General features: G+C 40.1%; 2 protein-coding genes across 4 annotated transcripts in view; one reads left to right on the plus strand and one right to left on the minus strand.

Moving 5' to 3' along the window:
* Positions 1-6,372: 6,372 nt before the first annotated feature.
* On the plus strand, positions 6,373-33,375 carry LOC137627668 (mucin-17-like). Its single transcript, XM_068358852.1, has 10 exons — positions 6,373-6,480; positions 23,969-24,484; positions 25,234-25,385; positions 25,622-25,775; positions 25,910-26,206; positions 27,394-28,533; positions 29,473-29,566; positions 30,741-30,916; positions 31,811-31,937; positions 32,066-33,375. The coding sequence occupies exons 2-10, from the start codon at positions 24,005-24,007 to the stop codon at positions 32,212-32,214; spliced, it is 2,769 nt and encodes a 922-aa protein (XP_068214953.1). The 5' UTR covers positions 6,373-6,480; positions 23,969-24,004; the 3' UTR covers positions 32,215-33,375.
* A 13,226-nt stretch (positions 33,376-46,601) lies between these two features.
* The window catches only part of prd1 (pruning defect 1), a 145,249-nt gene continuing 119,761 nt past the window's right edge, over positions 46,602-72,089 (minus strand). For all 3 annotated transcript variants that reach the window (XM_068358854.1, XM_068358855.1, XM_068358853.1), the window contains 3 exons: positions 71,956-72,089; positions 55,107-55,226; positions 46,602-47,789 (listed from right to left, as the gene is read on the minus strand). The exon at positions 71,956-72,089 is cut by the window's right edge and continues 514 nt beyond it. In XM_068358854.1, coding sequence (XP_068214955.1) covers positions 47,691-47,789; positions 55,107-55,226; positions 71,956-72,089 — 353 coding nt within the window. In that variant the 3' untranslated portion in view covers positions 46,602-47,690. The remainder of the gene's footprint in view (positions 47,790-55,106; positions 55,227-71,955) is intronic.

The raw sequence follows: 72,089 nt of genomic DNA on the forward strand, positions 1-72,089 counted from the left end.
GAATGGTGGTTAAATACATCCAATTATTATTATTACCTGCTAATCTACAACCTTAGTTGGAAAAGCTGGATGCTATAAACCCAGGGGCCCCGACAGGGGAAATATTCCAGTGAGGAAATGAACAGTAACAACATTAGAATAGATATTTTCTATATAAACTATAAAAACTTAACAAAACAAGAGAGAGAAATAAGACAGAAGTGTTGTGCCCGAGTGTACCCTGAAGCAAGAGAACTAACCCAAGACAATGGAAGACCATGGTACAAAGGCTATGGCCCTACCCAAGAGTAGAGAACAATGGTGTGATTTTGGTGTGCCCTTCTTCTAGAAGAGCTGCTTACAGCTAGTCTCTTCTACGCTCACCAAGAGGAAAGTAGCCACTGAACAATACAGTGCAGTAGTTAACCCCTTGGGTTAAGAAGAATTTTTTGGTAATCTCAGTGTTGTCAGATGTATGAGGACATGAGAATTTGTAGAGAATAGGCCAGACTATTCGGTGTATGTGTAGGCAAAGGGAATGAATGAATTTGGAAAGACTAATATTCTCCTGTCTGCAATGGATATCATGAGATATTGGTCATTGTAGTTAGACCCTCAGTTCCAGAGGAAGAATCAAGACATAGACATGTACAGCAAGAAATGGAGTTAGGACATGTTATGCCAAAACTACTAAAATGGAAAATAGTATTTAGCTGCACTGATAGAAATTTGAGGTGAAAATAAAAATATTGAAACCCCTGGAACAAATTTTGATATGCATTTACCGCTTTAAAAATGGATACATTGACGTAAAGGAGTGGTATTATGGTCACCACCCCATAAGGGATAATAACGAAGTAGGGTAAAAATTAAGGTTGTTTCTATTTTACTGAAATACGGTTGAGAAACAGTATATTTTTTACGGAGAATTTCCCATTAATTACGGGGTTTTTAACTGTGAATGATTACAATTTTGTGTATTGTATTGTGAAAGAAAAAAAAAAACAAAAAATGAAGGGCATTACGATGTCATCATTTTAAAATGCATGACTCAGGTGCTTTACGAATGTGTGGTTTTGAATAAATTACGATAAAATCACAGAGCAAAGTTCGTGACTTGTAAAATAGATTCGGCAACGACTGCAAGAATAATTGCAAGGAACCATTGCATATTGTCATTGCTGAAGCATTGTTTTATCAGTATATGTTAGTGAATGACCTTACTAGTGTTGAGCGAAGCATGCTTTGAAGGACACCTGACTGCAGAATGGGAAATTTCCCCCCCCCCCCCCCCTCTCTCTCTCTCTCTCTCTCTCTCTCTCTCTCTCTCTCTCTCTCTCTCTCTCTCTCTCTCTCTCTCTCTCTTCTATATATATATATATATATATATATATATATATATATCATTCTCTATCTTTCGATATCAGGATGCCAGTGAACTTCAAATCATTCTCTCTCTCTCTCTCTCTCTCTCTCTCTCTCTCTCTCTCTCTCTCTCTCTCTCTCTCCTCTCTCTCTCTCTCTCTCCCCTCCTTTGTCCTTGCTTCCAGTATGCAAATGTTAATAATACATTGCTGTACCTCGAATCGTTGGGGAAGTTTAACATAAATTTATATGATTGCAACCATGCATCGTTAAACAAATATCGTAAACTGTGATTATCTTATCAATTGGGAGTACTTGAAAAGACAATAGCAAGAATCTACATCTACGATTAATACATCTGTATTTAATATGCTTAAAGTTACCAACATTCGCGTACATAAACTGTCATTTTCACCTGCCGAATTATTGATGATGCTAAAAACGAAATTTGTAGACATTTTTACCCACACACACACACACACACATATATATATATATATATATATATATATATATATATATATATATATAAAGGGATTGTGTATCGCCATGATTAGCAATGCTGTGCTTGTCATGGCCACGCATACTAGGTTGGTTTGCTGTGAGCAGTCAGACTAAAGTCTCCCACCATTACCAATCCACAGTGGCCAACGTGGTGATGAAATGGGCAAACCTCATACTTAAATAATGCCATGTCTGAGGCCTTTGTCCGACAGTGGACTAGAAACGGCTGCATTTGTTGTTTATGTATAAAAGTCGTACGTTCTTTTTAAATTCTTGACCTAGTAATCAGGCAGTGCCCACGGATTTTCGAAATTTCTATTTGACCCAAATTATGGCCTTTGCGCGGTCTCGTGTTGATTGAAACATGAAATGTAGGTTTTTTTTTTTTTTTTCAAGTCGGGAAATTTTATGGACGGGTAATGTGCTTAGTTTTTTTTTTTTTTTCAATATTTTTCGACATATCTCCGATCATGGCTCCACCTCGACAATTTATAGGATATAGAACACAATATGTTAGTTAGGCTTAGTTAGGCAAATATAGTTATGCAAATAATGAATTAAGACACTTGTATATTTTTATGGCTAAAATAATCCATTTCAAGAGAATATATTTGTTTAGGTTTTACAATAGGGGATTAGTAACCCCAACATTTTGGTAAAAATAATACAATTCAACAAAATATATGTATTTATATTATACAATATGGGATTAGTAACCCAAACATTGGCTGATATCCATTTAAAAGTATTAAGAAAAATTTAGATATCAAGTAACGTCGGTTTACAAAATTAGAATGACTCCCTCTCACGACTTTTGTATATCGCCGTGTTTTATTGTCACGGGGTTAGAGAGTAGGTCACGCTGAATGGCTGAGGTCAAAGGTAGCTAGTACGAAAGGAAAAAAAAAATCTTGGAAAGATGCAAGTTCAAAATGGCTGATATTCTCAAGTGAAACTCTTGGAGCAGAAAGAGAAATCGTTGTACGAACATGAAATCATTTATAATCTTTCTTTGTGTTTGATGTATTGTTATGCGTTTTAACAATTCATAAGTGCATAATGCCTCAGTACCGGATATAACAGTCTCTCGTAGACGGAGCAGTTTTATACATTTGCAGTCTTAAGCCTAAGCTAAAGTCATGGCCAAGCTTCCGAACAAGGCGGAACAGAGCCGAGTGCAGTGAACTGTCCAATGAAGACTCCCGAGAAAAACATCCCCTTCTGAGAAAACTATCCGACTCCGTAATTATCTGAACTGGAAACTAGATTGAGATTTGCCATTTGTTTTTCATAAGCATAACACGGCAATTTAAACTTCCATTTTATTTTAGTGTCAGAATTATTATAGTCAGGACTTCAACGTCTTTCAAGGCGTTATTTTTCTTAGTTTTCTTTCTCGGACGGATTTTCCCCCAGAAAGGAAGATAGGTTGCCATGTTCGTCTGGTGAGAGGCGCTGAAGTGTCACGAACGAGCTCACGTCTCCCGGATTCCCTCCAGTTTTCCAAGACGAATCCAGCCTCGCCATCGTTCTCTTTACCTTCCATTCAACTATTCACCATTAGAGTTTGAGAAAATGGAGGAGAAGAGAGATTTTGGTCATCCCAGACCAATTCTAATATCGAGTTTAAATACTTGCTAAGTTTCCCATTGCTTGCGGGAAAAGTCGATTATTCAAGAAATATTTCTACATTTTTATATATTGATATAAAAAGGTTCAACAGTAAAAATAGCATTAAACTTTTACAGATATATTTTCTTGTCAAATTTTCAATGCTTATTTTTAGGCTTATCTATTTACGAGGCCATTTCAACCGAAATTTTAAGGTTAATCAAGTAAATGCGATATATATTGAACCATACTTTTAACGTTCTAATTATAAACTTTCCAAGTGCAAGTGGACATCATAAAGTGAAGAGAACGTTAATTTATACTAATGCAAAAGCTCCGACCATTAAATGTCTTCAACGCTAGCTGAAGACACTTCTATAAGGACTCGCACTTGCATAGTTAGGAGAAATAAGAATTATACATTTTTAATTTTTCCGTTTTAATGCAAAAAAATGTGTAAATTGTATGAAAAAAAATGTGTAAAATATAAAGAACAGGGAAGAATGCTCACATACAATTTTACTTGTAAAGTAACGAATATATTAGAAGCAGGAAAACCTCACTGAGAGTGTGCTTGCGAAGATTAATTCAGTGGCGTGTAATTAATTCGTCCTTGTATAATGATGACCATGGTAGTGATGCAGCCCTGACGAATTGCCTTTTAAATCTCCCCTCCCCCCTCACCACCTCCCCCCTACCCCTTGCTCCTTCCTAATCATCATCATCATCATCATCGCTTCGTTGTAGGCTGATTAAGATCGCCGTAGTCGTCGTCGGTTTTCATTTCAAGTTGCGCCGAACGTTGCAACCAGTGACATTTCTCAGTGCACTGCAGTGTAACATTCTCTCTCTCTCTCTCTCTCTCTCTCTCTCTCTCTCTCTCTCTCTCTCTCTCTCTCTCTCTCTCTCTCTCTCTCTCAGGTGGCTTTGTGAAGCTTATCAGTTTTTTATATATGATGTATTTAAAATTAAGTAGTTTACATATTTTAAATTCTTCAGAAGCTGCTTAGACCGTTCTATTGTAGTTTTTTCGCACTTCCCGCGAGTAGACCATGTGTATAAGATTAGTAGTACATTTAATCCACCTATTATTGTTCAGACTAGGTATACTATCAGTAATGTCAATAGATATATCAGTGATAAAACAGTACTGCAGAAAGAGATTAATGCACATTTATTTGTTTAGATACTAGAATGTTATGGAAGGGGGTTGTGTACTGCCATGATCGTCGATGTTGTACTATTCAGGCCACCCATACTAGGTTGGTTTGCTTTGAGCGATCAGGCTAAAATTTCCCACCTTCACCAATCCACACTGGTCAGCGTGGCAATAAACAACTGACCAAACCCAGGCACGAAATAACAGGTCCGAGGCCTTTGTCCTGCAATGGACTACATACGGGTGGAAGGATTTCTGTATATATATATATATATATATATATATATATATATATATATGTATATGTGTGTGTGTGTGTGAATATATATCACAAGAACACGTGATTTCAATCTATGTAAATATCACCCACGAATGGCATTTAATACCGAATTCTATCTTGGTGTGTGTGTATGTATGCATGTAAGCCCGTTCCTATGTGTTTAGAACTCGCATGAATCAAGTCAAATCAAAATATATGGAAATGAGCGTTTCCTGTTCAGATCCAATCGAATTTCATGATATAAAGTAAATGAGTCCTGTCCTGTTCGTCATCTTATTTAAGACATCATCTTTAGAACTACATAGGTCAGAGTTCTTTAATATTTCTGGAGATTTTATTTAACACACACACACACATATATATATATATATATATTATATATATATGTATATATATATATATATATATATATATATATATATATATATATATATATGTATGTATATGTATATATATGTGTGTGTGTGTGTAAAATGTGTCCCCATATTTTAATATTTGTTGTATAGTAGTTGATTGCAAGATCTTGGATATTTTGCACCCAACATATAAGTTTCACATTGATATTTTGATACCTCAAATTCACCCAGCTTTTATATAGGTGATCTACATTATCCACGAAGTCTCACGCCCTCCTGAACGTCATTTTGGGCGGTGTCCCAATACCCCAAAAGACGATCCTCCGAGGTGGGCGTATGCCCCTTAAGGGCACGGAGCGTCGCTATTGATAATGCTCCGCACATTGAGGGCATCACGATTTGTGACAGTGGGCAAGAAGGGCATATAATGGGTAGATCTCTGGGTACGGAGTTTTTATAAACTTTTTTGTTTTAAACGAAGGCGGGTTTTTTGTCTTTATTCTTCATGAATGGACTGATTATAGAAGATTGAATACACACAAAACCAAATTAGACTTTTATTATGACGGTGTGGTGGGTCTCTCTCTCTCTCTCTCTCTCTCTCTCTCTCTCTCTCTCTCTCTCTCTCTCTCTCTCTCTCTCTCGAAAATCCCGCATATGTGCTAACACAAAGTATTTTTAATGTTATTTTATAGGTTGTCAATATCATGTAAAATATGTATGTATATATGTATACATGTATGTATGTATATATGTATACATATATATATATGCATGTACATATGTACACATATGTGTATGTATGTATGTATATATGTTTGTATATGTATACATATAGGTATATATAGTGTATATATGTATACATATATGTATACATTTTATATATATATATATATATATATATATATATATATATATATATATATATATATATACACCCTAGTCGAACTCATGTTTTGAGTACAATATATGAAGGTAAAGCATTGAATGACTTAAGCTCTACCATTCAGAGCGAGACGAACATGGCGAACAGTACAAATTTCACGTAGGCTTAAGCACAACCATTAGTATGTTTCATGAATGTTGTTCCATCGGAAAGTAATTAAGTTTCTTATTCTTGCAGACACCTTCAAGCCCTCCGGTCGTTCATCGGCAACTTGGTGGACCAGGCGGAGAGGGCCTGCGGATGTGATTGCCACAAACCACCTTCACTCCTGCTTGTCGGCGTAAGTAACTCATTTATAAGTTGCACCAGATGTTCTTTGTGCATTTTTTTGGCTGAGAGCTCATCGGTACAATACTAGTAGTAGTAGTAGTAATAGCAGTAGTAGTAGTTTTGCTGAGAATTAGTAGGTAGCCGTAGTGATGATAGTATCTTTTGCGGAGAGGCGGTAATAGTAGTAGTAGTAGTAGTATTTTTTTTTTTTTTTTTGCAATAAGTTTGGTTCCTGATAATATATTTCCCATAACACCAGATGTTTTTTACGCACCTCGGACTAAGGAGAAATCTCTCTCTCTCTCTCTCTCTCTCTCTCTCTCTCTCTCTCTCTCTCTCTCTCTCTCTCTCTCTCTCTCTGAATGAAAGTGCTCATTACGAGGAAGAAAGGAGCTGCTGCATATCCTTGAGTGAATGGAGGCATGTTAAATGTTACGAGAACTTTGCTCTTCAATTTTTTATTTTTCCCTATATTCACTTTGTGAAAAGAACTCCCAACCTTTGTGCGAGAATAAAGATACCGAGAAGCGTGAAGTCATTACAAATTATATTGTAATATCTTGATGCACTCGTAGTGTGGATCAACAAATGGTGGTAATGCAAATAGATGTAATGATGATGAATACAATGAAATCTTGCATCTCAAACATAAAATATCAATTCAATAAAATGATAAGCTTCCACCACCAAAGACAGGACTCCATAAAAAACTCTACTTCAATGCATTTAAACCACCGCCTCCAATATATATATATATATATATATATATATATATATATATATATATATATATATATATATATATATATATATAATTAAAATTCCTTAAAGGCAATTTCCCTCTCTGCCTTGGAGACTATAGCCTAAGCAGTTTGTAATGACTGTGTGTTGTAACGATCATTCGACAGTCGCTGTTGTCATTAGATCCATCGTCTCGAGTTTGAGTGTGTTTTAATGAGGCAGATTCTTTGAAGACTCATTAATCATTCATAAGGAAATACGACCCTCGCTTGAATGTTCATTGGCTTTCTTTGGCGAAGCCCCACAGTTTCTCTTCATGCAAAATTTCCTCTGGTTATACTTTCCAAAAAGGGACCGGGTTTAAAAGTTAATGGATAGATAAGGCTGGTTGTATAGATTTAGTTATATTTTTGTAATGCAAGTTGATTGTGAAGTCTAATTCCTATTAATATTAGTTATTAATAAGATTGGCTGTCTTGGCTGATAACCTTTTATTATTACTCTATGGTTAAAGTTGGCTTGATTTCCATTCATGTGAATTTCCATTTAATTTCGTACACCACAATTGACCGGATCCATATTCATCGAACTAGTAAATTGCGTCATTTTTTCTTTTTGCGGGGGGAAGTAAAAAGAAAATGCGAATCATTAGAGTATTTTTAAAGCACGCTTTGCCATTCCTTAATTTTCGTATATATCTTCACTTTTATTGTATGTATATTTGCAGTTCTTTCTTTTATTGTAAGATCTTTGTTTCTTCAGGATATGTTATGGGGTGCTTTTAACCAGGTTATTATTTAATGTCACCTTGGAACTTTATTATTGAACACTAGTGTACGCGACATGTAAAATTTATTGATAAATATTTAGATATACGCACGCACGCATGCACAGATTCAATCCTTTCCCCTCATACTTTGCAGACTACAACTCGCTGGTTCTGCAATTTGTAAGATATTGTGGTTTCCGAGTGTGCCTCTCGGGGTACACTCCTCTCCCCCCTCCCCCTTGCCACCCAGCATGACAGAAAATAAATAAATTTTTATAGTTATATAGCCAGACAATTGCTCTTTATTATATAGGGGAGGATTATAAGTTGTGCTGCTTTTGTAAATCTTCAAAGTATGGAGTGATTACCATAAATTTCTAATTAAAAGAATACTTGACCATGCAAGTTTTTTAACACGTTACCTTTGCACACACACACACACACATATATATATATATATATATATATATATGTGTGTGTGTGTGTGTATGTATATGTATATATATGTATATGGATATATATGTGTATATGTATGTATATGTATATATATATATATATATATATATATGTGTGTGTGTGTGTGTGTGTACATATATATATGTATATATATATATATATATATATATATATAAATATATATATATTATATATATATATATATATATATATATATATATATATATATTATAGTGTAAGTCTAAACGAAAAATTACATTGAAGAAACAATAGAGTTTTGCTTTGGATAAGGCGGAACATGAAGTTGAAAGATCTCTGAACCGGCAGATGGTTCTTTTATATCCTTCGGAGTGTCATTTTCTTAATTTTTGACTTCCCGAAGCGTCTGATGTCTCAACCACAGGAATTCTTCAATGCCTGGGGGGAATATTCTTATGAAAAGTCTCATTGCTGTCGTAATTCAGTCGGTGAAATTTGTCAATTTATATATATATATATTATATATATATATATGCATGTGTATATATATATAAATATATGTATATATATATATATATATATATATATATATTATATACATATATTTTATATATATACATGTATATATATATATATATACATATTTATATATATATACATATTTATATATATATATATATACATATATATATATGTATAATGTATATATATACAGTATATTATATATATTGTATGTATGTGTATATATATGTATATATAGTTTGTTAGAAGTAAGATAATCTCAGATACTAGTGTACGTGACTCGGCAAAAAGGGCATAAATATTTCAATAAATATGCATACATTCAGAGATTCAACCCTTCTCCCCCCTTTCTTAACAATCACATGGCAGTTTAACAATTTGTGGGAGATTGTTCTTTCCGAGTTGTATATATAGCCAGCCACTTACTCTTTATTATATTTGGAAGATTGCTTATTAATCTGTGGGGAATTTTAAAAATGATAATGATACAGAAATGGAAGCAGGAATGGTTGTAGGAACAATAGCAACGTAAACAATCTTAATACAGTCATAATGAAATGTACTTATTATAAAGACAATCGACTAAAAGGATGTAGTAATGTTGATGCCATTAATGAACTAAATCCATAATAAAACTAAAGATGCTGTATTATGAAATATAAACAATCCTTTAAACTGACGAAAATGATCGTGTTAACATAGAACCTCCTCCTTGAGATCACCAATACATTCTTTGCACACGAACGTAATTAGACCCGCGGGTCAGACACCCTGCCTTCAAATGACCAGGAAGTGTTTACATACATCAATAACCACGAGTCAGTGCCACGAAAGAAGCACAGACAGAGTCGTATGCAAACACAGGAGAATGAAACAGACCAGGGAGCTGTTCTGTTCTGGCATGTGTGAGTGTGGGTGTCTTGACACGTTTAGATGTTTGCATTGACATGCTCGGTAAACACGCATGCAGTGACTGCTTCGGTTTTCCATGCTGTTGGCGCTTGCACGCTTCTCTCTCTCTCTCTCTCTCTCTCTCTCTCTCTCTCTCTCTCTCTCTCTCTCTCTCTCTCTCTCTCTCTCAATAGACTTCCAGCGGATGTAGTAAACAGTAACACGGTGAACGAGTTCAAGAGTAAGATGGACAAGATCATAACAACTCTCGAAATGCTTGAAGTAAATCGCTCTACCAAAGAGCAAAATTAATGGAGTCTCCGCAGAAAATCTTTGAGACCTCCAAAAATCCCCCCCCCCCTCTCTCTCTCTCTCTCTCTCTCTCTCTCCTCTCTCTCTCTCTCTCTCTCTCTCTCTCTCTCTCTCCTCCCTTGCAAGGTGAAAATCTCAGATCTGAATTTATTAAACTTTAAGAGCAACAATTGAAGTGTTTTTTTTCTTTTTTTTGCAAAAAATTTATTAATCTTTGACAACTTTCTAAAAGGCAATTTTTTCATATTTGAATAAGAATATATTATTACTCTTCATGTCTGAGATATGAATGTATGATTACTTTTCTTGTCGCAAGATAGTTCCCATTATAAATCAACAGAATAGAATTCTTTTGAATATCTATCGTATTGGTCATCGCAGATTTCAAATAACCTGAGGGTACATCCTTTCCAAACACCCGTATCGCTCAGATACAATTGATAGAAATTGATCGAATTATGTTAATTTTCTCCATATGTCATCACATGATTCGTCGTCATGTGGGATTTAAAAGGGGGAATAGTTTGTTATTGTGGCTTTTGCGTCGTTCGTGTGTACCATAATCCTTGCAGAAAGAGAAAGAGAGGTTGGTTTAGTGGTTTATCTAACTTACGATGTGGTGCTGTCTGCGGAAACTTTCTATTTGTAAACGAAGTGAAATTCTTGTATTCGGGAGGTATAGTAGGGCGATGGATAACCTTTCGTTTTGTGCGCGTTTTGTATTTTGTGTTTTCTATGTTTTTCATTTTATATAGATGATACATTTGTGAAAGTTTGTTTTGCTAGTTAATGGTCTTTTGAGCTGCTATTTTCATGGTTTCTCGTGTGGAATAACAAGTAACTTGTTTTAATTGGTAGGTGCCACATGACTTCACTGCTCGGAGCTAAGCCATGATTATTTTTTTTCCCAAGCATTATCAGGCGTTTGTTATACTTTGTGAAAATAACTGAATAGAATTTCTTAAATTTAATAAAATCCCATAAAGTGAGAAGTCTGAAATCTTGGGTCGACTGTTCTTGAAAAATAAGACTTCTCTGTCCTTTGTTAAAGCGTGACAATTTTGCTATTAAACTTTTTTATTATTATTATTTGCGCGGGTGTGTGTGTGTGTGTGTGTATGTATGTGAGTATGCGGGCGTGCGCGCTTTGCGTTTCTCCTATTTTCGTAAATTTCGAAAATTTCATTGCTTCATTTAGCAGTAATACAATGGGGTTAATTGAACGTTTCTTGCTTCCCCGATTATTGCAGTGGATTGGAACCCACCGGTCCCCCCCCCTTTCAACAAGCCGAGCGTGACATCACAAGAGAGAGAGAGAGAGAGAGAGAGAGAGTGAGAGAGTGAGAGTGTCACCTTTTGCTTTTTTTTTTTTTTTTTTTTTTTTTTTTTTTTGTCAGTTAAAATGTGTTTGTATCTAGAGTGATTTGCATGTAGGCTTTACTGTTTAGTCATGAATGTTTTTACGTGTCATTCGTTCGAGATGTGATGTTGAGTCTCCCTGAGAGTGGTTGTGGTGAGCAGTGTTGGACAAACGGCACATGTTTAAAAGAAAGTTCTCAAATAATGTGCCAGTAGCCCCAAGCCAGCTGCATATTTTGCAACAGTTTGAAAAGATTGTTTAATTTTCTCTCCTCTCTCTCTCTCTCTCTCTCTCTCTCTCTCTCTCTCCATTGTATGCAATGATACGCGTACTCACACAAAGTTCTGAGTAACCAGTGTTCTGTAGTGGAGGAAACATGTGTGAGTGCTTTCCCTAAAAACTATAAGCCGACTCTCTCTCTCTCTCTCTCTCTCTCTCTCTCTCTCTCTCTCCATTGTATGCAATGATGCCCGTACTCACTCCAAGTTCTGAGTAACCAGTGTTCTGTAATGGAGGAGGCATGTGAGAGTGCTTTCCCTAAGAACTATAAGCCAATTTCTCTCTCTCACTCTCTCTCTCTCTCTCTCTCTCTCTCTCTCTCTCTCTCCGCGTGCTTTCCTTAAGATTATAGTATGCCTTTTGATCTAGACAGTAAATTATATACATAATTATCAGTCGACCATTGCTGATCGCAACTGAGAAATAACGAGGTAACACTAAAAGCTTGTGTTCATTGCTCCGTTCAAAATATCTTCAGAACAGAACTCCATAAGCTAACATTCTCTCTCTCTCTCTCTCTCTCTCTCTCTCTCTCTCTCTCTCAACTCTTAGAACACTTGTTTTAGTTCCGTCGAAAGCAATGAGCTTTGAAAAAAATTACTTGGTTGTAGAAAATCAATTGCTTGAGAGACATGGGGGAAATACTTTATAATATATAAATATGTACAATATTATATATATGCACATATGTATGTATCCTTATATATATGCATACACACCAGAGAATACGCCAATACCATTGCCTTCATCAGTGTAAAAAAAAAAAATATATAAACTGAATCTAAATTCAGATCTATAAAGAAATTTCAATCATATCTTTCTTGCCCTATTGACAATCGACGTTGTATTAAACATTTAAATCCTCATATAAACTTCTAAGTATCTGGAGAGGAGAGAGAGAGAGAGAGAGAGAGAGAGAGAGAGAGAGACGAATGCTAGAGTATTTTAGATTTATTACAAGTTAAATTCCTTTCTACCCCGCCATGGAAGCTATGGAGAATCTGATAATAGGTCTAAGCTACATGTAATTCAGTATTGTACACAAAATCAAATGGTTCCTATTTGCGATATTGTTGCATTATCCTATGTAAATGGATATCCAATGCAATTCATGTCAGGAAGCGTGTATTTACAGCATTCCACAATATTCTTGTGTAACACTGCTTCCTCTTATTACCTGCAGTCATGTCATGGCAATGTATCACATATTGGAAATTTGCAATGGTCGTTGAAGCATGACAGAGAATCATTACGGTGACGGGTAAAAGTCATTTGTGGTAGAGTTCTCTTGCTTGAGGGTACACTCGGGCACACTATTCTATCTTATTTCCCTTCCTCTTGTGTTAAAGTTTTTATAGCTTGTATAGGAAATATTTATTATAATGTTGTTACTGTTCTTAAAATTTTTTTTTTCTTTCCCTCACTAGACTTTTTTCCTTGTTGGGGCCCTTGGGCATATAGCATCCTGTTTTTCCAACTAGAGTTGTAGCTTTAGCTGATAATAATAACACCAACAACAATAATAATAATATTAATAATAACCCTATTATTTCCTAATAGGCAGAGGTGTATTAGGTTCAAGATATGTGTGATGTTTACTCTCAAGTAATCAACTGATACTCTCACCGTTGACTTCAATTCTTGTTATTATTATTACTAGCTAAACGACAACCCTAGTTGGAAAAAAACAGGATGCCATAAGCCTAAGGGCTCCAACAGGGAAAATAGCTAGGTGAATAAAGAAATTAAGGAAATAAACTATATATATATATATATATATATATGACCCGATCTGGGTCGTATTGGGGTTCCATTAATGTCTGGGAAACATGATTAGAGAGGGATTTCATGCACAAATAATAGCCGAGTTGATCGTTTACACATGCTGTATTCTCTTAAGTTTACAAGGGGCGCCCTTAATTATGATTACGTTACGTTACTAAGAAAAAGCCCTCAGAAAAATGGTACTCGGTTCGGCACACATGTCGGCACCTGGCACACTCTATCGATCTCCAAAACCAGACTGACTGTCCTATGGGGTTTTTACCCAAGCGCCCATACATGGCCTCACTATGCCTGATCAATGATTGGTTGTTTTGACCCGAAAGTCTCATAACAACCAATCGGAAGAGGTTTGGGTGACGACAAGCCAATAACCGTCATTTTCATAGTGCCACATCGTGTGTGTGTGTGTGTGTGTGTGTGTGTGTGTGAGGAGTAATGAATAGAAAGTTTGGAATATCTTAAAACGGTAACAAATAAATGGGGCATATATAAACTATGAAGACAAGCTCAGTCCTCCTGTTAACCATAATATTCCCTTCAACTTTGAACTCCCGAAGTTCCACCAATTCAACTTCCTGTTTAGAAAGATCATTCCACAATCTGGTCATAACTGGAATAACACTTCTAGGATACTGTGTAGTGTTGAGCCTCAAGATGGAGATGGCAGAACTGTTAGAACTAGCTTCATATATTATATAGTACTACGTACAAGATGGTACAATCTGGGAAGATCCAGAAATAAGGGTGGTCAGAATTATGACGAATCTAGAACAACGTATATAAACGACTAATCGTGGAACTAATATAATAGACAGTATTTTACCTATATTTGCACTATTTTGGCAGAGGATGTAAAAGTTAATAATTATGAGAAACTCGCATAAAGTTGATTATTAGTTTTCTTATATTTTCCAAGAGCGTTGCTTCAGTTATCCCAAACATTTACAATCATAACTAATATCAGCATCATCCCCTACGCCTATTGACGCAAAGGGCCTCTGTTAGATTTCACCAGTCGTCTGTATCTTGAGCTTTTTACTCGATGCTTCTCCATACACCATCATCTACTTCGCGCTTCATAGTTCTCAGCCATGTAGGCCTGAGTCTTCCAACTCTTCTAGTGCCTTATGAAGCCCAGTTGAAAGTCTGGTGAACTAGCTCTCTTGTCATAACTAATATAGATATTTAAATTATCATCTGTTAAGATGATTCCTGAGCGTTGATCCAAGTTTATTCCCCGAATTTCCGACCATTAATCTGACGCGTATAATTGTTTCCTTGTCGAGAACAATGGAGAATTTTTTTCTTTTTGGCAAGACGTGAACTCCCACTTACGCTTGGGGCGTGTTTGAAACTCAAGCCCACGCGTCGTTAAAGTCATGGCAGGGACGAATTGTCTGGCGCTTTAATTAGATTAAGATAATGATTCTGGCCACCCTTATCAGTTTGTCTAATCGCATTAAAGAGAAATGTTTACAATTTACTTTAAATACAGATTTTATGGGCTAGTACCTTTGCGCCTAAATCGAATAAAATAACTTCTCAAATAATTGAAGATGTATATATATTACATAACGATTACTAATTTAAATTTCCCTTTAGTTCAGACATGGAAAATCGCTTTGGTTTCAGAAGCACAATTCATTAAGGGTTATAAAATTTGTATTGAATTATGTCAACACTGGTGTATGCCCGTCTCCCAAAAACACACTGGCAAACTAATCACTAATTATAAGTTACATGACGTTTACGGTTTTGCCAATGAAACGCCACGTTACATAATGATCAATCAAAAAAAAAAAAATAATAATAATAATAATATGCATAGTAGGGACAGAATTTTGACAGGAAATACGATAAAATGTGCTATTTTGGATCATTAGTATGGCAAGCATGTTTTTATATTTTTAGTATATAAATGCACCCTTTTCGAGTGTAGGGTTCGTACACCTAAAGGTAATTATAGGACCTTATATTATAGCATAAATACTGTGTAAATTATGACTAATTGAACTTGGTGTATGAGTGACCTACAATGGAAAATGTATGACATTTGAAAGTACATCTATAATTCATTTACTGTCGTACATAATGCTGTACTCCTTAGGCACTACACAATTTAATGATTGTAAGTTAATTACTTATAATTTTCATGCATATTAAAAATCTAAAACTATCTCTCTCTCTCTCTCTCTCTCTCTCTCTCTCTCTCTCTCTCTCTCAGAAACTACCGGAAAGATGTGTTTAGTTTACTGCTTTTTAAATAGACGAACAAAGCGAAGTATCCAGATAGGAACAAATTTGTCTTTCATTGCATTATAATGAAAATATCACATCACGGAGCGCACTTTTTTTTTTTTGTCTCTTTCCTTGGTTCTTTTCGTACACAGCCTCGTTTGTTTCCCACGGGATTTTAGAACAGAGTTGGGGATGGTTACGGTTAAACAACGAGAGAGAGAGAGAGAGAGAGAGAGAGAGAGAGAGCCACGTGGTGATTTTTGTACATGTACATTAGAGGAGGGCTTTACTCTTAAGTATTACATATACAAAATTGAAAAAAAAAAATATTCCTCTGAGGAAGAAATTAGGCCCACTTTATCTTGAGGATTCGAAGAGGAAGATTTTTCAACGGGACATGGAGTTGTAGAGGGGAGTGATATTGTATATATTTTACAAAAGGTCATTAAGCCTGTACTTCGGGGATCAAGAAGTCTGTTCCAAACATCGTAAAAGACGGGATTACGACCATTTGTATAACCAATGGGATATTTGGCTTACATGCTCTCTGTGTTGTATACATCTAATTCCATGTTTATTCTGTTTATATTCGGAGAATGTCTTGTTGAAAAATTTGACCATTTTTGAAAGTAGGGATATTTAACGAGAAACTCGGAATTGTTTTACCAGAACTTGAAAATATTACATTTTTGCTTTTTCGAGAATGAAAATTAGTTAGCGAACTGAAGAACGTACTTAATAATCAAAAGAAATCAGTTCGTTAATTGACTGAAAAACGGTAATAAGCGTAAAATTGTAGTTTTCATTTATGAACTCAAATAATTACCCCCTAAAAACATATTCATTACGTTTTGAAACACGACAAAATCAAGAGTCATATGGTTTAGAAATCATAAGATAAGTATTTTCACTGTAGCAGAAAGCAGAACCCAACCTCTTGTAGTGGGGGTCCTACCATTTGTCATCGTAGCTTTATTAGCTGAAAGCAGAACAACCGTTCTCCCATGCCCCTAGACTCCCGCAGGAAAGAGGGCTAAGGAAATGTAAACAGTTTTGTCCTTTTTCCCACTGTTTGGGGTCGTTATTTTGGGGGAGGAAATGGATCCAACTGCTGCCGTCTGCTTTTCGAGAATTGTTTTGAGTTTAGGAAGACGTTTATTTGTTGTTTCAAATGTTTTTATGAAGGTTGGGTCCGGGACTGCCAGATGCTCTTTTGGGGAGGTTTCGGTATTTCGGCTAAAAGAAACGTTTTTAGGTATTATTATTATTGTTATTATTATTGTTATTATTATTATTATTATTATTATTATTATTATTATTATTATTATTATTGATTATTTATTACTTGCTAAGCTACAACCCTAGTTGAAAAAGCACGATTCTATAAGCCCAAGGGCTCTAACAGGGAAAAATATCCCTGTGAGGAAAGGAAATAAGGAAAAACTACAAGAGAAGTTTAAGAACAACAATAATCATAAAAGAAATCTTTCATATATAAACTATAAAAGCTTGAAAAATAACAAGAGGATGAAAACTTCAAACTTACAAGAGGAAGAACAAGAAAGAATATTTGCCTCAAGGGGAGGAGGCCAGGGTCGGAAGTCAATTTTGCACTACAACATTGAAATTTATACAGAATATTCAACTCTATTCATAGAAGCTATTTCCCAATTTTTTCCCGCCTAAGTTGAATACTTTTTTATTTACAATTTTTTTCCAGTTTTTGGGGGTGATTTTTCACCTTTTTAAAAAAGATATAAATTCCCTCAATTTTGTATAAATTTGAAATATTTAAAAACCAACATGAAGCTTATAGTATAATATATCAATATTTTGGAATGTTTTGTTTAAAATCTTTTTAAATTAGAATTTTTTAAAAACCGTTTAGTGAAGAAAAAACTAAATTTATTTTTGGATATTTCTTTAAAATTTTGTTTCTCCCAAATAAACAATTATATTCCAGTTATTGAATTGCGCAATAATTTAGTATCATAATTCTTTTTAAATTATTAAAGTCGGATCATGAATAACAAGGTTAATACCACTTTATTCCAAAAAAAAAAAAAAAAGACATTTTGAGATACAGCAGATTAAAGTTTTTTTCACTTACCTTTGTTGACAGATCTAATTTGGGTGAGTTTACTGGGCTCCTGGTCCCTTCTCTTATGAACAGAGATATTTTCCCCTTTTAGGTTATTATACTTAACCATTTTGTTCTATATTTTTTATTCATTTGGGGGAGGGTATCATAGTGTGCCAACTATTCATTGTCGCCAGGTCTGGTAAACTAAAATCCCCCGGGTTTGTAGTCCTCTCCTTTCTCTTTCCTGTTTTCTCACACGCATAGTAGTTGTGACAGGGATAATTTTATTATTTTTATTCTTTATGTTGATCAATGCCAATGGAGTGTCATTTTGAGAAGGATAAACTATACAAGGCCCCAGATGCCCTTCCAGTTTCCAGTGCCCGGCCTTCTGGTTTGACTTCATAAAATGAAATCCACTCCATTTAATGATTACTAAAGATTTTAATAAATAATTTTAATAAAGATAATGAATATTTTAGAGAATTAGTTAACAAATACGTGAATTAACCATATAGCCAATGTCTTGTATTTCCATATAGGCCATATTTTTAAATTGGATATTCATCTCTTTATTATTGCTCCAGTAAAGTCCAAGGGGAAGTATTAATCTAACCCTAAATCTAGCCTAGACCTGAAAAAAAGTTGGATTAACCCCAGGAGGAAGCAACATCTCTGAAGATTGTGAGATGGCGCCAGAGATAAATGGTCCGTGAAATCAATGAAATATTAAGCGGAACGAATTCATTTGATGGCGCAACATTTCCGCTCATCACGCAACCGTGACAATTGCTTCGCCTTTTTTTAAAGTCTTTCAGCTTTAAAGGTTGCTCATGAATGGCAGAGGCAAGGGATAGTGACATTGCCTTAGCAATCAGGACAATGCACTAGAGACTAACCATATATGATCAGTGCCCAAGCCTCCTTTCCACCCAAGCTAGGACCAGGGAGGGCCAGGCTGAGTGGCTGCTGATGACTCAGCAGATAGACCTATAGGCTCCCCCAAACCCCCCAACCTTAGCTCACAAGGATGGTAAGGTTGCAGACACTAATGGCACTAACGAGTCTGAGCGAGACTCGAACCCCCGACTGGCAAACACCAGGCAGAGACGTTACCAATCAGGCCACAGAAAGTTGCTAACACTTTTAGGCTTGGGTTAGAATGGGTTCTTTAATCGTTGTTTGGAACACGAGTCAATAATTAACCCTGATAAAGAAATCACTAAGAATATGAAATTCCTCCTGTGTAGAGAATGTGCGGTTCATATAGCCCTTCGTCTCTCTCTCTCTCTCTCTCTCTCTCTCTCTCTCTCTCTCTCTCTCTCTCTCTCTCTCTCTCTCATTGGTATATGATTACCATTTTCCTTGCTACATTTTGCCTCTGGAAATAATCGAATCCTTCGCGTGACCTTTATTAATTTTGATGAGAGCCTTATTGCGTCTCGTAAAAACGCTAACAGATTCAAGTCATTTAGCCTGGGCTAAATGCATACAGTACCTGCATTGCTTTAGAAACAGTACCTGTATTTACAGTTTACTTGTGAGTTTGGTAATTAAAAAAAAAAAAAAGTAGAGGTTCGTCTGCCTCGTTGATAGCTTTCAAAGTATTAATACCTTAGTAGAAAATTACTCGAGACCTAGAAAGAACGTAATATTTATATAAAGAGCAAGATTATAAGTAATGTCTTGTTAAGCTACCCAAGGTTTCAACAGTAGTGGAATTGAATCTAGGACCATTATATTAAGTAACGCAATAACAAAGGTTGTGGTGGCCAATGTGGTAACGTCCCTGGCTGGTGAACGCCAGACTAGGGTTAGAGTCCCGCTCAAACTCGATATTTTCTTTTATCCCTGCAACCTCACCATCCTTGTGAGCTAAGGGTGGGGGTTTGTGGGAGTCTGTAGGTCTATCTGTTGATTCATCAAAAGCTATTGCCTGGCACTCCTTGGTCCTAGCTTGAGTGGAGAGGGGGCTTGAGCACTGATCATATTTATATATGGTCAGTCTCTAGGGCATTGTCCTGCTTGATAGTGCAATGTCACTGTCCCTTGCCTCTGCCATTCGTGAGCGGCCTTTAAACCTTTAAAGAGTGGGAAGTTATTCTGTGAAGATAACCAATCTTGAACACATGAGTGGGAAGAACAAGAGCTGGTCTGGAAAAAATGTGGTATCAAAGGTCAAGGGAGAGAACAGGGCTCGCCGTAAGACATCGCGAAACGAGTTCGTCTAAGAATGAAGATATTTACTCTGCGTACATTGTATGTTTTGTGCCATGAATCCTTGTTTGGGTTTTGTCAATAACAGAATTAGTCTGGTCATGGGTACATTGGCCTCATAGTACTAACGAAGTGTTTTAGGAGGTTGTTAGAAAATCGTAAATGGTTAGTGGCAAATACTATTGCCGGTAGATTTTGATTATAAAGTAATTTCCTTATCCTTTGTAATTGTTCTCTTAATGTCATTGCGCTTCTCTCTCTCTCTCTCTCTCTCTCTCTCTCTCTCTCTCTCAGGTTCTTTAAACTGTATCCACTGGGTTCTTATGCAGTACTCTTATTTCAATACACAGACATCGACTCTGATGATAGTCATCTATATTTTCTCATGTGGATGTCAAATCTTCTTGTATACAGAATGTACTTTTCACATGCACGTGTGAAAATTACCCTTTTTATATCTGGAGATTACTGTCATAGAGGCAACAGGTAATTTCCCACTATTAAAGTTGCTACGAAGAAATGATGTAGCTACACTTGGTGCTTTTAATCTACCTACGTGGTTATGTCTTGCATTTTCTTAAGAGAAATTTGAAACATTCTGATTTTAATGAAGGGTTTTATCGTATAGTGTCATGATTGTAGATAACACCGAGCAGCAATGGTAGCCATGGTAATCTGCTGTCCACCATCTTCTTTGTCTTGATGATTACACTAAAAAGAACATGGTTACATGTTACACTCAAACGAGCAAGACTATTTTACCTAAACTGTCAGCGCAAGTGTCCAGATATTTACGGAATGTAACTAGTTTTATTTGTTTTTATGCTGATTTGATTTAATAACCTTACCATTGGTTTGTTTTATGTTCCGTGTATTATTTATTCGTAGATTATATAATTTTCGAATTTTATTACTTAGGATATATATACTAGTTCTGTTAACAGCCAAATATATTGTTCGTATATTTGAAAATGTAATTTCATCTTCAATCTAGTGCTCTCTCTCTCTCTCTCTCTCTCTCTCTCTCTCTCTCTCTCTCTCTCTCTCTCTCTCTCTCTCTCTCTCTCTCTCTCTCTCTCTCACCGTTTTTATCATTGTTTTCTCCTATGTTGCTTTGGTTTTCAATTTACCATAATTATGAGTGCTTAAGACTTGAAGATAAGTACCGACGAAGCGTTGAAATCATTGAAGATTTTATTTTGCTTTCATCGCACTTTTTTTCAGATGCTTTAGAAGAGAAAAGATTACATCCTTATGGTACAGAGAATTGTTTTAATTTGGAAGTATTCAATATTTATTTTCAATAGTTTAGAGAATGGCGTATTTATAATATAAACAGTGATTTGAAAAGGGTGGCTGGAGGGTAAATGTTGATAAGACTGAAGCTATGGTAGGTCGTAAGGAAAGTAAAGACAGGATACCCATACACGAAAGTAGAGGAACAGTTATGAAACAGGTAGAACAGTTTAAATACTTGAAATCTACTGTAAATCAGGAGGGAGGATGTGAGACAAGTTGAGAATAGTAGGATAAAAAGCATCATGGGGAAAGTGGAGAGAGGTAGCAGGAGTGGTATGTGATAAGAAAATGCAATCAAGGTAAAAGTCAGGCTCTATAGCACAGTAATAAGACCAGTGTTAATGTATGGATCAGAAACTTGGGGTTTAAGACGAAAAGAGGAAGCAAAGCCTGAGAGAACAGATTAGAATGCTGAGGTGGATTGTGGTAATATCTTATCTCTTGAAAATTGGAAAATGGTAAAATAAGAAGAATGGCAGGTTAGTGAAGATTACAGAAATGATAAGTGTCACGATTGGGATGGTGAGAAGGGAGTGAGGAGAGCTTGGGAGGAACCTGTATGGGGGAGAAGATCAAGATGGAGGGAGAGAAGTAGGTGGCGAGATAAGGTGAAGGATGATATGCAGATATAGAGAGAAGTTTGGTGGAAGATGATGCCTTTGATAGAAGGCATTGGAGAGGACGCATCAGGCAACCGACCCCTTGATTTAGGGATAACGGTGGGGACGAAGCAGCAGTGATTTCAATATTTTCATTTTACCTCTTGCTTTAAACTAAAGTATTGTCACCTTTTTTTAGGATGACTGTTCTTGTGCAGATAACGTTCTAATATAACGTGTAATATACTTGATATCATAACCTTATTCATGCTCTGCGCACTCCCTTTGAGAGATAAGTTCACCAAACGTTCAGCTTGGCTCCACAAGCTACTAGAAGAGTTGGAAGACCCAGGCCTACAGGGCGGAGGACTATGAAGCGCAAAGTAGATGATGAATGGAGAAGTATTGAATTAAAAGCTCAAGTTAGAGACGACTTGCGAAATGTAACCGAGGCCCTTTGCGCCAATAGACATGGGAGGAGATGATGATGATTCATATATGGTTTTGACAGGCATATGTAATTTTCCTGCGTGAGCCTGGGGGAAAGTTTTAATGAGCGCAAAGTGAGTGAGGAGCACTCATGCACGCTCTCTCTCTCTCTCTCTCTCTCTCTCTCTCTCTCTCTCTCTCTCTCTCTCTCAATGTGCATGTGGTCTGAAAGTAAAATAATACTTGTTTTAGTTCCGTCGAAAGCAGTAAGCTTTAAAACATTATTTGATTGGATTTTTAAACAAATTAATTACGTAAGAGATATTGGGAAACAGTTTTCAAGTACAGTAGCCCCATGCTCTAATCATTAGTTCATTTTAGAAACACTGGTAATTATACGCATGATTTATTGTTTAATTACCCTTCTTGTGGCAATTATCGTGGAAATATAACTTGGAATTCGGACTACCTTATTTTGACAATAGTTCTGTATGACGAGTGTTCTTTGATAGATATGACGTGAAATATCTCTACGTTGTGTTGAGTAAATTGATTGACAAGTAAATCATCCAACCAAAGACCGCCCAAGGCCTAATAGCCCAAGGGCATACGACTGCGACTCACTTTTGAGATGTATTTCCACATACTTTTTGCTCTGGACCGTATATTTGCAATGTGAAAACAGATTTTGTAAAGGCAGTCTTGATGAAAGTTTTATTCTTGATGCATAGTAATATGAATAATGGATTTTTTATTTATTTATTTTTTACTCATAGTTATGCTAGCATTTTAAGTTTGTTTTAAAGATGCCTGTTTCACAGTACGAGTTCTATTTAAAGTTGTCTGCTTTTGAGAACATATTCTTTAAATTGATACCTAAAAAGGCCTGAATGATTATGGTAAAGCCAGTAAGCTTTTTCTTTTTTTTAATATGAAGGTTGCTGTTATTGTATATTCTGTGAATTTAGTTTTATATAGATAATGTTCAGTTGAAAGACTATATTAGTGTGGCTGAGTCATGAACTTTTGAAGGTGCTGTAAGGTGCGTAGCGTTCCCATACCAAATAACTGTGTGTATGTACAGTAACTTATTTTACTGCCTGTGCACGTCGCCCATATATCAGTGTAAATACATGAAGTTCCTTATATTGTATCAGTGTATATGCATATTTTAATGGCTTATTAATTCTCAAGAAATTTCCTTTCATAATATGAATTTGAATATGTTTGCAAGGATGCTCCAAAAAAACGACCGCTCTGTTATTAAAGTAACTCTCTTCATTTGTTTCTTTTGTAAAGTTCAGAGTGATAAACTGTGATGTTTAATATGTCTTAATCTTAAGCAATATTATGAGCAATAGTAGGCATTTGGGGCCTCTTCAGATTTATGTTTTAGTTATGCAAAGATTTAACTTTTAGAATATTACTTTAAATATTTATTTTGGCTGTTTAGATGTGAAGTATATTTTGACATGAAAGCTGAATATATATTTTTTTTGCATTTGGAACAAACTTATGATTTTGACTGTTTTATTTCAGCCTCCTGGAGCCGGAAAGACATATCTGGTGAAACAGATGGGAAATGTTTGCGAAATGCCCCTCTATGGCGTCCACACGAACCAGGTCCACAGTGCATCAGCAGTACGCAAACTCTTTGACCAAGCCCGGGACAACTACCCATCTCTAGTCTTCATGGATGATGTGGATGCCATCTTTTCGAACCACGACGAAGAGCCAAGCTGCCAAGCCCAGATTCAAGCAATTAGAGATGAGCTCTTTGCACAGCTTGGTTCTCGAAAGTTGAAAATTGACGACCCCAAGTCTTCTAAAAATCCTACAAACTGTGTCCTCAGCAGTGGTGGGGGCCGAGGAGCGACAAATGGAGTAGATGGAAGTAGAGCTTCAAGCAGGGCTTCGTCCAATCATTCCAGACCCCGACCCTCGGCCCCACCCGACGACGAAGAGGACGTCTTGCAGGATGATGAGAGCGCTTACCCTGACAACAACGGCATAATTGTTGTAGCTGCCACTAGCGCTCCATGGCTCCTTTATAAGGTAGGGCTTAGTTTTCAAAATTTTTATTTGTAGATTTTTTCCATGCCACCTGACAAGACAACTCTTTCTGGCTATTGCTTATTGTTCACGTCTAATATGTGAAAAATATTTTTAATTCTGCATTTTGATTTTAGGTTGAAACAAGGACAATTCAATAATTACCTTTTATATGCTTGTATGATTATTTCTTGTGATCTGTAATATTTAAGAAAATATCGGCTGTTCAAGTTTCAATAGCATAATAATCCTGGAGCCCTCTCGGGATAAAGATTTCTCTATTTCTATCTGAATTTTCTGGATATCAGTTGCATTAACAAATGCTGTAGCTGTGTAAGTTACAGGTCCTAGAATTTTGTTAATATCAAAATCTTACTGAAAATCTAAATGGGAGATGCTGATTTCTATTAAATAGGTTTGGTACTTGAAGGCCATTGTGCTACTCGTACGGGTGCAACATAACACGCAATTGAAAATTTATTTATTTATTTTAAACAAATGGTATAAGTGTAGTAAGATTAATTAGGAGAATATTTCTGTGTAACAAAATACTTTTTGATTTTGGTTGTAATTTTCCAAGAAATACTTGAAAATGTAATATTAAGTAAAAACGGTTTTCTTTTGATTTAAAGATTATTATTGCTGATGATATTTAGTTTATTGGTGCAATATGTAACACAGTTTCATACGTTGCACATTATTATTTGTTAACCTTTTTAGCAGGATTGAACTTGCATACATGTATATTGCAGGATCACGAGTTGTTGAGTCGCTTTCGTGGGGTTTATCTTGTCGGTCTCCCTGATAAACAGACAAGATATAACCTTTTGAAGTCTCTATTTACAAATGTGCACCATAACCTCTCAGACCAAGACATTATGGTTGTGGCTGAAAAGACAGAAGGGTGAGTGACTTCAGTAGTTTCTATTACATTCTTGCAATAGCAGGAACTGTAAAGTATTTTCTTTATTTAATGTGTTTTTCTAATTTTTGTATAATTTTGTAGAAATCTGATTACAGTTTAAGTATTGCTACGTAGCTCCTAAGAATAAACAAATTGAGGAAAATAATCAATGTTGCTTAACAGTATTTCTAACATCTACGTTTCTAATAATGTTTTTTTGTTTCTTTTACATATAGGTTTACACCTGCTGATTTGATGGTGGTGGTGAAGACTTTAACATATCGCCAGTTTTCATTTCTACTGTCAATGACAGCACATGGTGGTTCAGTTGGCTCAAGTGAATTGGGCTCCTCTGGGTCACAAACCCCACTATCTTCAGAAATGTCCGAAGTAAGTTCAGTGTTTGAAAAAAAAAAAAAAAATGATTTCTGGTTGATGATAGTCATTGTAGTTCATTGGCCCTTTTTTGTTTATGAACCTTGTTACTCAGTATGTAATTTTACATTTATTTTTCTCCTTTGCAGACTGCTTCGGAATCTGATTTAGATGGACTTCCCGAGTCAGAGGGCCATTTGAAGCGTGGCACTGTTTCGGCATCGGCAATAGCTGCTGCAATGGCGGCAGCTGCTGCCAGTGGAGCTGTTCCAAAAAAAGACATTAGACCTATTGTCAGTAGCCATGAGAAGAAGACCATACCATCAACATCTAACAAACCACCAATCACATTACTCACAAATGATTGGGACTCAGAATCTGAAGAGGAAGAAGGAGAAATTCGAAATCCAAAAGATTTACTAGAGCACAAACAAAAGGAATCTATGGTACTGTAATTTAATATCTATAATATAGTAGTTAAGAATTATGGTTGAAGGGAATCTTTGTTAAGATATGAGTTTTGTCTTTCTTATGGGTCTGGTCCATTTCAATTCCAGCACCATCAGAGTTCATTGTGTCTGCATGCAGTTAAGTGAATTTATGGAAATATAATTTTCATTCTTAAGTGAATCTATCTCCTTTTGTTTAATTTATTGCTATCTGTAACAATTAGCCTCTATTTAAAACTTAAATTTACTTGGCAGTTTTGCATAATTTTGTTTCATAAGCTTTTTTTTTTGAGAACAGAATGGTATGTACAAGTAGTATTGAAAATTTCCCCAAAATTATCATTTGCAATGAACTTCAATATGAAAAAATTTAATTAATTTATTCTTTAGCATTTTTTATATACTTTTTGTATAAATGCATTTCATTATTTTAGTAAATGTAGTGTTTTTCTTCTGAGATTCTTTATAACATTTGCAACTTTTACTAGTCATTAAGGCTTAAGTTGCCAATATTTATTGGCTTAGCATAAAAGCTATTTTGTCATGCTATTATGTAGCAAACATTTATGGCTAGAAGTTTGCCTTACAGATAAAAATATATGATCTCTTCAAGATAGAATGGAGTACCTTGTACAGTTTTTGTTCTCACCCATATAGCCCAGATACATTATTTTCATCTTTTATTTGTTTCATGATTTGAAGTTCCGATGTATTAACTAAGTTTTTCTGCTTAATGAAAACAAGAATTATGGGTAGTGTTCTGGGTGTTTTATTAATTCTGGAACAAATTTAACATAAGCATATGGATCTCCAGATATTCAGTCGTGCTTGGTACTCTAACTTATGAAATACTACAGTAATTCAATTTAGATATGGAATGAAGTTCATGCATAGATGTTTAATGCTGGTGCAATTCAAAAGTTTGTATGCAGGCGCGCACATTATGTTTTCCCATAGTATTTCATATTGATGTAAATTGTGGTATTGTACAAATTAAATATCAGCCACACTATTAAGTCGGTGGTCTGATTAACTACTTAATAATATAAGAAGAAATGATGGCATATGTTTTTTTTTAAACCATAGGATATATATAAACCATATTTCAAAGATATGTTTAGGATGATGAAAATATATTCAGTTTCTCTTTGACAGCAAGAACTATATTTATTTCTTCTTTTCAGAAAATGAAAGCTAAGGATTCAAGGCTTCCAACACGTGTTTTGGATGATTCATTGGTTTTAAATACTCCCAGTACTTCAGACATGAAGAAAAGCCCAAGAGATGGTATGTGTGTGCCCTCTCCAGATTCTGCCATATGCATGTCCAAGGGGGGTGAAGATTTCATGGAACCGAAGATCTCAGCTAGGTTAGAAAAAACTGAAGGTCCTTGTAGGACCCCATCAGAGAGCAGTAGTAGTGGAGTTACGTCCTCAGGCTGTGATAGTAGTGATAGCAGTGCAATAGTTGACGACAGAGTGCAAGATACCTGCAGTCCACCTCCCATCAGTAGTGACAGTGAAACTGATGGAGATGAGACTGTGGTTTCTCCTAGTGTAGAGAGTGAAAGGACTACAGAGGAAAAACCTAAAGAATCCTCTGAAGAAGTTAAGGCTGAGGCTGATATGGACAGCATAGAAAAGGAAGAGGTAGTTAAGTGTGATGGTGCTCAGGGGATGGTTGGTGAAAATAAGGAAGACTTGGATAATGAAATTAGTAATGTTGAGGAGGAGGATAGGTCAGTTGGTACTCCTGTGGAGTTTGAATTGCATTACAGTGAGCCTCCTGAACCTATGCGTGATGACAACTGTGCCATTGATAGTGACAGTGACGGTGAGATAGCAGAAACCCCTCGTTCAAGGGGTCGACGTGTTGCATTTTCTGGAATGTCTGCGATGGAACCACTTTCCGTAGATGTTGGGAATGATTGCGGACCCCCAAATGTGTCACTTGATGACCTACCACCCAATATTACATTGGCATCATCAAATCTCCCCGATTCTATTCTTAATGACAATCATCGCCAGGAATCTGCACCTAATGCTATTCTCCTGAGTCTATTAGCAAGACCCTCCCCTGCTAGGTCTGACCGTCATGATCATCCATTAGGTGAACCATCAGATCTAGCTTCGTTTCTGCACCCAGATCCTGATCTCGATGAAAATAAAACCTCTACTCCTATTGAACCCCTGGGAACTCTCACCCCAACTCCCAATTTAACACCAACACCCACACCTACACCTAGTGAAGGATCAAGTCACAATGGCACGGTGGGTAGTTCAGGCAGTGGCACCCATGCGTCAGTTGGTTCCACGAGCAGTGAGGTAAGATGGATTTCTAAACCATTTTGTGTATTGGAATTAAGCAGGAATCTTCAAAGATAAAATGGAGGGTAAAATACCTACATTTTATCTTTGAAGATTCTACTTAATTCTAATATATTAAAAATTTGCTACATATTTACAGGACAAGAGAAGCTCACAAAATTGTAGTACAGTACTGTATAGTACAGTATATAAAGTCATAGTTCAGTCCCATTTCCATAAATGGTAACCTTTGTAGGATACAGTATTATGTAAAGTACAGTACCTGAAATTCTCTCTGTATACTTTGCCGATTCACAGTGAATAGAAAAAAAATGTACATTTTATTGGAATTGTAATTAGTTTAGGGGTAAAAGTCAATTGGATGAGATTATTTTTGTATGCTTATCATTTGTGAGCACTTAAAATATATATATGTTCATCATTAAACACCAGGTAAAATGTATGCCCTTATATTTGAAACCTAATGCTAGGATTTTTTCCCACTGTAATGATTAAAGTTACCATACTAGACAGATAACGTTGCTATTTTCCCCTTTCAAAACTAGTTTTTGTGTTTGGGGTGGAATTGTTCCTGTTAGTATTTACTAAAAGGATAGGAAGTAGCTTGAAGGCTTTTATTTTATTTTCAAGCCATGTAGTGTTAGCAAAATGTTAATTTTCATAGTTTCTTGTATTCATTAGTGGTCCGATAAAATTTAGTCTTGTATTCATTAATATATTGAATGTGAATTTCTCTTAATATGGCAATTACATGTTTTACTAAGGTAATACATTAGTGTATTTTGTCTGTGCACATTACTTTAGATCATTTAATTTCAAAACTTCAGAAAAAAACAGCAGTAAATATCATGAGCATAATTTTTAAGTTAGTAGTTGCTATGTTTAAAGCAAGATTTTTTGTTTGAATATGTTTATTAAACTACATCTGTCTTTCAGGTTCACAAGAAGGAAGATAGTGATTCTTCCTTTGACCATAGTGATGGTCACACAGTTCCTTCAGATATCTCCACCGCAACATGCAATGAAACTGGTAAGTACTATCCATCAGACAAAGCTTTGCTAAGGATGTTCGCTTAAGTGTATTAGTTCAGTTTTCACATTATATGGGTATGGGAGTAGTTTATTAAATTTTTGGGTAAGCTTTAAAAACAGAATGAAGAGGTTGAGGACTTTTGCACCCATAAGAATCTAGTTAACCAGAGGTTTAGATGGCATTTAATCAGGCTGCCGAGTTAATAAAGAAGTGTAATTTCTTTTCTAGAAGTGAAGATTGTACAGTATTCTGGGGATCTATTATTCATTCTGTTTACAAACACTGTAATTGGATTTGATTAGTCTTTCATGTGAAATCTTCTCATTCCACAATGTGGTATTGAGCTTGGTGATTTAGAATGATGATGACATGTTTAGTCATATTCTTGACTATGTTTTACACTTTTGTTTTCACATTTATGAATCCAGGTTTTATTACATAGTACTAACATGCAGAAATACAAAAGTTGTCTTTTATGATGAAAAATGTAAATTCAGAACCGTAATTGTGAGAAGAAAGTAACCTCGAGTTTAGAAAGGGAAACTTGCCAGGATGTTACTGACTGGAGCTAAATTTATGTTAACCATTTCATTTTGTATTAATACTCTTATTTGTTATACTGTAATAGGTTTAGGAAGTCTTAAAGTCAATATCAATCTTTACAGCAGTATTAAATTATTTGTTCAGTTGCTACAAATAACAGATTGCAAACTTGTATACCAAATTTATTTCTGACAAACTTGAGCTTTGTGTTTATTTTAAAATATTTACATTATACAGTATCTTTTTTTAATATGGATTCAATTAATGCTTTTGATTGATAACTTATCATGTACAGTGAAATATGTGCTGTGTAGGTATACAGTAAAAGATCAGCCTGAATTTTGTGGTAGCTGATTCCCTTGTTAATTTTATATGTGGAATGATTTACACATTTGATGCTCATTAAATCAACAATTTCAAATTTAAAGAAATGAACAGTCAACTTTATCTGGCTAACCTAATGTGCTAATTGTCTAATAAATTAATTCATTAATTACATGAAACGTCAGTAGAAATTTTGGATGTTCTTTAAACTGTTATTTTTCATAACTTTTTTTTTCTAAGTGATGAAGAATATTTAATACTGTATTTGTACTCTTAGAATTCATTATTTTTTTTACTACTACAGGAGAGACCATGGAATGCCGAACAGATTCTGATGAGCGACTGCAAGAATTGGATGATCACAATGATCATCCAGATTCTGCTCGTGGAAATGAAGCAAAGGCTATGGCTAGAGGTGGATTGAACTCCCTTCTGAACATTGAAGGATTGGAAAACTTGACCATACAAATCATTACTTTGGTTAGTTGAAACATATTTCTTGAACCCATGAAATTCTTACATTTTTTACAATATCAAAATTAATCATGACTTTCTGTACAGGACAGGAAGAGCTCACAAAATCTTATTTCAGTATGTAGAATCATGGTTCAGTTGCATTTCCATAAATGCAGATCTTACAGTCTGTAAGTTATGTGGGGCTCCTGCTGCACCAACATTTTGGCCTTCTTCTGTACCTGTTTGTGGCTCCATTTTGGTGCCCAACCTCCTCTTAACATTTCTCTCATAATGTTACTTAAGGGTTTTCCATCAATTGCAAGAACTTCTGAAGGCTATTTAACTATATGGATCTCTTTGCTTTTATGGTTTTGAATTGTACTTCCTTTTATTTTTTATTCATAACAAACAATACCGGTATCAATGACCATCGAAGTCAGGATGCCAGAAAACTCAAAATCAGCCTGTTTACCCAGGCACTTTCATGCTAAAAATGGGTGTCAAGGTCTTCTGTTTCTCACACACATTAGAAGAAAATAAATTGTTAATGTTATTAACATGTATCTCTCAAACGGTACTGGTAGTTGGTCTGTTGCTGGTAGGGGATATGTATTGCTTTAGCAGTCAGTTAACAGTTGTGTTAAAAATATCAAGATGTACAAATAGCTGCACAAGACAAATAAAAGCAGGTAGAAGAGCAGTAGGAAGTCCAAGAAAGTTATGGAAATGTGCATGTGGAACTGGACCAGAAAATTAAAGCAGAAAGTTTTTGGAAGATAGTGAAGAAAACTCACTAAGGGAAATATGTGTAAACATATGTGGTAATATTTCTATATCTTTTATCTTTTAAGTGAATTATTTTGAATTACATTTAAAAATAATTCGTAAGTTTGAAGCTGTTTTGATTTTTTTCCTCAGGCCGAAGTTCTTGAGGTCGTTTCAAGTGGCTATAGAAGTGTCAGTGATGAGGAAATCAAGCGATATACAGATTTTATGGTGTGGTTTTCAAATGTAGCCAAGTCTGCATGTCCACACTCGAAAGAAGGTATGTTTTGTCTTCCAGACTTTATAGAAAGTATCATTTGCTTTGTAAAATATTGTTATAAAACATGTCAATTTGGAAATTGCAAAGAAATTTAAGAATCCTTAATTACCAAAGTTTTTTTCTTCCAGGCTCTAAAAAGGCAAATGCTCCTCCCTTGGATGATATCAGTATAGATTCAACTGTTTATGATACTCCAAGCCTCATAAAGAAACGTAAAGGTCCTCTCCGGAAGTTGGGCCGGTTTCTTCTCAAAGCATTAATGTTCATCCTAGATTGATCTATATTTGGCAACCACTGAAATTTGACATGCATTTTTAGTAAAAAAAAATGGCTTTGGAATAGACCCGTACTAGTCGTAAACTTTTAACTCGATAAATGTTTGGGACGGGGCTTTTCAGTACACTGCTACATTACAGTGTTTCATATACAGTGCAATGTTGAAATAAGAGAACAGAGGACAGTATGCATTTAAAGATAGTCTACAATTTCTTGAAATGTATTTATGCAATGGAAATTAAAGTTACATATGCTTTTAATGGTGAAGGCCATATATAGTGTATTCAGGTTCATTAATGCAGCACAGGAAATCGGTTGCAAATGAGGCACAAGAGACCTATGTGGACAACATAACTCTGGTTCCTCACGTGTTTCTTCGGGAGTGAGATAACAAGGGAGTGATGTTGGTCTGATTGCTGGCATCTTTATTATCAAAGTCAAGCCATTTTAAGTTTTGAGTGTTATACAGTAAAGGGAGGTATTTTGGTTTTAAAACTTTTAGACATTTTCAATGTAAAGCTTTTATTGGGGAAATGCTTGCTTTTCCAGCTTACTCTGATGTAGGCATGTAAGTCATTTGTATAATACGTAATTTTCTAAAATGTGTTCCTAGTAGGAGTTATCCTCTACTGAACCCAAGAAATTGGTATTAGTTAACATAGCTGTAATTGTATATCTTATTTAAATTCTTAAGGCTTTGGCATGTCTATTTAAAAAGACAAGAATATTGTTAGAGCAATGGCCATTGCAGAAGATGAATGTTATTCTTCATACTCAGAGCTGAAAATAATTGAGCTTGTACAAAGTTATAGTGTTTTTAAGTTTGCAGGTGAAATGCATTTATTGTAAAACTTGTTGTTATATCTCTACCAGGTATTATAATGCCAAGGCATATAAAGAAACATATCTTTATAGTTGTTGATCCCTAAAAATATATAGTTAGTTTCAGTTTCAACGGAACATTAATACTCGTGTCACAAATACCTGTAACTGTTTAATATTCAAGGATGTCAATGACATACTAGACATTTTCCCAATATATCCTGGTATAACAGCTTGTAGTTTGTAGTTGAGTATACTTTTGTAAAATAAAATATTTTCTTATATAAGAATGAAAAGGTTTAGATTATTCAAAAAATAAAAATATACATAAGTTATAAAATGTATTTAATCCTTTCATGAACAGAATTCATTACCTTGATAAACTGAATTCCAGTTTTGAGGTTCATTTCATGTGAAATAATTCTCTACACAAGATTATATTTTTTTTTTACGCTTCACGTGTTATTTTTACGAAGAGCCTATTTAAGGGTATTTTGAGTGTGATCATGATTTATGGTTTACATTTTAAGTATTTTTGTAATTCTGTTCTAAAGTACATGTTATATGCCATGCAACAGAATTCATGGTCGGGTATATGTTCTTATCATTGGAATGTTTATAGGTGAGAAAGGAACGTGTGATATTTATTAGTTGCATAAGTCGTATGCTAACTAACATTTTGTTAGCCCGTTCTTATGTTTGATCATTTTAAGTCTTATGTTATTGAAAAACTTTACTTTAGTTAGAAGAAATTTTGGAGAAGTTTCCTAATCTTCCTACAAAGCTTGTGATATGTTGCTGCTTCAACAGGTTTGTATCACCTACCATCAATACTGATTTTAATTTAGCCTTAGGTATTAGTGCAGCCACCTTCCATGTTATTGCTTCAGTGCTGCAGTCTTAGTGAGTGAGAATACACCTACCAGATCTAATGCCTCCAGTCAGGCAGTATATCGACTGTACTGTTTCGATTTTAGGATCTCATTTTACTATTCATCAGGAAATTATTCCATCCTTACTGTACTTCTCAAGAGGTTCAGCTCGCGTCATGTACCCTAGCCTCCGTAGGAAGGTAGCGACATCAGTGCACCTCGTGTATGCCCTATAGGTATTACTTTAGGGTCTCTCCAGCATTCCTTTGGTTTCTAGCTGCACTTTTGTATATCCTTGTACTTCCGTTCTTGCTTGTTGTTTTTGTATCTTGCTATCAAACCTTTTCTAACTTTTACTTCATAGTGTAACTAAGGTTTTACCCTCTATACACTTAGGTGCTGAATGGCCATAAATCCATCTTCCCCTAGCCTCACTCCCATCATGGTAGGAGGTTGATGAAGTGTATGCTATTCCTAATCATCTACTTTTCATACAGGAGTTTAGAAGAAGTTTTTACATGCTTTCCCTAATCAATCATCTCATTCACCCCCCCCCCCCCCAGGATGCCTGAAAACTTTAAATCAATCAATCAATCACCCACCCCCTCAAAAAAAAACCTTCCTGTAATTTTGAGTAATCTCCCTAATGAGAAACATCTCCCCACCCCCTTCATTTCAACATGAAAAGATTGGAGATAAGAATTAGATAATTTTCAATCAAGAGGAGTACTATATCAATATACTGTACTATTAATTGGGGACCCCCAACTTCTTTGACTGGATTTGGAAAGTTATTTTCCTCCAGCCAATCTAGAGCCTGGCATACTTTTCTTGAGCTAAAGTAGTGTCAAAACTGCCCTGCTGCTATTTCTGATAGATAAGGGCTAAAGAATTAATTGCAGGAATAGCAGTATTTAGTGGGGAGGGATAGAAAATTACTGATATTGAGTCATTTAGCTAATTTTCAAGACAGTATTTCATTGCTCATTGCGTGTGTTGCTTTGGTATTAGGTACTTTTTAATTGAATGATTACCTCTTCAGTTATCAAAAATCTTAAATTAGTTATTTTTACAATAACCATTTTATAGCAATTTTTTTTTACAAAATTCTGAACATATTTCAGATAAATTTGAAGCTTGCTGCTAACCTTATATTGTAAATTTTTACAATATACTGTATAAGTGGACAAGAGATAGTAGGGTTCTAAGTTATGTGCAAGCCACTGGCATTGGAACTACTGCAGAAATGTTACATGGAAATGAGACATGCAAGTACAAATAGTCCAAATAATCAGTAGAATTGTCAACATCGTAAAGGATGTTAATAATTTTTCTGAGTTTTGTTAATTTTTTATTTACAATCTTTATTTCCCATAATTTTTATCTGGCCTTATACTGTTAGTCTCCATCCACACAACAAGCTTTATTTGACAAACTTTCTTTAAGGTGACATCAGAATTGTAAAAGCAGCAAACAAAGTTCTGTATATTTTTTTTCACATGATTACAGAATTAATGGTAGGTGTGCTCATTGGGGAGAAGTAGTATCCTTACGTACGAAGTTACATTTTTCACCAATGCTAATGATATAACATTGCTGTACTCTCTACTTTAAAGTTTAAACACGTCCAACTTGTTTGTTAGGTCCCGTGAGGGAATTTTAAACTCTATAAATTTCTATAAACAATACCCTGCAACAACTGAAGACGCTCAACCGTAATATTACTAAATTGTATACTGTAAGTTTTATTTTTTTTCCAGGTTCTGTATGTCATTTGCTTGCATGAAAAATGTGAAGTGAAATCAGATTGTGGAGGGTGTATTCATATGCTTTGGTAAAAGAGCTTAGGAATGATGACTTGAGTTTATCTTCAATTTGCAATGTTCTTTAACAGGATTCTGAAATCATAAGGGATTGAAGAATGTGAAGAAAAATAGTGGTGACAGAATGATATTGCAACATGAATAAAATGAGGTAGGTATTCCACTACAGAAACCTATGTCTTGTATGTCATATTGCATTAAGAAATTTACTTACTGTTGGAGAGGAACTGATCAAGTAAGGTAATATTAAATAGTTAGGTTTTCATATTTATAAAGTAGATCTTCTGAAAGATCTTGTCAATGAAAATGTCACCTTAATCTAATGAAGACTAGTGGAAAAGTACATTAATCACCTGAAATGTCATTGTTATCTGCTAATGGTGCTATTAAGACGTTAAGGGAAAGTAAGTAACAGTAGCAGGGGAATATTTATGTATTATACTTTCCAGTGTGCTTTCTGTCCTGTCTCCATTAGCTTAATTTGCTTAAGTATATTTTCAGACCTCTTCATTTCATTCTTCCACCTTTTAGATATTACCACCACCACTTCCTCAGATTTGGATGTGTATTGTGGCAATATTGATATGCTATTGAAGACACAGACGTAGGAATTTTGTATATAAGACCAGACAAAAATTAAAATACTACTACTACCAGCTTGTGAATCTCTTGTTGGGTCTTAGGACTCTTATTTCTTATTACCATTTGATTAGCTTTTGTTCATGGGACTTTCTATCCTTCTTTTGAATGCTTAGCTTAATAGTTGCTATTCTTAGCCAAATCAGGGAGGTAGGTAGCAGGAGTGGTATGTGCTAGGAAAATCCCAATCAAGGTAAAAGTCAAGGTGTATAGCACAGTAATAATACCAGTGTTAACATATGGCTGAGAAACTTGGGCTCTTAAGACGAAAAGAGGAAGCAAAGCTTGAAAGAACAGAGATGAGAATGCGGAGGTAAATTATGGGAGCATCACTGAATGAAAGATTGGAAAATGATGAAATAAGAATGGCAGGTGTGGTGAAGATTGTGATAGGTGTCACAATTGAGATGGGGCCAGCACGTGTTAAGGATGGATGGTGGGGAGGGCTTGGGAGGAACCTGTAAGTGGGAGAAGATTAAGAGAGAGGCAGAGAACTAGATGGTGAGATAAGGTGAAATATATGGAGAGAAGAGTTGTGGTGTAGAGGATGCCTTTGATCGAAGTCATTGGAGAGGGTGCATCAGGCAAACGACCCTTTAATGTAGGGATAACTATTGCTTATATTGTGGCTTTGTTTGTTGGCTGTGTTTGATGAATAGGGTCCAAATGATAGGACATTGGCTTCATTTATAGAAAGATTATTTGTATTAAAAGAGGATTTTGTGTCAAATGATGTAGGTTATATCTCTGGAATTTGCTATTACCATTCAGTCAGTAGATATTCAAATTGATATCAAGTATTAATAACAACCAAAGAATGTTGATGGCCATCCATTTGCACCAAGGTGCTCAAATAATTAAAAATCCACATTTAGATATATTTTGCCTTTTGGTGCACAGAACTCACGGGGAAAAACTTTTTATGTAGAGATGTATTGATATAATATGAAGGTCAGGTAGTTAGTTGCTTACTAAGGGAGGCATATGTTGCTGCGTTATGGTATCTAAGATTACCTTAGTGCCATAGGCATGTCGCCTCTCAGAGCTTTGCCTAGGTAGGTATGCTACCTGTGTTAACTCATCGGTGCAGGGGGAATGCAACACCAGCTTAATGATCTGGCAAGGTCTCACTGGGGTGAAGACAGCTGACATCAGTCAGAGCAGTAGTAGTACCGTGCATCAATGTCATGCCCCTTGCCAATGTCTTTTGCCCATTCAAGAAGCAGTAGTGTTCTTAGTCCATTACTTTACCTTCTATATATACATGATACTGAGTATGTGGTTTGGCCTATAAAGCAAGTGTGTTGCATATCAAGATGATACTACTCTCTTTGCTGCAATTCCATCTCCTGAATATAGATCTGGGGTTGTTGAATCCTTTTTTGGGCTCAGCCATGTCGTCCTGATGGAAGGTTCCTTTAGGCAGTTTCTAAGGGATATTTGGCTCCAGTGATACTCCCAGAGAATTGACCATAGGTCTCCAGAATTCTAACTCCTGGCACAAGTATCCTTAATATAACTCTTAAGGATATCGCATGATATCAGGGGACGTATTTCTTGATAAGACACACAGCAATCTTCACCCCGAATAGTTTTCGCTTTGAGGGGGAAGAGTGGCGAAAATGAAGGGGAGCCGTTATCAAGGTTACCTGGTGGATCCCCTCCCGGTACCACCCCGGCAAACTATTCCTTTTGTAGTAGCTAATTAAGCATGGTGTTTCTCCCAACTGCTCTCGGTTTTGTTACTATTACAAGGATTATTACAGTGCAATCTCCAGCATCTTCATCCTTGGGAAAGTTGAGTATTTAATCTTTCCTGTGTATAATTTTTGGCTCCCTTCTCACTGTTAAATTAGCATAATTTAGATGTGTTTAGTGGAGTAGAGCCATCACCAGAGGTGGCCATTTTGGGCCGCTGTCGTACGCCATAAATGCATTATCTAGTTAGTAGTACGACGTTCCCGGTATTTAGCTATAATGAATTCTAGCTATTTAGGCAAATTATACTAGTAAAGATAAGATTACACATGTAATATTTCCTCTTCTATTAAAACGTTTCGATAGTATATGTTAGGGCCTCGGTGATATAGCGTAGCCGAGATCCCGACACTGGTTAGGCTAGCCTAACGTGTTTTAGTATACTTTACTAACGTTTTCCCCTTTTATCTTCTCGTATCGTTTTATTAATTCAATCAGGGATAGAACATCTCCTAGAATTACTATCATAATTCAATACGCATCTCTTAGAGATATAAGGATAAACCCTTCCTTCCCTTTGAGTGCTGCTATAAGGCGGCAACCCTATCTTTCATCTTGCCATAGAGTAGTGTACTCCGGCTTGACTGAGATAGTGTTTTTGTCCATCCTCTTTGCCAGTGAGCATCCCGGCTTTGAAATACGACAGTAACTCAGATTATTCAGTCTTGTTGCCGGCAACTCTACCGATGAGGGATTAGTCATTCCCCTGCCGGTTACACCGTTGCCGGCATAGGAAGCCCGGCTTCCCTAGTCCACAACCAAAAGTGGTGGTACGATTGCCACCACTTTCTCCCTTGTGGACTAGAAGACAAGTCTTATCCGGCAATGTCTTAGGCTAAGGAATCGTTATTCCTTTGCCGCCAAAGACGGCACCGGCAAAGAAACTGTTTCCTTGATTTGCAGCCGGAAGCAGGCGGCAGGTGCATAATATAAGACCCTTTCCCTTCCCCCTTCTGTCCTTTAGTCACAACCCCTGTGGCCGGTATTCTACCATCATCCTGCTTGCTGGGCTCATTACGATGCCGGCCGGGCTCCTACAAAGGTGGCTAGATTGCTGCTTCGACCTTCCCCCCTAACGGAAGCAAGGCTCCAGGAAAGGTTGAGCTGGCCATGACGGCTGTGCCGGTCGTGACGACTGTGCCGGCCATGACGGCTGTGCAGGCCGTGACGGCCATGACGGCTGCCGGTGGGAGACCCATTACATCTTTGAGTATTCTTCAGTCCTTTCTTGGACTGCCATCCACCAACCCTGTAGCCGGCAGTGCACCCGGCAACAGATATTGTGGCTGGATGAAAACTAGAATTATTACATTTTCTTCCTCTTCCATTTGAATCCTCATTCTGGAAAGAAGGCAGTAGAGGCAGTAGTCCTTACAACCCTAATTATTACACTAAACTCTAATAATACGGTAGTCCTTCTCTCCATTCTTTCTCTCTTGCTCTATCGACTAGTGCCGCCAGGTACTAGCCTAGCCCGGTAGTGTACCGGCAGAAGTACAGTATAAGAGTACAGTGAACCCTCGCTACTTCGCGGCTCGACCATCGCGGAATCACCACTTCGCGGATTTTTTCCATAACCCATATATATACAGTAATATATATATATATATATATATATATATATATATATATATATATATATATATATATATATATATATATATATATATATATATATATATATATGTATGCATGTATTTATGTATATATGTAGGTATGTATATGTGTATACATATAAATATATATATATACACACACAAACACACATATATATATATATATATATATATATATATATATATATATATATATATATATATATATACATATATACATATATACACATATATACATATATACATATATACATATATATATATATACATATATATATACATATATAAAGTAGGAAGATGTGATGTAGTTCTAAGGGAAAAGTATGGGAAATATGTCTGGGTAATAAGTAAAGCTCTACCTCCAGTTTGTTTCTTCATTATGATCAGAGATAAATGTAAACAAAACATTGGTTGCCATTTTTTATCGTGCTTTTTAGCGTGTTTAGGAAATGCATGATATAAAATCACCTTTAATATTTGTGCCTGTTTTAGTTTAGGGTACTGTAGTACATACATTAAGTGTTCTGTACATTAAAGGGTAGTTTGTTAACAGAACTACGTACAAGGGAAGGTTTTAAAAGTCTGAATATACATGTTGAATAAATAGGTAAATATGGTGTCACTACTTCGCGGATTTTCACCTATCGCGGCCGCAACTGGAACCTATCTACCGCGATAAACGAGGGTTCACTGTATACAGTAGCCAGTATTCCTGCAGTATAGCAAATACAGCAGCTAGAAAACTACAGTATATAACATACAGTAGTATGAATTTCCAACATACAGTGGAACCTCTACATACGATTGTCTTTACATACGAATTTTCCAACATACGAAGTAAAATTCGATCAGATTTTCGTCTCGACACCCTTAGTCTTGCTCCAACATACGACGTAGATCTTACTCGTAGAATTTTCTCGAAGCTTCGATCGTAGTTTCTTGTTTACGCCGGTAGACGGCAGCACATCGGAGGGACGCCAATCGAGCGTCGCCTTGATCAGTTCTCTTATCTCGTGCGCATCGTGTGGTTGTTTTCTATCTATTCGCTCCTTTATTAACAGTGCTTTTTATCTTCCTTTTCTCACGTTTCATTTTTTATTTTACGTATAATCGTGGGTCCTAAAAAGCTTAGTTTCAGTTTAGGAAGTAGTAGTGGTGAGAAAAGGAGGAAGTCAATGCTTTCATTAGAACTAAAACAAGAAATAATAGAAAAAAACATGAGCGAGGTGTGCGTGTTAGCGATCTGGCTAAACAATATGGCCGGAATATGTCTACGATTGAGTTTTTCACCTATCAAGTTTAAAACTTATGGGTGAATACCATTCTGAAACATCAGGACGCAGTGTCTGAGAGATAAAACCAGCAAGTCCCAAATGTGCTCAGGAATTCCTCTCTAGAGGGATTCCATCTATTTGAGCCTAAGGACATGGAACATGTTGCTGAAAGATGGAGGATGTTGCACCAGGACTCCCTCCTCAATAGGGCTTTGACATCCAAGCCCTATAAACCACCAGCTCCTCAGACAGGAAAGGTACAAAGTCCTCCAGGGGAGGAAAATATCCTAGAGGGAGCGGCCGAGGCCGCAAACACTAGGATAAGCACTCCCCCTGCTTGTCCACCAGTAGGAGGATGCTTACAAAGTTGCTCGGACAGGTGAAAGCAACTTGGGGCCGAATCCTGGACAATCTCCATGATTCGTTTAGGTTATCGTGTCCCGTTCATAACATCTCTCCCTCCCTTGACCAGGAATCCATTGTCAATAGACTCCTTTGAGATGGGATCAGCAAAGGGGCCAGGCCTCTGGGCATAAGTCCAGACTCTGTTGAAGAAGGGCGCTCTCCGGGAGGTCGTCGACGGGTCTCCAGGCATCTTCAGTCGACTCTTTCTGGAGGCTGGATACTAGTTATCTACCTCTCAGCTCTGAACAAGTATGTCAAACAAACTCTGTTCAGCATGGAGACAGCACAGACAGTCAGACTAGCGGTAAGACCACAGGACGTCATGTGCACACTGGACGGACGCGTGCTTCCAGATCCCAATCTATCCGTCTTCAAGGAAGTACTTAAGATTTAGCCTAGACAACAGGAAATACCAGTTCAGGGTACTGTGCTACGGTCTTTCCCCAGCACCTCAAGTCTTCACCAGAGTGTTTGCCCTAGTGTCATCTTGGGCACACAGGATTGGCATCCGTCTCCTTCGTTATCTGGATGACGGCTAATCCTAGCAAACTCGTTGTCAACCCTTCTTCAACATTGAGACAAACTTCTGAGGTTTTGCCAAGGTCTGGGGATCATGGTAAACCTCCTTAAGTCCTCCTTGCGTAGGAAGCAGGGAGGACCCTCTCAGACGAGAAGAGCTTCCAGCCCAGACGTGGGTACGTCTCCTCGGTCACCTTTCATCGCTGGCCCGTGTAGTTCCCAACAGTCGCTCAGGATGAGATCCCTCCAGTGGCAACTCAAGTCCAGGTGGAATCAGGCTCTCGATTCCCCGGACATCCGGATCCCCATGGGATCAGCGGAACAGACGGACCTCGAATGGTGGGTGTCAGACGAGGATTCTACAAAAGGTAGTGGATCTTCTCATCCTCCCCCCCCCCCCCATTTGATGCTGTCAGACACTTGGGGGGGGGGGGGGGGGGGCACGTGCTGCACCACATGACTTCAGGCCTCTGGTCAGAGTCAGAAGAGTACCTCCACATAAATCTCCTAGAGATAATGACTGTCTTTCTGGCCCTTCAACAGTTCCAACAGTTCCTGGCGGGCCACTCAGTGGTGGTGATGAGCGACAACCCCACAGTAGTGGCTTACATCAACAAACAAGGAGGTACTTTTTTGCAGCCCTTGTCCCATCTAGCAGTAGAGATACTGAGATAGGCCGAGATTTACTCGATACCACTATCGGCATGCTTCATTCTGTGTAAGAGAAATGTGCTTGCCGACAACCTAAGCAGAATATCTCAGATAGTGAGTACCGAGTGGTTTTTGGATCATCTAGTAGCGAACAAAGTCCTGACTTTGTGTAGTTCTCCAACAGTGGAGACCTCTTTGCAATGGCCCTGAACTTCAGGTTCTTGTACTGCTCCCCATTCCCAGACCTCAAGGCTGTCTGGAAAGATGCATTTCAATAGTGGTGGGACAACATTGACATTTATGCTTTTCCCCATTCTGTCTGATGAAGAGGGTACTCAACAAGGCCAGAACATCTGTCAACCTTTCAATGACCCTCATAGCTCTGCTATGGCATCACTCTGAATGGTTTCTGGACCTTCTGCAACTCCTGACGGAGTCTCCAAGAGAACTCCCTCCACGACACAATCTACTCAAACAACCACATGCCAACATATTCCACAAAGCCGTAGCTTTGCTACTTCATGCCTGGAGACTACCCAGCATCTCCTCTCTCGGAGAGGATTTTCGTAACAAGTTGCAAGCAATATGTCTGGATACCTGCGCAAGTCATCAGCAGCAGTCTACCAGACAAACTGGAAAGTCTTCTGTGGCTGGGGTTGTGGAAGGGGTATCTCTCCTTTCAATGCCTCTATTCCAGCAGTAGCGGAGTTCCTCGTGTATTTGCATGAAGAAATGCGGCTGTCACTCAGCCTTAAGCCTCGCCTTTAGACTGAGCGGAATGGACACTTCTTCATTGCTAGAACTTTCCTTACTCGTACGGAGTTATGAACATACCTGTCCTCAGTCTGGTTAGACCTCCCCCATGGAACATGGTTTGAGTTTTGAGGTCTCTAAAGTGACCTCCCTATGAACCATTATGCCTGGCAACAGACCGCCACCTAACTTGAAAGACTGTGTTCCTGCTAGCTTTGGCTTCGGTCAAGCGAGTCGGTGAACTTCATGGTCACTCATACAACATCGGTCATTCAAGAGGATGGGGAGAGGTAACGTTCAGCTTCATCCCTGAGTTCGTTGCCAAGACTCAAAACCCGGGAGTAGCGGATCCTCGATTTGGTTCCTTCCGGATTTCGAGTCTTCGTTCTGTAACAGATGACCCTGATCATCTCTCACTCTGCCCAGGGAGGAGTTTGAGGCTCTACCTTGAGAGAACAGTCGCAGCCTATCCCTGTGTGCGTGCACTCTTCGTCAGGACAGGGAAGACCAAGAGGAGGGTCACCAAGAACACTATCTGAGCATGGATTTGCAAGGTCATAGACCATGCGCTGAATCCAGACCCCCCTCCTTCATGTCGCCCCAGAGCTCATGATGTCACGTCCCTGGCATTCAAGAGGAACTTCTCAGTGACGCAGTTCTTCAGGCTTGGGTATGGAAACGTCAGAACATTTTCACAGTCCACTACCTGCAAGACGTGACCCACAAGAGGCTCGATACGTTTTCTATTGGCCCTGTTGTGGCTGCACAACAGCTGGTATAATACCTCAAGCTCGTTATTGGACTAGTACCAGAAGGTTGAGGGCACAGTTACCTGGTTTTAGTCTGCGTGAGTGAAAAGGATTGACTGGCTCTTATTCTTTTCTTCATCCTCCCCTTTCTTGGGGAGAGCAGCATCCCGGGTTCTGTGCATAAGCTGACCTCAAACCACTGCAGGTAAACCATGCTCCCTTGTGTACCTAGTATTAAGATCTGTTGCGTCCCCATACCCTGTCGAGATGGTAATGGAAAGGTCTTGGCTACAACAGTTTTTCCTACAAAAGACTCAGAATAACTTTTACCTTGGACGGTCACACTTTTAAATATCTCAACACACAGCCGCAAACCTTGCATAGCAAGGTTTTAACGAGGTGCAGGGACTCCTTATTTTGGGTACATATATACTCGGATAAGGACCCCCCGGGTAAAGCCAGATTGGCAGGGACGTCCACCCTTCCTAATGGGTGAGTCACCCCTAAGTAAATAGCGTAGGTTTGTATTCCAGTTACGGAACAAATGACAAATTTGTAGATATGTATCTTTTCTAACGATACAAACATTTAGCTATTTATAAACTTACCCGCCTGCCCTACTGCCCTATCCCTCTTCAAGTCCTACCTCCAAGCAAAGTGAGCTTAATCACCGGTGTGTGAGCGGGAGCAGTAGCAAGCTACCCCAGCTAACTAGTGGAATGGGTAGTTAACCCTCGCTAAATTTTAATAGCTCGTCATTTAAGCTTCGCCGAAAGTAATACCCCTAAATAAATAGCTAAGGGTTTGTGTCATTAGGAAAAATGTAAATTATCTACAAATTTGTCATATTCCTGATCTAGATATTAATTTCTGCCACCGTCGTTCAATTAGTTCATTATGCATGTTGCATAAGATTTTTTATAATTCTGACCATCCTCTAGATTCAGATCTTCCCAAACAGTTCCATCCTGTTCGTAATACTAGGCATGCAGTTAATTCTAATAGTCAGGCCTTCTCCATCATGAGGCTCAATACTACACAGTACTCTGGAAGTTTTATTCCAGCTGTGACCAAGTTGTGAGATGATCTTCCTAATCAGGTAGTTGAATCAACAAATAATTTTTTTTTTGTTAAACAGGCTGATATAAGCCTTTTTTTTATAGTTCAAGTATGAAAGATGTTCTTTTAGTATTACTCCTCTTAAAAAATATTATTCTAATATGGTCATTACTTTTCTTGTACAGTAGTTTATTTATTTCCTTATTTCCTCTCCTCACCGGGCTATTTTTCCCTGTTGGAGCCCTTGAGCTTATAGTATCATGCTTTTCCTATTAGAGTTGAGGCTTAACTAATAATAATAATATTATGCCGTCATAAGGTCGATAAAGATTGCATAGGGGATTTGCTTAGTCTTAAATCTGTCCTCAATGTATTGCGTCGGGTTTAATACCTGACTGCTGCAGGATCTATCTGGTCTGTTGACAGTTTTTGGATACAGGCTAAGATCATTTTTTTTTATAATTTGTACAGGATACACAGTAAGGATAGTTATTTTTCTCCAAATCTTTGGGATTTAGTAGGAATTGAATAGCAACAGGAGCCATACATTTGGTTTGTCTATGAAATGTAAGATCATTTCTGTTATGTTATCTAGGCTGGCCACTTTCCCAGATTTGAAATTTTTCATGGTAGCAGTAATTTCTTCTAAGGTGAACAGTTGGAAGTTGTCACTGTCTCTCATGATTAGGATATGGTCCTTTCCTGCCTCATTTTCTTTGTTGTGAGGCTTGCTGTTCAGCAGCAGTTGGTGTGGTACTTGGTTGTGGGTTACGGCAGCTAATTTAGGTAGGGGGGCCTTTTTTTCCCAGTTCACTTGATCGATGGTTGCCCAGGTTTTTTTTTTTCTGTTACGGGTCATTTCTATGAAAGTTGTGACTGTGCCAGCGTTCTTTTTTATTTTGCTGATCGAGACCAGAAGGCCTCACTAAGTTCCACGATACTTTCACCAAAGGGATCCCCAAAGGTATCTTCGTTATATGCCTGGATGTTCTTTGTGTACTGCTCTTTTGTATGTTCGAGACCTGCAATGTAGTTCTTCTTGCCGCCTCTAGGGATGTTTCTTTGACACTTCAAAAACTAGTGATTAAAAATTCATTGTAGTACTTTGTAGTGCTGGCAAACTTAAGGAGGATTTTAATGTGCTAATAAAGTCAAATAGATAAATAATAGGGCAGTGAAAATGCAAAGTTAAAATTAAATAAATTTAATTTCTGGGACTGCAATAGAAGGTTTTCTTTACAGTGAAAAAAAATTTGAAAAAATACTTTACCTGAAAAGTACATCACCAACAAATAAGTCCATTAAAAGGAAAGGCAAGGACTAGAACAGAACACTGAATGTATTCAGCATACAATTGAATGATAGTTAATAACGTAAGTCAGCAGTAACTGAGCTTTGATTGAAAACTGGGAACGCATGGGTCAAATCACAAAATAAATGTACAAAAGTGATAACTTTTATTCAGATTTGTATTCTAAAGAATGACCTTTTTAAAAACTAATGTGTACAGTATATTATATATCACCAGCAATAACAGACATACATTACCTTCAATTCATCCACACTAGCATAAACATACTAAATGTACACTACAAAAGCAACTAATCCTTTTTATTACTGTATTTATCAATACAGTATATAATACAATAAAATAAATGCATCTGTCTAAAATAAACATGAGTATTTAACATCAGTAGTCCCTTAAAAGTTGTTTACATAATAAATAATCTTATGGCCCTAAAATAATAAGTAAAACTTAACCAATATCTGATTATAAAGAAAATAAATTGTTTCATCTGTACACTACAATCTATGTTTAAAGCTTAACAGTACCAATGAAATATAAAATTTTAAACTAAACAAATATTTGGACACCTTAACCACCTGACAGCAAGTATATTTCTAAGATGCTATCAGCAGTTCCACTGACCATATCTATAACCACACATGTATTTCATAATGTGTAAGCAGACTGTCAATACCATTCATATATATTCATTATCAATTTGCAATTTTTTTTTGCTAAATACTGCTTGGGACAAACTTACCATATATTTGATTTGAGGTGACGCCAGCAAAACAAATTCTACAGTATATATATATTTAAAGCTTGTTATATCTTTGACTAGAGGAAACCTCTCCTTCTCACTCTTGTGTGGTAATGCTCATCACAATGAACGATACAGTCTTAAATGAAATGATCAGATGGATCAACACAAAAAATGACATACATTGACCCTATACTGCATAAAAACTAGTCTACACCTGTCATAAATATGTATATACTTTACAATACTTTTATACCATTGCTTTCATGTCATTACTCATGGAAACATGCAAATATCTTAATGTATGGCTAACCTGTTGTGCTACATGACTAAGCTAATCTATACTAGCCTACAATATCAATATAACCAGTAGTTGTTAATGATTTTCAGATCTAAAGTCATCGTGAAGTTTCCAATAACTATCCTTTTTAAGACCAAACACTTCCAATAATCCACATTTAATCTTACTGTATAGTTGAATGAATGCTCTTACGGATGAGGTGACCATCCATTGCTGGCAATCTGAGATCCTTCTAGAAGGAATTGTTGTACTCCTGGATCATCAACTGTGTGTAGAGGAAACTCCTCCTGCAAAGACATAGTTCCTTTCAAAATTTGTAAAGTAGCCCTCAGCTTGTCAAATCTGATCTTCAAATAGAGTAGAAAAAATATAGCATAACCTCTATTTGAATATTAAAGTGATATCCCAAAGGAACAACATTTTCGTCTAAATCAGCTCAAGCTAACAGATATATGCATATCATTCAATAGATTTTTTTTCCACAAATTACATAAATTCTAAAACTACAAATGAAAAATACATCATAATGAATGTACTGTAGTTAGGTAGAAAAATTCCTATACATAATATTGAATATTTCTGGCCTTAATTTTCTTAAAAATTAATTTTGGGTGTTCTCAGAATTATTACATATCTTAGAGCTAATACTGGTGAGATTGGTTAAGTGTAAATGTGACTAATTGAAAAGACAACATATCTACACCAGGCCTTGAAAATTCACTTCACAGTACTGTATCAGTCTCTTGAATATGGCTCCTCTAAAAGAACTCTTGAAGCAATCATTCTCATATAACTAATACTGTACAGTTATGGGGCTTGATAGAAAAGATTAAAAGAATAAAGTAGAATAGTACATACAGTTATGTTAGAGGGAAGAACGGGATGATACGGTTGGTTATACTGTACTGGTGAATTTTGAAACCCTTGTGTAATATTTATCATTTATGTTCAATAGTTGATATACAATTGTCAAGTGTTCCCTACGATATGTTAAATGACTCTTGATACACTATTGTTTATCTGTCAGTATGTTAAGAATTTATTTTATTTTTTTATGGAAGGTCATTTAGCACTGAGTTGTAACTGGGTGTAACAAAGAAGTAAATGTTAGGAGGTTGAACGTAAAGATGGAATTTTGATATGCTCTTAAGTATGATTGGAAAATAAATTGCCCAAAACAAATATCTAGTTGCAGAGAATGGACCTTGAACAGACAGACAGAGGAATCTCTTAGTCCATCAATGGTAAAAGGCACACACTGCCACATATGATAACGTTGGAAAACTTCAGCTAGTAATTATAGTAATTATGCTCCATCAATAGACAGTTATTCGATATCGAGGTGTGACAGTCATTCTAGTATATGTGCAGTCTCATTCCATTCCTGAAAGTGTATGCTGCCATTGGAGTACAGAAAATAATTTTTTGAAAATGCTTCCACAAAAGTCTTTGTAGTTTGCTATGCACAGATGTGACAAAGCCCTCTTTGCGAGGTGAAGAGTAGCAAGAAATATTCACCCTCTTTACGAGCAGAAGTGTAGCAGGAAATACATCTATAAAGGTACAGTATTACAATCCAGATGTGTGGTAAATGTTTGGAATATATTTTAAAGATAAAATGCTATTATTCTTAGAAAAAACAAAAATATCTCTGATATCGTCTTGTGTTTGTTAATCCACAGGTCATGTTTTGGTGACCAGAATATTGCTGCGAGATGCTGGGTAATGGTTCTTACAATATTGACAACTTCAAATAGAGAGACTGATGTATTCTGGTTATAGTCTTTCAGCCAACATACTGATAGTTCGGCATTCCACAGCACTTCTGTATGCAAATTTGGTACGTTCTACGGTAGTTCCTACTAATTTATCAAATTTATCGCTCATTAGGATGCTAGCAGGGGAGGGGCCTGAGGGGAGTGATAAATTAGGGGCGAGGTTAAAAGCCTTCCTCTTCAATACCTATGAAAAATAACAGGTGGGGACGTCGGGTATTTGTCTCGCAGCCATTTATAATTAAATCTTCTAAAAGCGGGCGGGACTTTCCTACCGTAGGCACTGTAAGTATGTGCCCTTTTAGTGTGCTGCTATCTCATGGTATAATATCCTGAATTGGATGGCATTAGTGGTGTTTCTGGAAAGGGCATCTGCGATGTTGCTGGAAGAGCCCTTCATACATCTGATGATTCAGGAGTACAGTACATGGCAACCGCCAACAATTGCCTTTTTTATGAAGCTGTAAATCAAAGGCTGATGGTACGTTTGTACCAAGAACTATTATCCTTCGAGCATATGCCAGAAATACCGAACAGCACAGTGGACCTGCCGATAGTTCTCTGTCGACAATGGAGTATTTCTATTTTGCTGAAAGATGCTAGTGGTCAGTGGCTGTTGTTTGTATCTTGCTCGAGTACTGCCCCCATTGCTGTGCTACTTGCATCAGTGGTCCAGTGTAAGGAAGCTCATGGAGACAGAGGAAATACTGTACTAGCATTGCAGCAGAGCTAAGGGGTTTTTTGGCTTCTTGAAATTCTGTTTCTAGCTTTCTCTGACCAACAAGTTTTGTTTTTTCAAGCAATCAAATAAGGGAGACGTGATTCAACAGTGATAATAATTGATCATGACAGCAAACTCTTGCTGTGCTTTAAATTAATATATCCTGGCCTTTGGGAAATTAGCAACAGCTTAGACCTTTGTCAGGATGAGTTTAACATCATATTTTACTCCTATTCTCACTCATCTTATCGGATAATAGACCCGCTTTCTCAAAGCTCAAGGACTTGCTTCACATTCTTGATGTGGTTCATAAATTAATTAGGGTTGAAAATCTCTCTCTCTCTTTTTTTTGGCAAATAGAAAGAAAGATAAGAAGAGCAGTACATTCAGCCCTCGTTAATTGCGGCTTTTTGATTCGCGGTTTTGGTTTTTCGCGCATTAGAACAACGTGCCACTACCTATCTCTACACCCTGCTGGTCCTAGATCTCTCTGTACAGTGTATATCCAGAGAGAGAGAGAGAGAGAGAGAGAGACTCTCTCTGACTGACTGACTGACTGCTCACGCCTTCATTCAGTTAGTTCTTTATACAGTTAACTCTGATAGTCGTCTTTCCATCATAAGGCTCAAGAACTATAATATTCTAGAAGTTTTATTCCAGCGGAGACCAAATTGTGAAATGATCTTCCTGATCAGGGAGTTGAATCGATGAAAGTTCAAACACAGCGAATTTCTTTATGTTGTACAGCCTGACCCTCAATAGTTTTATGTTGAACAGACTAACACAAGCTTCTCTTCATAGTTTATATATGACAACAATTTTAATGTTATTTCCTTTCCTTGCTGGGCTATTTTTTCCTGTTGGGGTCCAACTAGCGTTGACGCTTAGCTAATAATAATCCCGTTTCTTAGGTCTGATTTGTAGCCATCTTGCAGTTCATGTAAAATTGTTAGTTTTCCCTTGCTACTTCAAGTTAGCAATTTTAATGGTTCAGTGCCATTTTCTTTATTCCAATTTTAATGCTGCTGCTCTTCATGGTAATATCTGACTGTACTGGAGAACAACTGACTTTTTGAGCTCAAGGGTTTAACGCTTAAACGTTTGACCTGTGTGTAGACATTGGGTTTCAGCTTTGCCCGGTGAACGAGTAAAGACAAATTATTTGAGGAATCAGCAGAAATTGTTCATTTCATACAAATGGAAAACTCCTCCATAATAGTGATAAACTAAGACAACAGCTTATTAGGTGAAAACTTGGTACATAAATGTACTTTAACAACAGAGGCAACTATACCTTCCTAATCATGTTCTAAATACTATTAACAAAAAAAGACTAAACAAAATCAAGAAATAAAGGTTAAGCTAAAGAGTTGTTATAAGAAAACAGGATAAGCTCTAGGGTATGAACATGTAAGGCTTTTCTTCTACACCCAACAGGACATCCTCTGTAACTTCCTGAGTTACCCTGTCTAGTGCATATGGAGGACTGGACCTCTGTCACCAAGAGTCCACAGCACAGAACGAAGGTGTAACCTACCATGTGGGACAAGACATTCTAAGGAAGACAGATGTCTGAGCAGCCTTTGCCTGTGCTTAGCTGTGAGGGATTCTCATGTCAAGAAGGATGTTGCTACCTTTTTCAACATTTGTAGCATGTCCTGTGATGGGAAAACTCAGCCTTGGACCTTGTCTATGCTCATCCCAAAGTAGAGAAAGTTCTGACATGGAGTAAGAACGGATTTCTTAGGATTTATCCGGATTCCCAGATCTTGAAAAAATTCAAATAGGAGATCCCAGTGGAGCCAATCGTCATGATATCAAAATACAGTAGTCTTATTCCCATTACGTGAGCCAAGGCTGAAACCAGCGTGAACACTTGAAGGGCTGTGGATAGTCCGAAACAGATTACTCAAAAATGAAACCTTCTCATGACTAGGACAAACCAAAGGTATTTCTTTTATTTCCTGTAGATTGGTATTTGGAAATTTAAGTCCTTCAGGTCTACGGACAGAGGACCGTTTGAGGTCCCAATCTTGAACTTTGTTTTCAGAACTAAGTCGTTCAGGTGGGACATGTCGATGACTGGTCTCCAACCTCCCGATAGCTTCTGTACAAGGGGAATAGGTTGCTGTAAAAACCCAGAAAAGTCACGACCTCCTTGACTGCTTTTATGACTATCATTCTCTTGACCTCCTCCCGAAGGAGGTCTCTGAAGGAGCTTCTAGAATACAAGAGGCTAATCAACGCTGGAGTGAAAGGAGGATGAGAGTTGGTGAACGAGAGGCAGTATGAGATGTGAAAGATCTCTCCTGTCCAAGGTTCTGCCCCGTGGACTTGCTACCTTGTCCATCGACTTGACAGACATCCCAGCATAGGTGGTGACATAGGGGAATTGCCACCTCCGTGGTACTCTTCTGCCCATCCTCGTCTGCCTTGATGTATGCGGAGAAAGGGCAGGCCCTGCTCAGTCAATGTCAGTCTGTCTCACTCTCTTAAGCGGCTGCCTTAGGAGTTAGTTGTAACGTTTAGCAGGTATTGTAGGAGGCTGCTTGAAGGTGGTAGCTCTCTTGAAGAAGGAAGCTCAACTCACCTTCTCCCACTTTCCACTACTGCATACACTTCGTCCGCATTTTGGTACCAATTGGTAGGCATACTGGTGTACCAAAAACTCAACTGCCCTTGCACCCGAAAACACAAGCTCATATTGTTTGAATATCTTATGATCCTCAAGATTCTCAGATACTGAAATATGAGAGCATTCTGGGTCCGTGGTCGATCCAAGAGGAACCTTGTAAAGCTGACATTGCTGCTGCCTACATGTTCATGGCCTCCAAGGCCAAGAAAATTGATGGAGGTTTTGAGAGCCTTTCTGCTGATCCCCCTGGGGTCAGGGTCTAAGGGAAGAGGGAAAAGATGGTCTCCCTTTACCATGTAGAATTTCCTGTTGAAAAACACAGGTGGAATAAGCTCCGAAAAGTGGGTCGCTCGCAGGGAGCCTTTAGTGGCAAACACATGCACTTCCAATTTCTAGATAGTCTTAGTTGGCTGAGTGCTGTCAGATCCATATCACCAGTGGCTACTGGTTGGTGGATGTCAGAACCTCTATAATTCCTCACTGGCCATTTCCAGCTTTCACCTGAATCTTACCCCTACTAAAGGACGAAGGTTTGTATTCACATTGAAATAATTACCATTTTAGGTTGCTTGAATACTTTTGCCAACATTTTCCTAAATCTTTCCAGATATCTGAAAATATCCGAGATAAAATCTAAATAAGTCATCGATCACGAGTGACGTACAGTACTGTAAAGAATCAAAACTTATTGCCTAAAAAAAGAGAAAAATATAAAATAAAAGAAAAAAATAAGACTAAATAAAATTATACAAGCAAAATTGAAGAATTAGTCATAAAAGCACTAGACTTGGTTAGAATTTTGCAACATTATTTAAACACTTGGGTGACAAATGTTTATCTATCTACCAAGGTACAGTACTTACCCTAATTTCGGGGGGTAGCCGACAAATTATTTTTTCAACAGAAGGGGAACTTTTTTTTCTCTTAGCACCTCCCAGCCTGACGAGGGATTCAGCCGAGTTTGGCTAGTACTCCTAGGGTGCCACAGCCCACCCTCCCCTGTTATCCCCCACAAATGAAGCTTCATATGCTGAATCCACCACTGCTGCTACCTCAGCAATCACCAAGGCAACCAGAGGTAGCAGCAGGGCCTATCAGAACTGGATCACAATTGCTTGCCTTTCATTTCTATTTTTAGCATGCTCTTCTGCCTCTCTTACATCTATCCTCCTATCACCTAGCTTTCTCCACTCCATCCATCCACCCAAACCTTGGCCTTCCTCTTGTTCATCTCTCATCAACTCTTGCATTCATCACCTTCTTCAGCAGACGGCCATTTCCCATTCTCACTACATGGGCAAATCATCTCAACACATTCATATATACTCTAGCAGCTAATTCATTTCTTACACCCATTCTCACACTCACTACTTCATTCCTACCAGCCACATTTGATTTATATCTCTCCATCACTTTCATTCCCCACAACTCTGATCCATACATCACAGTTGGTACAATCACTTCCTCATACAAAACTTTCTACATTCATTCCTGACCCTCTATTTTTTACCACTCCCCTTCACTGCCCCTAACATTACATTCTTCATTCACTCTCTAACGTACATCTGCTTTCACTCCAACATTTGCAGCAACAAAAGATTCTTAGTACTTTAACTGATCTACTTCCTCAAGTCACCCTGCATTCAACATGACTTTCAACCTAGCACCACCCTCCATTTTCGTGCATCTTATAATCTTACTCACATTAACTCTCGACTTCCTTCTCTCACACACCCTCCAAAATTTTGTCACTAATCAACCCAGCTTCTCCTCCAAATTTGCAATAAATACTGTATCATCCGCAAACAACAACTGATTCTCCTCATTCATGATCACTCATCAATCAATTTCAATCCTCAACCAAGCACACGAACATTCCCCTCTCCATCAACAAACAAATTGAACAATCATGGCAGCATCACACATCCCTGTCAGTCCCACTCTCCTTAGAAACCACTCACTCCATTCATTTCCTATCCTAACACACACTTTACTCCCTATGTATAAACTCTACTCTGCTTACATACTTCTTTTGTTACAACTAATTTTCCTTCCACCAAAAAATTATCAGACATACCGTTAGCCATACCCCTAAATACGTGCACATCTTTCAATCTTCCAAACATTCTTTTAGTTATCAACACATATTCCATTAACGCCCTTTCTACCACTCTTCTATTTGCCACTCTTACCCATGTATACTTGTTTTTATCTTCTTTTTGAAAAAGCTAGAACTCATCACCATCTCTTGCTCAACACACATATCTACCAGTCTCTCACCACTCTCATTTTCACCTGGTATGCCATACTTCCCAATGACACCTTCTACCTCTCCAGCACCTTTAGCAAACAATAATAATAATAATAATAATACATTACATTGAATTTTTACTGATTAATTTCAATCTTTAACAAGATTCTTCTTAAGGGAAATATTATATGCCATAAAACCACAATATCAACACTACAGTACCTGAGAAATGCTATTCCATGTTCTTGCAAGAGTTGTAATGAAACTCTGCAGCTGGCCCCCTGACCTGAAGTAAAGAGCCCAGTCACCGGAAATCTCCCCAGCTTCACTGCATTCAAACTCCTGCAAAACACGTTTCTTGTAACTTAAATCATAATATAGCAAATGCAAACATCAATGTGTTCATTTTCAGTCTTAGTGAAAAACTCTTCTTCCTATGGCTTTACTTTCATGTAAAAACAAAATTGCCCACTGCATTCAGCAGTAAAAAAATATATAAGCACAGATTTTCTGGAATTAAATGGTTTGGGACATCTAAATCTGGGCACAATTATGAAAAAAAAAAAAATTAAATAACCTGATTAGTAGTTTTTTTTATATCAAACACGTATTTTAGTTTGCCAGACATTTAAATTATCGCTGCATCAGGGTATTCCCTTAATCCTTTAAAAATGTCCTGCTACCACAAAATATCACTTGTCAATTCCAAATAAAATCAAGTCTTTTCTGCATTAGGGCACAACTAAGCATAAAGAAAGTTTTTGGGATGCATATATCTGAACTGATCGGGATCTTGATGGTTATGGCTGCCCTGTTCAAGTGCCAACGTTTCTTTTTACCTGTGTCAAAGAATAACCAATATGCTAGTTTGGAACTCACAAAAAGTCTGTTACAGGTCAGCGTGGGCATAGGTGTCACTAAATCCTCTCCCGAATGGTTCTTTAGGAGCTATCGGGAGGAGCAACCAATCATGATCAGGCACAGCCACGCAGGTGTAATGGACCCTTGGGAAAAGATGACTCAAGGGCAGACAAGTCTTCCTCATAGGCCCAGAGTGTGTAGCAAAGGAGCAGGTGCCAAGTATGTGTGCCGAACAGAGTATCATTTTTCTGAGGGCATTTTCTTGGTAACATCACATAATGATACTTAAGGGTGTCCTTGTAAACTTGAGAGAATCTAGTCTGTGTAAAGCCATCCCCTCGGGTATAATTTGTTTATGAAAGCCTCCTCTATTCATGTTTTCCTAAATTGATTGAACCCCAATATGACCCGATCTGTGGTCTTGAATGATCATAATTGATGCAAGGCAATAACCCAAATAGGTTCCAGCACTAAAGTCTCGTACGCCTTAAATTCTCAAAATCAAATAAAAAAGGTAATGCAATATAAAAAAAAAAAAAAACTAGCACAACAAAATAAAAATAGCCATCATTTTTATGAACCTTCCCTGATATTCATATTGCTTCTTCTCCAGAAGCTGTTTATCAATATTCATCCCTAAAATTTAAATAGTAAGTAAAGCGCAAGAAGGGCCTGGGCCTCTTTTGTTATTTCAGTTTCTCTGTTAACATCAGATCAACTTAATGTAGACTTTTAGATTGTGTTAAGTTTTATTGCATGGCAAGTTATCTTCCTCAGGATCTGTTAGTAATTACTACACAGGGATAGTACTGTGATTTAAATTACTATTGTGAAGAATGTGATTGTTTCACTGTTCCTCATAGTGAAAGTATTTTTCAAGTTTGAGTGCTAATGGAACTAACGTATAGTTCAGAGAGAAATCCAAAGATGACTAGACTAATTGTTTATGGTAAGGATGATGATGAATGTGACACACTGCACCATTCTCTGATACGGACTTAACCAGACAAGTTTAGACAGTGATGGGCTTCAAAGCTCTCAGTTGTTTAACTTCCTTGTTTGATCTCAGAACACCACAGAGTTAATTCTTATCTTAACTGCCAGGTTGCTAACCATGCCCTGATTTTTCATGTCAGGTGCAGTGGTATTAGTGTTCCATTCAGTAAGGGTTCTGAATGTTCACTGCACCTTCTAAGAGTCTAAATCCTCTCGCACAGCCTCAAATACTTCAATTGCTTTAGAGTCTTCTGCTGCCAAACTTGCATTTCCACATTCATAGTCTTTACTTTAGACACCCAGATTGTGAGGCATAAGCTCGAATTTGTAGTATGGATCCTTATATCCCTCTACAGTATTTGCTGCAGTAAGGGCTCTTAAGCAGCCTTGGTTTTCTTATATAGAGGCATTTCCTATTGTACAATTAATTCTTCTGGCTCAATATTGTTGGTGATGTTTCAGCTAAAGTTAATCGGTTGCATCTTTTCTAATGGTAGTATGTTTCATTTGCTTACAAGCTTGGCAACTAGCTCATCATCATTACTGAAATGAGTCTTACTATGAAGAAAAGCTAAGAAAAAAAGTAGGATTTCTTCTACATGTATTCAGTGAAAGAAATAGAGAAAAGAAAAATAAATTTTATATCAAACAGGGAGAGCAATACACAAAACTAAACCTTGAACCTAAATTTGAGCAAATGCGCAATAGCTCCTGTACCAGTTGCTCACAACTGTGCCAGAGTATACCCTCCAGCAAGAGAAATCTAACCCAAGACAATGGAAGAGGCTATAGCATTACCCAAGACTAGAGAACAATTGTTTTAGTGTTAAGAGTCCTCCTAGAAAAGCTGCTTACAATAATTAAAGTCTCTCTTCAAAGAAATACAGTCCTGTCAGTTTATAAACTTGGCTCAAGGCTTGAGCGATAGCCTTTTACCGCAGTGACTGAAAGGGCCTTCTTGTTCCTCGGGAACACAAAAAAGTCTGCAATCAGGAGAATAGTGGCTTTGAGAGGAGCACCATTCCCTGTATGACACCAGTCATGGAAGCTTTTCCATTTTACCTGGTACGCTACTGCAGAAGACTTAAGGAGATATCCGGAAGGTTGCTTCGCAGCTGGTCTTGAAAAGCCCTTCTTTCGGAGATGCTGGGTAGTCTCCAACCATGAAGGGTCAGGCAATGAATTGCATCATGGAATTTTCTTATGCGGGGTTGGTGTAGTAGGTTTGACCATTCTGGTAGTTTTCATGGTACCTTTGCAAGAATTTTCAGCAGGTCTGAATACCACTCTGCTGCTGGTCACTTTGGGGCCACTAGCATTACTCTGACTCCCTTGAATGTTCTGACTCTGACTCATCAGACAGAACGGTGGAAAAGCATAAAAGTCTTGACAGTCACACAGGTGTTGAAATGCATCTTCCTTCACTGCATCTTGGTCTGGGACTGGGGACCAATACACCGGGAGTTTGTGATTTAGGTGGGTGACGAACATGGCCAGATAAGGGGAACCCCACAAAGTCACAAGTCTTTTCACCCCTATTATTATTATTACTTGCTAAGCTACAATCCTAGTTAGAAAGCAGATGTTATAAGCCTAGGGGAGCCAATAAGGAAAATAGCCTAGTGAGGAAAGGAAACAAGGAAAAATGAAATATTTTAAGAGCAGTAACAACATTAAGATAAATATTTCCTATATAAACTTTAAAATCTTTTAAAAAACAAGAGGAAGAGAAATTAGATTGAATAGTGTGCCCAAATGTACCCCCAAGCAAGAGAACTCTAATCCAAGACAGTGGAAGGCCATGGTACAGAGGCTATGGCACTTCCCAAGACTAGAGACAAGGGTTTGATTTTGGAGTGTCGTCCTCCTAGAAGAGCTGCTTGCCATAACTAAAGTCTCTCTTCTACCCTTCCCAAGAGGAAAGTAGCCTCTCAGCAATTAACTCCATGGGTAAACAAGAACTGTTTGGCAATCTCAGTGTTGTCAGGTGTATGAGGACAGAGGAGAATCTGTAAAGAAGAGGCCAGACTATTTGGTGTATGTGTAGTTAAAGGGAAATTGAATCATAACCAGAGAGAAGTACTCAGATAGTCTGCAATGATGTTCTTCCCGCGGATAAACCTTGCCGAGAGAGATCCCCTGGGACTGTGTCCACTTGATTATCTCTACTGCTAGATTGCATAGCAGCAGAGACTACGCCTCCTTGTTTGGAGATGTAGGTCACTACTGTGGAGTTGTCACTCAACACCACAGAGTGCCCTTTCAGAGTCTTTGCATAGTGGAGTAACATTAGTTGTACTGCTTTTATTTCCAGGAAGTTTATGTGGAAGGTCTTGTCCTCTTATGACCATAGGCCTAAGATTGCTTCTTCCTGAGCTGAGCATCCCATCCCTGGCAAGATGCATCTGTGAACAGCATGAGCTGTGGCGTAAGAACCTGAAGGAGGATTCCCAGTAACAGGTTCTCCTCGTCCATCCACCACAGGAGGTCCTTTATTATCTCCTGAGGTACTTGCAGAAGGGTGGTCTGAAGCTTATGACCACTAAGCGCAGATATGACCTCCCCAGAGGAACAAGTTTCTCTAACAAGGAGAGATGACCTAGCACCTTCTGCCAAGTCAGAGCAGGAAGGATGTTCCCTTTCAGAAGGGTTGTTGCCAATATCCTGAACCTTGCTATTCTGTCTGCTGAAGGAAAGGCTTTGGCTTGAACTGAGTCTATATCTATGTCCATGCCTAGATACTTGATGAACTGCTTGGGAACAAGGCTGAACTTTGCAGGTTCAATTAGATGCCTAACTCCTTGCATAGATCCAGCAATAGGTCTGTGTTTCAGTAGTTTGTCTCGTAAGGGAAACCTTAGGTACTTCCTAGATGCACAAGATGGATGGGGACCTTAAAATATGCATCATTCAGGTCTATGGTCAGATGGTAGTTGTTCTTCTTGATGGCCTGGAGAACGGAGGTTCGGGTCTCCATCTTGAACCTTGTCCGTAAAATAGAGGTTTGAGAGGGAGAGGTCTAAGACAGGTCTCCAACCTCCCGTCAGCCTTTCTACCAGGAATAGATTGCTGAGGAAGCCTGGAGAGTTTTTTGAGACTTCCTTCACTGCTTCTTTATCAACTTGGAGACTTATTCTGACAAGAGTAGGTCTTTTGCTAATCCTTTTGAATAGTATTGTTGTATGGTCAGATTCCTGATCAGAGGCGGCTGACAGTCTAGGAAGGGGATCCGGTATCCTGAATGAAGGATTTTTACTCTCCAAGGTTCAGCCCCTAAGTCCCGCGACCTTTTCCAAGAGCATTGTGGGCATCCCTCTACTGGTGGTAGGCTGGGGGCATGCCCTACCTAGCGTGAACTTCTACTACCTCGCCCTTTTCGACTGGAGGGATTTCGTATCCAACTAAAGGGTTCTCCCTCCCAGGTTGGTCTGCATCCGTTGGAGGGAGAGGTCATCTCTGTTGGGGGTAGGGGCTGACCTAAAAGGTGAGTTCTTGGGTTGTCTCTAAGGAGTGGGCAATGTCGGTGCAGCTTATCTGCTTAAAATAGGACTTTGTCCCAACCCTTCGCCACATCTGAGAATGGACAAAGGGAGGGGGAGTTGACTAGGTCCGAATTCCTTGGGGTCAAAGCGTATCTAAGGGACAACTGTATAAAGCATCCGGCTAAGACACCGTCGCGCCTCTTGAGAACGCAATTTCCCCAAACGAAGACATTCTGATGAAGGAAGAACTCTGTGGCTTTACCACCAGATCTAGATAGTTTCTTGAACTGTTCATACTGTACACATGTTCACTCTTAAGGTCCTGTGAAACTGCAAAGCAAAAGCACGCTCAAACCAATGGTCTATCCACAAGCATGTTTGTATTGCTGACAAAGCTGCTATCTCCATGTTAGCTAGTTCAGGCCTTGAAATTATTGTGGGGAGATTAGGTAATTTTTCCGTAGGTACTGATGGGACTAGATTAGCCACATCAGCCTCAATGGGAAGAGGACTTTCAAAGGCACCATAGTGAACATAAAAACATTTCTGGCGTGACAGCGTTAACGGAGGAAGTTTTGAAGATCTACTTGCCTTTCTGCTACGCGGACTTGAGTATTCAGAAACTCTAGCTTGTCCTTCGTCAGATTTGAAAGACCCATGTCAAACCAGAGTCTACGGATTTAAGACTGCAGAAAGGTTGCTTCAATAGTGCACTGTCTGTTAGCAGTGTGCGCTAGGGAGGGTCATCGAAACCCCTAAAATGGCAGGTGAGGCTCATAAGCTTCATCAAGTGCGAGCTTCAGAGCTAGCAACTGGGACCTCAAGGAGGGTATATCAGCCAAGCTTGTGCTCGCGAGTGCAATGAGGCTCTCCGGAGTCATCAATAGTAATAATGTCTAGATTAGGTCATTCCATTTTAAAGGTAGTAGAGCTCTTAACTCTCCCTTGAGTCATTCCTATTGTAATGAGAAAAGGAGACGGAAAAGAAGTGGGAGAAATGTAGTTCACTCCTGTCGTAAGAATGTTCGCCTCTATCACCTGACCGTGAGGTGGAGGTATTGAAGTCTCTCTTAGAGCTAGATTTATAAGGAGAAAGAATTCTCAGCTCTGCCATTTAGAACGCCTACGGCGAGAAACACATCTACATCTGCCGCTACTTCTTTCATCTGTGTCATATGGGGGAGTGATCCTTGGGAAGGGGGGAAACTTTCTGCACTCCTTATCCATATTCTGTACCTGCAAAGAATTTTCTGAAAAAAAGACATTCCGTGGAAAGTGCATTATCATCATCATGAATGTCAGACTGAGCGCTAGTACTGTAGGTCAGTAAGTTGATATCGGCGTAAGACAGGGTTCTTATTAGCGTAGGATACGGTTTTATCATGCTCCTTCCTAGCCGAAAGTTTATATAACTCCGGGGGAATTATGAAACGACGGGGGGAACTTTTACCACGACCTCTACAACTTGGTGGTCGTATAATCACATTAATTCTAGCAACAGTATGACGCATAGGAATACCCTCACGCATCAAAATGGCGACACGTATAGTGAAGTCATGATGCTTAGGGGTGACAACTTGCTTAGAACTGCCTGCTCAAGCTGCAGAGGGGTAGGTTCACACGCATGCAGAAAAGGCGTCATCACATTCAGACACAGCGACCCGTTCATAATTGTTAATCTGAACATTCGGCCGAGCTGTATTCTTAGCTGAAATTCTTGGTAAAGGAGGATTTGTTACACTAAACTTCACAGCATTATTAGGCTTAGAAGGAGAGGCCTGTTTTGAGCATATAGCCATTGCCAAATGTTGTGGGGGTGATACAGTCGAAGCGGTCCGACCACCCGCATAAAGAGATGACAAATCTTTTAATTTGCCCCGTGAACTCTTTTGAGGAGACCTCTGCCAAGGACTCCTGGCATAAGACAGGTCTTGCTTATTTTTTTCGAGCTGGAGATTGGTAATAAGGGTCTTTCAATACAGCAGACTGACTACAGAGGGAAATGACAGGCTCTACTTCAAGTTTCTGCTGGGAACGAGGAGATATTTTCAGTTTGATGGGAGACACTTCTATAGTGGGAAACATCTTATCTGCATGATCTGATATATGTAAATCTCCTCTCAACGCACTAGTAGGGGGGGAAAGGAGATCTAGACATTACAGAATAATCAGGGACCTATGCATCTATAGGATCAGACTTAGGGGGGCACAGCAGCCGTAGCCATGAGATCCGCAATAAGAACATTATTAACACTGGGTGATGTTGACAAGATTACAGCAGTTGTGCTCCATGACTGAAACCTCAGAGGGTTCCTGACACGAAGAACTTGGAGGGGAGATAACATGCGCAGCTGAACCCAATTTACCCTTCTTTCTCATTGCTAACAGAAGGCGAAGGAGGGGAATGATCTCTTTAAGATCATTTCTTACAGTAAGAACGATATCTCTCCCACTGGGAGGATGACCACTCCCTACAATACTTGCATGGTGATTCCACAGAACATCTTTTACCTCTACATGAAGGACAAATTGGGAGTAAATCCATTTCTACCCGGCTCATAAATGTATCACAGGGGCAACCATCTCGGCCAGGGCAGAAACACATCAAATTCGACGTAATGTCAAAAGGCACACGCTCATAACTCACAAATAATAAAAGTACATAAGTGACAAAGTGTCAAAGACATAATCACTATAAGGGTATCAAGTAGGCAATGTGGTTGTCTAATTGCAGAAGAGAAAGAATGCAAGTCTGACCTTCCCGGCTAGAAGCGTTGTGGGTAAGCACTTTGAACGAGCAAAGTGCATCATATAGCAGTTCCCTAGCAACGCAGCATGATGTCTGGCTATAGAAAATGAAACTAGAAGTAACCACATATGAATTACTCTGAAGTTCGTATCCACGTTGGAATAAATAAACATTTTAAACATAACCCTAATTAATTTAAGTAATTTTACTATAAATCAAGTTGATTAAAGACTGACTACCGTAACTGCATTACATACAGCATAAGAAATCAGCAGACAAATATGGTACATGCACACAGTTTTAATATTCTATCATCCCAGTTAAGAATTTCATTGAATTATTAAATTTTCATACAATATTTTTTAAATTATTATATTATTTAGTAAAAAAATATGTTTATAAGTGTGGTAGAGGTATAATGGTAAAATGTGACCTCTCAAAGTCTGGCAAATACAAAAATCTGGCAAAGCCTTGAAACCACATGCCATATAATCAGTCTACCTATATTCTACAAAAATGACAAATTCGAAGATAATTTGTATTTTTCCTAACCATACAAACCTTAGCTATTTACAGAGGGTTTACCTTTTAGCGCAGCTGAAATGACGAGCCAATAGTTTTAACGAGGGTTAATTACCCCCGCGCTAGTTAGTGGGGGGTGGGGAAGGGTAGCTTGCTACCCCTCCCCCCTCCACACACCGGTGACTTGCTTCACTTCACTTAGAGGTAGGACTTGACTTGGGGGTCAGGGATGGCGGGCACATATGTGTAAATAGCTAAGGTTTGTATGGTTAGGAAAAATTCAAATTATCTTCGAATTTGTCATTTGTTCCGTAACCGAAATACAAACCACGCTATTTACAGAGGGTGACTTACCCCTTAGGAAGGGTGGAAAGTCCCCAGCCTTACTGACTTCGGCTTGCCCGGGGGCTCGATCCCTCAGTGAGCAGCACTAGAGAGAGGGAGCCCCTGTACCTCACAAGTTCCTAGCATCGCTAGGAACGAGTGGCCTACATAAGCAGTGTGAGGAGGAGAGTGTGACTCGTCCTATGAAGTTGACCTTGAGACCTTCAGATAGGAATTCTAGGATAGGACGTTCCCCATACCACCTCGTCAGGGTATGGGAGACGCAACAGTATTAAGCTTAATACTAGGAGCACAAAGAAGCATGGGTTACCTGCAGAGGTCGAGGTCAGCTATGCGAGGACCAGGATGCTGCTTCCCCAAGAGAGGGGAGAATGAAGAAAGAAGTAAGGGTCAGACATACTCTTTCATTCACGCAGACTAAGACTGGGTAACAACGCCCTCAACCTACTGCTACTTGTCCAAAAAGGAGCCTGAGGTTAGACCAGCTGTTGTGCAGCCACCACAGGGCCGATAGAAAACGTATCGAGGCTCCTGTGGGTCACGTCTTGCAGGTAGTGGGCTGTGAAGGTCGTTTGACGCTTCCAGACCCCAGCTTGAAGTACCTGCGTCACAGAGAAGTTTCTCTTGAAGGCCAGGGATGTAGCAATACCCCTGACATCGTGGGCCCGAGGGCGACGTGACGGAGGAGGGTCAGGATTCAGGGCATGGTGGATAACCCTTCGAATCCAAGCTGAGATGGTGTTCCTGGTGACCCTCCTCTTTGTCCTGCCTGTGCTCACAAACAAAGCTCGCACATGAGGACGGACTGCAGTCGTTCTCTTCAAGTAGTGCCCCAGACACCTCACTGGACATAGTAGCAGCTGGTCTGGGTCGTTTGTTACAGAACGGAGACTCGCGATCCTGAAAGAGTCAAACCGAGGATCCGGCACTCCAGGATTCTGAGTCTTGGCCACAAACTCAGGGACGAACCTGAACGTTACCTCCCCCCATCCCCTTGAATGGGCGATGTCGTACGAGAGACCATGAAGTTCACTAACTCGCTTGGCCGAAGCCAAGGCGAGTAGGAAAGCCGTCTTCCAAGACAGGTGGCGATCAGAGGCCTGGCGTAATGGCTCGAAGGGAGGTCTCTTAAGAGACCTGAGGACTCGAACCACGTTCCAAGGAGGGGGTCTCACTTCCGACTGGGGCAGCTAAGCTCATAGCTACGTATGAGTAAAGAGAGTTCTAGCGATGAAGAAATATCCACGCCCTTCAATCTGAAGGCCAAGCTTAAGGCTGAGCGATAGCCTTTCACTGCCGAGACAGAAAGGCGCATTTCTTCTCGCAGATACACGAGGAAGTCCGCTATTGCTGGAATAGTGGCATCGAGTGGAGAGATACCCCTTCCACGACACCAACCACAAAAGACTCTCCACTTTGCTTGGTAGACTCCCTCAGAGGACCTTCGCAGGTGCCGAGACATTCTCTCCGCAACCTGTTGCGAAAAGCCTCTCTCCGCGAGGAGACGCTGGATAGTCTCCAGGCGTGAAGCCGAAGCGAGGCTACGGCCCTGTGAGGGACGCCGGAGTGGGGTTGTCTGAGAAGCTCGTGTCGTGGAGGAAGCTCCCTTGGGAGTTCCGTCAGGAGTTGCAGAAGGTCCGGAAACCATTCCGCGTGATGCCATAGCGGAGCTACCAGAGTCATGGAACAGTTGACCGATAGTCTGGTCCTGTTGAGCACCCTTCTCATCAGACAGAATGGTGGGAAGGCGTACACGTCGATGTTGTCCCACCGTTGCTGGAAAGCATCTTGCCAGAGTGCCTTGGGGTCCGGGACTGGTGAGCAGTACAGGGGCAGCTTGAAGTTCAAGGCTGTCGCGAACAAGTCCACAGTCGGGGAACCCCACAAAGTCAGGACTTTGTTGGCTATCTGAGGATCCAAAGACCACTCGGTACTCACTATCTGCGAAGCCCTGCTCAGACTGTCGGCGAGCACATTCCTCTTGCCAGGAATGAAGCGAGCTGATAGTGTTATCGAGTGGGTTTCGGTCCACCTCAGAGTCTCTACTGCAAGATGGGATAGCTGTTGCGAAAAAGTGCCTCCCTGCTTGTTGATATAAGCCACTACCGTGGTGTTGTCGCTCATCACCACCACGGAGTGACCCGCCAGGGACCGTTGGAACTGCTGAAGAGCCAGAAAGATGGCCTTCAATTCTAGCAGGTTGATGTGTAGGCACTTTTCTGATTCTGACCAAAGGCCTGAAGCCCTCTGGTTCAGAACGTGCGCCCCCAACCCTTCTTTTGACGCGTCCGAAAACAGAGTCAATTCCGGGGGGAGGACGAGAAGACTCAGTCCCTTCCGTAGGTTCTCGTCGGCCAGCCACCACCGCAAGTCCGTCTGTTCCAGAGACCCCATTGGGATCCGAATGTCCGGGGAATCGGATCCTTGATTCCACCGGGACTTGAGCCGCCATTGAAGGGATCTCATCCTGAGGCGGCTGTTTGGAACCAGACGGGCCAGAGAGGATAGGTGGCCTAAGAGACGCAACCACGATTGGGCGGGGAGTTCTTTTCGCCTGAGGAAGGGTTCCGCCACCCTCCTCAGCCTTGCTATCCGGTCGTCTGATGGAAAGGCTTTGTGGAGATTGGTGTCTATTAGCATGCCTAGATAAACCAGTCGTTGGGACGGCTGCAGAGAGGACTTCTCAAGGTTTACCACGATCCCCAGATCCTGGCAAAGATCCAGAAGCCTGTCTCGGTGCCGAAGAAGGGTCGACTCCGAGTCTGCTAGGATCAGCCAATCGTCCAGGTAACGAAGGAGACGAATGCCGTTCCTGTGCGCCCAAGATGAAATCAGGGTGAACACTCTGGTGAACACCTGAGGAGCTGTGGAGAGTGAACACTCTGGTGAACACCTGAGGAGCTGTGGAGAGACCGAAACACAGCACCTTGAACTGGTAGATCTTGTTGTCTAGGCAGAATCTCAGGTACATCCTGGAAGACGGATGGATTGGGATCTGGAAGTACGCGTCCTTTAGATCCAGTGTACACATGAAGTCTTGTGGTCTCACCGCAAGTCTGACCGTGTCTGCTGTCTCCATGCTGAACCGGGTTTGTTTGACAAACCTGTTCAGAGCTGAGAGATTGATGATGGGTCTCCAGCCTCCAGTAGCCTTCTCTACCAGAAAGAGTCGACTGAAGAAGCCTGGGGAGCCGTCCACGACCTCCTGGAGAGCACCCTTCTCGAGCATGGTCTCGACTTCGGCCTGAAGGGCCAGCCCCTTTGCCGATCCCGTGGCATAGGAGCTCAACGACACTGGATTCGCTGTCAGGGGAGGTTGAGATGTTGTGAACGGGACGCGATAACCTTGGCCGATCACAGAGACCGTACAAGCATCGGCCCCGTGTTGCTGCCACCTGCGGACGCAACGCTGAAGGCATCCCCCCACAGGTGGACATGCAGGGGGACTGCCACCCCTGGAGGACTTACCGCCCCTCTTGACCTTGGCTGGAAAGGGCTGGGGCTTAGACACCACTTTCTTAGCTGCCGGTGCCTGTTTGGGAGCCTTACGAGGCTGTTGCTGCTGTTGTGGCGGGGCTGGAGGCTTATAGGGCTGAGTTGTAAGGGCCCTGTGGAGGAGGGAGTCCGTGCTGGATTTCCTCCACCTCTCAGCCGTTCGCTCCATGTCTTGAGGCTCAAACAGGCTCTCCCCCAGAAGGGAAGCATGTCGGAGCCTACACACATCTACGGCGGGGACCTTCGGATGGAATCTCTCGGACACAGCATCGCGACGCTTCAACACCGAGTTGGCCCACAGGGTGGTAACCTGGTGCGCCAAAAACTCGATGGAGCGGGTGCCCGAGAGCAAGAAGGTCTCTAGGGCCTTCCTATTGGTCTCCTTGGACAAGTCCTCTGATCGCAATAGGATGCCCAGAGATCCTAGCCAGAAGTCCAGCCACGAAGTGGCCTGCATGGCACACTTAGCGACCTTCTCGTGGTTAAGGATCTCTGCCGCCGAGAACGACACCTGCCGGGCAGAGAGTTTCTCAAGGGGAACTCCCTTCGCCAGCTTCTCCACAGAGTGATGGAGAGGAAGAGCGAGGTTGTGCTCACCCAGGATCTCGAAATACCTCCTCTGCGGGAGGCGAGGAGGAGGGATGAGCTTGTTCCCGGCAGTGGAACGACTGGAGGAGGCAAGAAGTGCGAGCTGAGCGTTGGCCCTAGCCCTGGCACTCTTCAGCCCCCGAGACCAGGGCAGAGCTGCACTGGTCTTAGGGGCCTTCCGAACGTCAAACACTTCATCCAGAATCGTGTCTTTGCCTTCACAGGGGGCGATGACTGGATCCGTAAGCCTGTTAAGTTGCCTTATCAGGCTTAGGACCTGCCAGAAGGCATGTTCGGATTCTTGCTGTTCTCCTCCCTGCGGGCTGGCAGCTAAGTCTCCTGCCCCAGGAATCTCTTCCTGGGGTGATACGTGGACATTCCCCTGGGTAGTCGTGGGTTCCTGACGAATCCTTGCAGAGGATTTAGGGACGGTCTTGGAATCCTTGGATTCCCTCCTGGGAGGGATACAGGATCCCAACAACGAGGTTCGAGGTGCCCCTTCCTCACGAGACGATTCTCCTGCCTGAAGCGAAGTCTCCCCCCCTGGTGCCGAGGGGAAGACTACCGCCCCACTGGACTCACCTGAGGACGGAAAGGCCTCATCTACGGGAGAAGGAGAGAGTACTCGTGCAGGAGAAGGGACCTTCGCGACCGACCTCTTGGGAACCAACTTCGCCCTGGGGGAAGTCACCACGAAGTCCACTCCTCTCTTTCTCTTTAGCGTAGGAGAGACGGCCGTTGGTTTGTTACCCTGGCCGGCGAGTGCTGGTTTCATAACCCTCACTAACGCCCGTGCCAGAGGACCAAACCAAGTCTGCTGCTCCAAGGACACAGAGTCCGAAATCCTCGCTAAAGGGAAAGGGATCGGGCGATCCTTTGGAGTGGACACGACGGTACCTGCCTGAAAAGAAGGTGGGGAAGAATGCTGTACTAACCTCTCCTCGTCCTGCACTACCAACCTGTGTTTGGATGGAGGTGATCCCGAGTGCCGTCTAGAAGCACGCGTTCCTGCTGCTACCACCGGCTGCGGAATTCGCCGCGAACGATGGTCGCGCGAGGGCGAATGGTCGCGCGGGCGCGCGAGGGCGAATGGTCGCGCGGGCGCGCGAGGGCGAATGGTCGCGCGGGCGCGCGAGGGCGAATGGTCGCGCGGGCGCGCGAGGGCGAATGGTCGCGCGGGCGCGCGCGGGGCGCGCGAGGGCGAATGGTCGCGGCGGGCGCGCGAGGGCGAATGGTCGCGCGGGCGCGCGAGGGCGAATGGTCGCGCGGGCGCGCGAGGGCGAATGGTCGCGCGCGAGGGCGAATGGGCGCGCGGGGCGCGCGAGGGCGAATGGGCGCGCGAGGGCGAATGGGCGCGCGGGCGCGCGAGGGCGAATGGTCGCGCGGGAGCGCAGGTGGATGATCGCGCGGGCGCACAGGCGAGCGGTCGCACAGGCGAGCGGTCGCACAGGCGAGCGGTCGCGCAGGCGAGTGGTCGCGCGGGCGAGCGGTCGCGCAGGCGAGTGGGCGCGAGGGTGGGCAGGTAAATGAACACGTGTCCGAGGCGACGAACGCAAGCGTTGGCGCGACGGCGAGGGAACGCGCTGCCGCGTAGGTGAGGAAGATCGCTGGCGATGTAGATCCACAGGCGATCGATGACGAGCTGGTGAGTGCAGTCACTCAAGTTGGCGATGGCGCGATGTGGCATGTCGACGCACTGGCGTGCGATGGTGAGCAGCATGCGCAGGTGAATGACCGCGTAATGGTAAGCGATGGCGAGCAGCATGCGCAGGTGAATGATCGCGTGATGGGGTGCAATGGTGATCAGCATCCGCAGGAGGGCGATCGTGCAGGGGCGAGCGATGGCGAGCAGCATGCGCAGGAGGGCGATCGTGCAGGGGCGAGCGATGGCGAGCAGCATGCGCAGGTGGCCGATCGCGTGATGGGGTGCGATGGTGATCAGCATGCGCAGGAGGGCGATCGTGCAGGGGCGAGCGATGGCGAGCAGCATGCGCAGGAGGGCGATCGTGCAATGGCGAGCGATGGCGAGCAGCATGCGCAGGCGGGCGATCGCGCGATGGCGAGCTAGAAGCTGGCGAACCATGTTCCTTCAGGAGCGTTGGAGAACGTTGGCGCGCTAGCTGTCGCTGTTGAATAGGCGATACTAAGATCGCCTGTGCGCGCTGGCAAGCAGGTGAACGCTGGCGAGGAGGTAATCGCTGGCGTGTAGGTGATTGCTGGCGAGCTGGAGATCGATGGCGAGCAGAAGGTCGACGCGTGTCATGTGAAAGGACAGGTGGCGCGGCGCGTTCACGAGCAGGAACTGGGAGATCGCTGGCGCGTTGGCGAACATGTGTTTTTGACACACGCGCAGCACGATGTTGCATAGCCACAGGACCAGGCAGATGGTGAGCAGGGAGTTCAGCAGGAACTAAAGGGTGGTCAGAGACCGCAGGGCGATGGTCCTCAAATGAGCGCTAACGAGCAGGAGAGCACTGGCGAGGGGGGCGAACATCAGGAGAGAGCCGACGACCAGGTGAGCGTCGGCGAGCAGGAGATCGTCGACGAGCAGGAGATCGTCGACGAGCAGGAGAGCGCTGAAGATCAGGAGAGCGCTGGCGAGCAGGAGAGCGCTTGTGCGCTAGCACTGCTCGCCTAAGAGAAGGATCCCTTAGCCCCGAAGGGACCGTTGCCCGTCGGGTGACGAGTTCTCCAGAAGGCGAAGATCTGGCAGGAGATGGTGAGCGGTCTGCAGAGAGGTTCAAGGAGGGCGGAGCTGTAGGTTGAGGCTGACGAGGAGAGTCCCCCCCGGAGGATGAAGACCCAAAAAGGCGCCTCTTAGTCCCCCTGTAAGGGGAAGGGAGGCCCTTGTGGCGTAGCGGACGGTGAGCCTTACGGCGGAGGCGGCCTTGGGGAAGATCGTCGGGACCATCGGTCCTCCGAAGGGGAGTCTCCGTTAAAGCACTTCCCTCAGAAGGAAGCTGAGCAGCAGCCGAGACCGAAGGACTCACTTCCCCCTTCGAAGGATGTACGGAAGGAGGAGGAGAGCCTTTAGCACCATCACCCGCAACAGCACCTGCGGCGGAAGGCCCAGCCACGTCGGAGGCCTCTGTCACCACGACGTCGACAATAGACAGAGGGTCTACCTCTGCTACCGCCGGCGACTGCTTAACAGCGGCCCCCAACGAGACAAGGTCAATAAGAGCGACCCTGGAGGGCAAGCCCTTAAGCCCCAGGGAGACCAAATCTGTAAAAGATCATCACTGGATAAGGCATTATCAATAACCTCCCCCGGAGGAGCAGGGGGAACCGCCTCGCTATGGGAGGCGACGCCCTCTCCCCCCACTGAAGGTCGGGAAACAGAACAAGGGCCTGCGCTCCCACTCGGCCGACTCTCCTTAGGAGGGGGAGCTTCGGAGGAGGTTTGGGCGGCGGAAGAAGAGTCCCGAGAACCTTCCTCCTTCAAGGCTAACCCCGGAGGAGAACGGTCTCTCTTGGACTTCTTACGCCGACGGCCAAACCTCTCCCACTGGGAGGCAGACCACTCCCTGCACTCACGGCACATGTTCTCCTGGTCACACCGTCGGCCCCGACATTGAGGGCAGAGGGTGTGCGGATCCGTATTTACGTCCGACATGAAAGTCCCACAAGGACGACCGGCAACTCCAGGGCATGTACGCATTGTAAAGAAATAACTGAAGGTCAACTTCCAACCAACACACACGCTGAAAAGAAAAAGCAGAAAATTAAAGGCTGTCACGAGGGCGATGAGCAGACACGTCTGATCACCGCCGAGCCAAAAGTGAAGTGAAGCAAGTCACCGGTGTGTGGAGGGGGGAGGGGTAGCAAGCTACCCTTCCCCACCTCCCGCTAACTAGCGCGGGGGTAATTAACCCTCGTTAAAACTATTGGCTCGTCATTTCAGCTGCGCTAAAAGGTAAACCCTCTGTAAATAGCGTGGTTTGTATTTCGGTTACGGAACAAATTATTTTTTAATCTTTTCATAAATACCCTTCCCTTACTTTGTCTACAACAAAAAGGTCGATATACTCACCACTAAGCAAGTGCTAGGACACTCGGCATATACTGAAACTGATGAAATTTGCTCCAAGGCACTATATGTTAAAACCTTAAGCTCTCCTTTGGGTTTAAACCCTTCCCCAAGGAGCACTCTTTCACTTTTCGCTA

The sequence above is a fragment of the Palaemon carinicauda genome, chromosome 35 (genome assembly GCF_036898095.1).
Source record: "Palaemon carinicauda isolate YSFRI2023 chromosome 35, ASM3689809v2, whole genome shotgun sequence".
Lineage (NCBI taxonomy): Eukaryota > Metazoa > Arthropoda > Malacostraca > Decapoda > Palaemonidae > Palaemon > Palaemon carinicauda.

Coding starts and splice junctions, on each gene's coding strand:
- LOC137627668 (XM_068358852.1), top strand. CDS start 24,005: ATGGGAAATGTTTGCGAAATGCCCCTCTATGGCGTCCACACGAACCAG. Junction 24,485..25,233: donor CTCCATGGCTCCTTTATAAG/GTAGGGCTTAGT, acceptor TGTATATTGCAG/GATCACGAGTTGTTGAGTCG. Junction 30,917..31,810: donor CCATACAAATCATTACTTTG/GTTAGTTGAAAC, acceptor TTTTTTCCTCAG/GCCGAAGTTCTTGAGGTCGT.